At 47.9% G+C, this 71083-nt stretch overlaps 1 protein-coding gene and 2 long non-coding RNA genes across 13 annotated transcripts; all 3 read right to left on the bottom strand.

Annotated features, from left to right (window-relative positions):
* Positions 1 to 16049: 16049 nt before the first annotated feature.
* Positions 16050 to 28728, bottom strand: INSIG1 (insulin induced gene 1). Of its 11 annotated transcripts, none has more exons than XR_010158722.1 (8): positions 28334 to 28533; positions 27597 to 28035; positions 24607 to 24731; positions 23872 to 24038; positions 23443 to 23542; positions 22399 to 22459; positions 18905 to 18983; positions 16050 to 18038 (listed from the first exon to the last, which is right to left on the bottom strand). XR_010158722.1 is itself a non-coding variant. In XM_063815101.1 (8 exons), exons 2-7 carry the CDS (start codon positions 28006 to 28008, stop codon positions 18955 to 18957), a joined length of 894 nt encoding a protein of 297 aa, XP_063671171.1. In that variant the 5' UTR covers positions 28009 to 28035; positions 28334 to 28533; the 3' UTR covers positions 16050 to 18038; positions 18933 to 18954. The 11 variants fall into 11 exon arrangements, 9 of the variants coding, with proteins under 9 accessions (XP_063671171.1, XP_063671173.1, XP_063671176.1 ...); XR_010158723.1 differs by having other exon boundaries at positions 28266 to 28427; XM_063815101.1 differs by having other exon boundaries at positions 18933 to 18983.
* An 8234-nt stretch (positions 28729 to 36962) lies between these two features.
* Positions 36963 to 39212, bottom strand: LOC107976001 (uncharacterized). Its single transcript, XR_001719601.4, has 4 exons — positions 39057 to 39212; positions 38656 to 38765; positions 37620 to 37854; positions 36963 to 37293 (listed from the first exon to the last, which is right to left on the bottom strand). It is a non-coding gene; the product is annotated as an uncharacterized LOC107976001 (long non-coding RNA).
* Positions 39213 to 57291: 18079 nt separating this feature from the next.
* On the bottom strand, positions 57292 to 63192 carry LOC134810598 (uncharacterized). Its single transcript, XR_010159078.1, has 3 exons — positions 60368 to 63192; positions 57556 to 59563; positions 57292 to 57424 (listed from the first exon to the last, which is right to left on the bottom strand). It is a non-coding gene; the product is annotated as an uncharacterized LOC134810598 (long non-coding RNA).
* Between the last annotated feature and the right edge of the window lie 7891 nt (positions 63193 to 71083).

The following is a 71083-nucleotide window of genomic DNA, read 5'->3' as shown; positions in this document are numbered from 1 at the left end:
TTTTGTATTTTGGGGAGAGACGGGGTTTCACCATATCGGCCAGGCTGGTCTCGAACTCCTGAGCTCAAGTAATCTGCCTGCCTCTACCTCCCAAACACTGGGATTACAGGTGTGAGCCACCATGCCCAGCTGATGATGCACCTTTGACCAAAAAGCACTTCTGGGTAGAAGTCTGAGTGAGTCAGAGTTATGGAGTTAATTTTAATTCATCCACAGTAGTCAGGTAGCTGGAAAATTACCTGGGCTCTGTGGCCAGAGGGCTGAACTCCAGCCTAGGTGATAGATAGATGTCTGTTCCAGCTTTTCACATGTCTTTTTTCCATTAATAGAAGCAGTGGGAAGTCAACCAGACATTCAGCCTAGTTCTGGGGCTCAGGGATTCCTTTACTTGGGATGGTCTAGATTCTGGAAGGCCATTTTTAAATTTAAGATTACAGAAAATACAGCCCCTGGTGGCCTTTCCACCAAATTGGAATATGAGTCCATCCTCTGTAGCTTTTAATCCAGGCACTCCTTTGATCTCTGCTCAGTTTGTTCCATAGGGTTGCTCAAAGGTTATCTATGTTAAAAATGTGTAGAGGCAAGTAACTATTCTTTAATCTGACCAGTGTTCAAGACTCAGACTGGCTGAATTTTGACCCCAGCTCTGCCACTTGCTGACTGTGTGACCTTGGGCAAGTTACTCAACCTCTCTGTGCCCTGTTTTCTCATCTTAAAATGGGAGTAATCCTACTTCATAGGTTATGATAAGGATTGAATAAGATAATACAGACAAAGGGTTAGAACAGTGCCTGACACGCATCGAGCCCCCAGTGAATGAAGCCGTGCTTGGGATTACTGTTGCCATGTTCAGTGTTACGCAGGACGCCTTGGCAGTTCTGGCCTCCACAGTAGCCGCCTTAGAAGTCACTGGAATGACCCATGGCTTAGATAAGACTTTCATCACCAGCACCTGCAGCACGCTTAGCCTTTAGCTTCCAGAACAAACACCGGTATTGCTTAGGGTACCCAGCAGCGGCGCAGATGCCCTGGCCGTCCACTTAGAGCCCTTTCCATCTGCTGATGGGACTCTTCTCAGCTTCTTCTGACATTCTTGGTTACACAACAGAGTACGTAGCTGAGGTTACCAGGTGCGCCTTAACATACGGGTCTTCAGAATCACTGGACGAGGGGTAGAAGCACCAGGAGGGGAGATTAGGTGGTACTTTGTTCTGCTTAATTCCAAGTTCTTGGTTCAGATCCAACTTTTCTTTATGTTTCCACCATTTACCTTCAACTAAGAATGTAATCCAACAGAAACATCCTTATTTTTGGTTCCTCATTCATTTGCTCATCCATTCAGCAAACATGTGCGTGTTGATTATCTCTACTAAGTAATGCAATAATGCATTGTGTTTATACAGCTGAAAGATCTATCCTGGTGATTTTGTTTTTAAACTAAGAACTGTCTGCTCTAAAGGGGAATTGAAGTGTTTATCTGCAGAGACAGACAGCTTCGTGCAACTCTGGGGCAGTTGATTCTGTGTTATCTTCATCATACTTGGCCTTTGTAAATAAAAGAAACCCAGGTGCCGTGGAGGAAGAGAGAGGCAGACACAGCGAGGCTGCAGTGTTAGGTATTGTTTATCACTCCAACCCAGATGCTTGAGAGTGAAGGGGGAGCAGCTAATCATTACACCAAGACAGAAGGCACAAGCTGGGACCGTCCCAAGCACACAGGGCATATGGTCGCCCTGTACATAAAAGACAAAGGGTTTATGTTCCTAACATACAAATAGGCCCTGGAAGTTAGAAATAGCAACAATTAAGAATAAACAACCATGTAGAAAAATAGATCAGCAACCAGCACCCTCATCAATCAGCAGCCATCAACATAGAGACAAGATCCTTCATGAGCGAAGGAATTACTACTCGCTGACAGCTCAGGTGATTGCTAGCCTTTTTTAGCAATAAAGTATTTTTAAATTAAAAAAATGAAAAATAGATCAGAAAATTAATCAGAAAAAGACAAATGGCTAATAAACAAATGACTAGTGATCAGAGAAATGCAAGATAAAAATCAGAAAACATTTTCACCTGTAGACTGGCAAAAAGTTAAAAGCTGCTCAGTATTGGCAAGGTTTATTAGTTCATTTTCACATTGCTATAAAGAAGTTTCCAAGACTGAGTAATTCATAAAGGAATGAGATTTAATTGACTCACAGTTCCACATGGCTGGGGAAGCCTCAGGAACTTACAAGCACGGTGAAAGTGGAAGCAGGCACTTCTTACATGGCGGCAGGCAAGACAGACAGAGAAAGAGAGAGAGAGACAGCAGGAAAAACTACCATTTGTAAAACCATCAAATCTCTTGAGAATTCACTCACTACCACAAAAACAGCATGAAGGAAAGTGCCCCCATAGTCCAACCCCACTTCCCTCCCTTGATTACAATTCAAGATGAGATTTGGGTGGGGACACAGAGCCCAGCCATATCACAAGGGTTCAAGGCTCTGTAATGGGGAAGTAAATAGGAACAAAATATTTGAAGGGAAATTTCACAGCATCTGTTAAAACTGAGTTATGCAAATGCTGTAAGTTCAGAAATTTCCCTTCTAGAGCTCTAGCAGTAGAGATACTGAGGCAAGTTCCACAAGGATCTATGGACAAGTACCTTTGCCTTGGCAATGCTGATTAGAGTGAACAACTGGAATCAACTTAAATGCTCTCAGAAGGAGATGTTTAAATAGTTTAAAATCCATTCCATAAAATTGCATACTGCTAATAAGAGGAAAGAGATTGTCACACAAAGAATGACATAGGTAGTTTGCATCCGACAAACCATGCCTCTTCTGAGTCTCTCAGCCTTTCTGTCCCTAGAAACATTGGCCGTTTGCTCACCGTGGAGACCTTCCTGACTGCATGCCCGGAGCCTCAGGTTCCTCTCGCCCTTTCTGGACACTCCCCAGTTGGAGGACATGGGAGCTGCTTCCTGTAGGAGTTGCCAAAGTGTCCAAGCAACACAGCTCAGAGACCAGGCAACATGACTCATGACTCCTGCAGCTCCAGCTGCATCTGATGGGAGGTAGGAGTGAGCAGCCAAAAAGATCTCTCTCGCCCTGCTTCCAATGGGCCGTTCTCAGGCATGGTTTTTCCATATGAACTGTGTGGAGATGCCCCTCTGGCTGAGTGCCTGGTCTGTATCTCTGTGGCTCGTAATGAAGCAGTGCTCAGCCTGCAGCGGTCTCAGCCTGCATGGTCTTCCCTGGCTTCCCTGCCTTGATGCCCTGTCCTCACCATGCTGCTCTGGGATGGCACCTTCCAAGGAAGTGTTAGCACTTAAGCCTTGCCTTGGGCTCTCTTTTCCTCTTTTTTTTTGAGATGGAGTCTCGCTCTGTTGCCCAGGCTGGAGTGTAGTAGCACGATCTTGGCTCACTGCAACCTCTGCCTCCCAGGTTCAAGCAATTCTCCTGCCTCAGCCTCCTGAGTAGCTGGGATTACAGGTGCCCACCACCATGCCCAGCTAATTTTTTGTATTTTTAGTAGAGACAGGGTTTCACCATGTTGGCCAGGCTGGTCTCAAACTCCTGACCTCAGGTGAGCCACCTACCTTTGCCTCCCAAAGTGCTGGGATTACAGGCGTGAGCCACCACGCCTGGCCTTGGGCTCTCTTTTCTAAGTAACATGGACTTAGCCACTTTCTCAAGGAGATTTCTAGTTCAACCATCCTACTTAAAATCACAGCCCACCTTCCCATCTGCCCTCCTAATTCTTCTCACTCTGCTGTACTTTTTCTTTTATGTCCACAGTACCTATCAGGTCCTAATTTACTATACCATTTACTTACTTATTAGCCTGGTGTTTAGTGTCTGTTTCCCCCTGCTAGAAAAGAAGCTTCAATAAGGCAGGGACAGGCTAGGTGCAGTGGCTCACACCTGTAATCCCAGCACTTTGGGAGGCCAAGGCAGGTGGATCGCTTAGCCCAGGAGTTAAAGACCAGCCTTGGCAACATGACAAAACCTTGTCTCCACAAAAAATATCCAAAAATTAGCCAAGCATGGTGGTGTGTGCCTGTGGTCCCAGCTACTTGGGAGGCTGATGTGGGAGTATCACCAGAGTCCAGGGAAGTCAAGGCTGCAGTGAACCATGATTACACCACTGCACTCCAGCCTGAACCATAGAGTGAGACCCCATCTCAACTCACCAATATATCCCAAGTGCCTAGAACAGTTCCTGGAATGTAGTAGGCACTTATTGAACTCTCACTGAATACATGGATGGATGAATCTGTATGTTTGACACATGATGATATATTGTTGAGTAAAAATCATCATTTTCAACATCCTATGATCATGGATCAGAGGACTTAATTAAGTCCTTAAGTTAGGATGTCAATACTACCCAAAGCAATCTACAGATTCAACATAATCGCTGTCAAAATCTCAATGACATTTTTTGCAGAAATTGAAAAAGTCATCCTAAGATTTATAGGGAAGTTCAAGGGACCCCACATAGCCAAACAAAATTGAAAAAGAACAAAGTTAGAGGACTTACACTTCCTGATTTCAAAATATATTTTAAAACTATAGTATTGTAATCCCAGCACTTTGGGAGGCCAAGGTGGGCAGATCACCTGAAGTCAGGAGTTCGAGACCAGCCTGGCCAACACGGTGAAACCCCGTCTCTACTGAAAATACAAAATTAGTTGGGCATGCTGGTGCATGCCTGTAATCCCAGCTTCTTGGGAGACTGAGGCAGGAGAATTGCTTGAATCAGGGAGGCAGAGGTTCCAATGAGCCAAGATCGTGCCACTGCACTCTGCCTGGGTGAGAGAGTGAGACTTCATCTCGAAAAAAACAAAGCTATAGTAAGAAAAACAGTATAGTACCAACATAAAGAGAGACATATAGACAAATGGGATAGAAGAGAAAGCCCAGAAAACCCTCGTGTATATGGTCAAAATGATGATCTTTGATCTTTCACAAGGATGTCAAGACCATTTAATAAGAAAAGGACAGTTTGTCCAACAAATGGTGCTAGAAAAACGGGATATTCACAAGCAAAAGGATAAATTTGGATCCTAACTTTGTACCACATACAAAAATGAAGTCAAAATGGGTTAAAGACCTAATCATAAGACCCAAAACTAAAAAAGCCTTGGAAGAAAACATAGGAGAAAAACTTTGTGACACTGGACTTGGCAGTGATTTCTTGGATATTACACCAAAAGCACAGGCAAAAAAGCAAAAATAGACAAATAAGACCACATCAAACTTAAGAAACTTTTATGTATCAAAGGATACAATCAACAAAGTGAAAAAACAACCTATGAATGGGAGAAAATATTTGTGAATCATATATCTGATAAAGGGTTAAGATCCAAATATATAAAGAACTCCTTCAATTCAACAATAAAAAATTAAGTAACCTGATTTAAAAAATGGGTAAAGGACTTGAATAGACATTTCTACAAAGATGATATAAAATGATCAACAAAACTATGAAAAAAGGCTCAGCATCACTAATGATCAGAGGACTGCAAATCAAAACCATAATGAGATACCACTTCACGCCCATTAGGATGGTTACTGTCAAAAAAAAACCCCAAAAGACAACAAGTGTTGGTGAGGGTGTGCAGAAGTTAGAACCCTTGTATGCTCTTGGTGGGAATGAAAAGTGGTGCAGCTGGTATAAAACAGTATGACAGCTTCTCAAAAAATTAAAAATAGAACTACCATATGATTCCGCAATCCCACTTGTGGGTATATATCCAAAAGAACTGGAAGCAGGGTCTCAAAAAGATACTTGCATACCCATGTTCATAGCAGCATTATTCACAAAAGCCCAGAAGTAGAAGCAAATCAAATGTCTGTTGGTGGGTGACTGGTTAAATACAATGTGGTGTATACATACAATGGAATACTATGCAGCCTTACAAAGGAAGAAATTCTGACATGCTACAACCGGGATGAACCTTGAGGATGTTATGTTATGTGAAATAAGCCAGTCACAGAAGGACAAATACAGTATGATTATATAGGATATCTAGATGAGTCAAATTCATAGATAGAGAAAACAGAATGGTGGTTACCAGGGATTAGTGGAAGGTGGCAAAGAGGAGTTGTTATTTAATGAGTATACACTTTCAGATTTGTAAGACAAAAAAGTTCTGAAGATATGTTTCCCAATACTCTAAATATACTTAAAAATACTGGACTATACACTTGAAAATTGTTAAGATAGTAAAGTTTATGACAGGTATATTTTACTACAATAAAAACAGCACAGGCTTGCTTTCTTTCTTTTTGAGACAGTCTCGCTCTGTCACCAGGCTGGAGTGCAGTGGCGCGATCTTGGCTCACTGCAACATCTGCCTCCTGGGTTCAAAAGATTCTCCTGCCTCAGCCTCCTGAGTAGCTGGGACTACAGGTGCATGCCACCATGCCCAGCTAATTTTTGTATTTTTAGCAGAAGATGGGGTTTCACCATGTTGGCCAGGATGGTCTCGATCTCTTGCCCTCAAGATCTGCCCACCTCAGCCTCCCAAAGTGCTGGGATTGCAGGCATGAGCCACTGCACCCAGCCAAATTATTTTTACCATTATAGTGCATCCATTATTCTGATTTTTTGTGTGTGTGTATTGATGAAGACCTGGAAGAATACACACCACATTGTAAATAGTATTTACCCCGGCAAGTGGGAGGAGAGAATTCCAGTTTTCACTTTATCCATTTTGATATTATTTGATGTTTCCAGAAGAAAAGTATATTACTATTGCAGTTTTTAAAACTATAAACATAAGTTTAACTATTTGAACAGTTTAAATAGGTAAAGAGTTAGATGATACCTGGCTACTTAACTAAAGACAAATGCATGCCTGGGAGTGCTGAAGCTCAGTACATTTTTCCATCTTAAGAAGAATTGTTATTTTTCACTTCTAGCACCCTGAGCCCTTAGGCTTCAGGGTTATAATTCTGGAAATCGGAATTAGGGTTCTGTAAATGTGAGCTGTAAAATTCTCCTGATGCGCCTTTCTGTGGATTGACATAGACACAAAGCAAAGCAGGGCAGAGCAAATAATAAGAATAAAGAGATGACGATGATGATGGTGGAAATCCTGATAGTGATGATTATGATGGTGGTGATTATGATGATATGATGATGTGATTATGATTGATGATGGTGATAGTGATGGTGATGGTGATGAGGGTGATGGTGATGATGACGATGATGGTGATAATAATGATAATGGTAGTGATAGTGATGACAATGATTATGATGGTAATAGTGATGGTGATGATGATAGTGGTGGTGATGATGATGATAGTGATGTTGATGATGACAGTGATGGCATTGATGATGATGGTGATGATGAAAGTGATGGTGATGATGATGGCGGTGCTGATAGTTATGATGGTGGTGATGATCATGATGGTGATGACGGTGATGATGATGATGATGATGGTGATGGCGATAGTGATGATGAGATGGTGATGATAGTGATGGTGATGGTGGTGATGATGATTATAATGGTGATGATGGTGATGATAGTGATGGTGGTGGTGATGATGATGATTATAATGGTGATGATGGTGATGATAGTGATGGTGGTGGTGATGATGATGATTATAATGGTGATGATCGTGATGATAGTGATGGTGATGGTGATGATGATGATTATAATGGTGATGATCGTGATGATAGTGATGTTGGTGGTGATGATGATTATAATGGTGATGATCGTGATGATAGTGATGGTGACGGTGATGACGATGATTATAATGGTGATGATGGTGATGATAGTGATGGTGGTGGTGATGATTATAATGGTGATGATGGTGATGATAGTGATGGTGGTGGTGACAATGATGATGGTGGTGATGATCATGATGGTGATGATTTGATGATGATGGTGGTGGTGGTAATAGTGATGATGAGGATGGTGATGACAGTGATGGTGATGATGATGGTGATGATGATGGTGATGATGGTAATGATAATGATAGCGATGGTGAATGGTGATGATAGTGAAGGTGATGATGGTGATGATGATGATAGCAATGGTGATGATCATGATGATTATGATGATGATGACGATAGTGAAGGTGGTGGTGATGATGATGATGATAATGGTGACGATGATGGTGATGATGATGGTGATGATGATGGTGATGATGGTGATAGTGATGGTGATGATGATGATGATAGTGATGGTGATGATAGTGAAGGTGATGGTGATGATGGTGACAATGATGGTGATAATGATGGTGATGATAGTGATGGTGATGATGATAGTGATGACAATGGTCATAGCTAACATTTGTTGAGCTTACACTCTTGTCAGGTAATCACAGCCCCATGAGGAAGGTACTATTATTATTCCCATCTTACAGAAAACAAAAATGGGATACTGAGAGGTCATGAGCCCAAGCTCATGTAGCTATGAAGGGATGGAGCCCTGGACTTGAGCCTGGTCTCAGGAAGGGTGTCCCAGCTCTCTCTTTCCTTGTCTCCACTGTAGGACTTGACCTGAGGCTTGCAGAGGCACTGAGGAGGCCTCCTCAGCTGAGAGAGGGAAGGAGTTAGCCAGGTAAATAAAGCAGAGCACTCTGGGACTAGGATACCTTCAGGCAGAGGGAGCAGGCCTCATGGGCCTGTGCCAAGGGTCTAGTCATAGCACCCCAAAGCTCTGGGGAGACACCCTCAGAACCCTGGAGGGCAGTTCGATGTACCTGCCTTCCAGTAGCCACAGGACTTCAGTTATCAGGAAGGTCTAGGGAGACAGGTAAGGCTCCACTGCAGAAGGGCACCCACCTGCAGGGACAGGCACCAGGACCAGTGCACTGCAGGGTCTAATTATGTGAACTGGACACACGGGGCTCACAGTGAGAGCACAACAGGGTTAGGTCTCCCTCATTAAAAGATCACAACTGGGTGCCCTAGTGCAGGGGATGGAAGACAATGGGGAGTGCAAGGCACAGTGGCTGGAGGCAGGCAGGGCAAGGGCACTGGAGCTTCTGGGCTGTGAAGTGGAGGTGGGGAAGGAGTGGATGTGGACAAGTCCGAAGACACTCTGGTCTCTGATGTGACTGTGTTCCAAATAACAGGGGGCATTCCAGCCACGGAGTCCACAGTGGGAGTGCCCTTTGGGCTCCCTGGGAAGGAAAGCTGCTGGGCCATGGCCCACAGGGGAGGGCCGGCTGCCAACCTTGCTTGAGTCTGAGTGTGGTGCCCCCAAGGCCCACGTGCCTCTGCTTTCGGTTCTTTCTATTTTGTTTGTTTCCTTGAGTCGGTTGCGTAGGGGCTGGCTGCTGAAAGGAGGTGGACTGATCTGCTCAGCAGGGGAATTTGACACTGGGTGTTGAAATTCTGCTGTTTAGTGCTGATTTTCATCTGAGCCAAGTATGTTTACACAGGACTAGCAAACTTTCCCCTGCTTGCTAAGGAGAGCCCTTCAGCAACTGTCTTCCATGGCCCTGGTTCTCCGTGTCCTGGTGTCCTCACCCTGGATGGAAATAAGTGCTTCCACATGAGGACATTTTCCAAATAACAGAATCTTTTGCTTCAAGTAGTAGACTCTTAGATTTTAACACTTTTTAATGGAACTATTTCTGAAATCCTTTGCGTCTTTCTCCTGCCTTACATAGAACACCCTGATGACGAGCGTACCCTGAGGCCATCAGGAGCCTCTGCCTCCCATGCTCTGCCCCCTGCCCTTGCTCAGGCCTCAGCAGGCTTCACCTACACCCACTGCAGCTGCGCATTCATGCCATGGATGGGGCGTCTCTCCCCACCTCCCTCGTTGCCCGCACAGTTGTTGAGGGAAGTTCTGGGTGCAGAGCCGCCTCTTTTGAGGCTCCTCCAGACAGTTATCTCAGAACCTATAATTGTGTCCACACTCCTTGGGAAGCAGGGGCGTTGCAGCTGCCCTTTCTTCCTTCCTGTTTGAAGCTGGACACCCAAGCGGGCTTGATGTCTCCTCAGGATGCATGGTCTTCAAGCTGGGACTGAGGTCGTGGTGCATTCTTAGTCCCCTGGGGCTGCCCCAAGAAAGTACCGCAGACCACCTGGCTTAAACACCAGACATTTGTTGTCACACAGCTCTGGGAACCAGAGGTCTGAGCTGGAGGTATGGGCTGTGCTTGCTTCCTTCAAAGGCGCAGGGAAGAGTGTGTCCCAGCCTCTCCCCACCTGTGGCAACGGCAGGCATTCCCAGACTTGCAGCTGCACCCCTCGATCCTCTGTCTTCATGTGGTATTCCTTCTGTGTCTCTTCATGTCGTCTGCCTCTGTGCGTGCCTGTCCAAGTTTTCCCCTTTTATAAGGACCCTAATTTCTTCATCTTAAATTGCTTAATTTTGCAAAGATCCTATCTCCAAATAGCATCACATTCTTTGACATTGGAGGTTAGGACTTGGACATATCTTCTTGTGGGGGAGGACACAATTTAACCCATAACACAGAGTGAAGAACGTGAGATCCCAGAGCAATACAACCCAGGATGGACAAACTCCCAGCCTGTGGATTCAACACAGGAGGCACGCTGACACTGACAGGGGACGCTTCTCCCAGCTCCACTTTCTTCCTACTGCCCAGAGAGCCAAGGGGACACTAAATTCAGGTGCTAGGTAGGCTAGCACCTGAATTTGGTGGGTGGTTATAGGCTATTTTAAGTTAAAAATTGGTTTAATAATGCTCAGCACCTGAACGTTTAACAGCCAACCTCCCTCTCTCTCCCCCTCTCTTCCTTTTGTTTTTATTCTTTCATTTCTTCATTCATAAATTTCTTTTGAATATCTAGTATGGAGAAAACCTGGGGTTACTAAGATGAAACAGTGTCCCAAAAGCATTTTATTTTTCATTATTATTACTTTTTATTATACTTTAAGTTCTGTGTTACATGTGCAGAACGTGCAGGTTTGTTACGTAGGTATACACATGCCATGGTGGTTTGCTGCATCCATCAACCCGTCACCTACATTGGGTATTTCTCCTAATGTTATCACTCCCCCAGCTCCCTGGCCCCCAACAGGCCCCAGTGTGTGATGTTCCCCTCCCTGTGTCCATGTGTTCTCATTGTTCAACTCCCACTTATGAGTGAGAACATGCGGTGTTTGGTTTTCTGATCTTGTGATAATCTGCTGAGAATGATGGTTTCCAGCTTCATCCATGTCCCTGCAAAGGACATGAACTCATCCTTTTTTATGGCTGTATAGTATTCCATGGTGTATATGTGCCACATTTTCTTAATCCAGTCTATCATTGATGGACATTTGGATTGGTTCCAAGTCTTTGCTATTGTGAACAGTGCCACAATAAACATACATGTGCATGTGTCTTTATAGTAGAATGATTTATAATCCTTTGGGTATACGCCCAGTAATGGGATTGCCAGATCAAATGGTATTTCTGGTTCTAGGCCCTTGAGGAATCACCACACTGTCTTCCACAATGGTTAAACTAATTTACACTCCCACCAACAGTGTGAAAGCGTTCCTATTTCTCCACATCCTCTCCAGCATCTGTTGTTTCCTGACTTTTTAATGATCACCATTCTAACTGGCATGAGATGATATCTCATTGTGGTTTTGACTTGCATTTCTCTGATGACCAGTGATGATGAGCATTTTTTCATGTCTGTTGGCTGCATAAATGTCTTCGTTTGAGAAGTGTCTGTTCATATCCTTTGCCCATTTTTTGATGGGGTAGTTTGTTTTTTTCTTGTAAATTTGTTTAAGTTTTGTAGATTCTGGATGTTAGCCCTTTGTCAGATGGGTAGATTGCAGAAATTTTCTCCCATTCTATAGGTTGCCTGTTCACCCTGATGATAGTTTCTTTTGCTGTGCAGAAGCTCTTTAGTTTAATTAGATTCATTTGTCAATTTTGGCTTTTGTTTCCATTGCTTTTGGTGTTTTAGGCATGGAGTCTTTGTCCATGCCTATGTCCTGAATGGTATTGCCCAGGTTTTCTTCTAGGATTTTAATGGTCCTAGGTCTTAGGTTTAAGTCTTTGATCCATCTTGAGTTGATTCCCCAAAGAATTTTAAGTCTCCAGAAGTGTAACCAGGATCTCCAGTGAACAGGTAGATTTCTGACAGCTCCTATTTGGGCAGGAACCTGCTTTGCACACTGCTGGGCTCCCAGAGCACAGCATGATTCCTGGCACACAGTAAGTGTTCAAGAACATTTCCCGCACAGTTTCAAAATGAACAATCAAATAATTGCAAATGCCTGTATGCGGAGCTTAGGAAATGCAACAATTTCATTCAGGAGAAACCTTAGGAAAGGGCTTTTCCATGTGCCCAGCCTAATAAAAGGACTCACGATTCATTTCCAGTCCTGGCAAGATTAATACGGTGCAAACTCTCCCTCCTGGTGGATGCGTTAAACTCTGAAACGGTCTTCCACGTAATTTGTTGGCATGCTGACCTTTCTTCAGGCGGCTCCTACAGCTGGCTGGATGTTTGAGGAAGACATGAAGAGCAGTGTGTGATGAGGCAAAGGCAGGAAGCCCCACAGCCGGCCCAGCAAGCCGGGCTTGTGGAGGGGGGTTGATTACACGCAGGCTCGCACACCACTCCTGGGCTGGCAAGGACAGGGAACAGGCGGTAGGAAGTGGCTTTTTAGGAGCAAGGTTGGTGCAGGTCCGTGGACACTGCTACCCTCCTGACCCTGGGATCTCTCTCTCGCAGTCGTCTGCTCACATGCACCCTGCCCTAGCTGGGTGTTTGCAACTAACGTGATTGATGCGAAATGAGGAGAAAAGGGGAGGCCAAATGTCCACATTAGCCTGGGTCAGCAGGCCCCTGGGCACTAAAGAAAATAGGGATGGGTTTGAAAGCAGTTGATGGCAAATGAGACCTAATTTGAAGGGCAGGGACAGATATCACATACTGAAGCAAGCAGCCTTCCTCCTTGAAAAGATGGAATTTCTGAGGAATCAGTGTGTACCCGGGAAGGGCAGGCTAGCAGGTGGGAATGGGCGAAGGCTCTGAGGGATTCAAGGACTCTGTACTGGTGCTGCCCGTGGGGTGCTTCCTCCTGGGCCTGTGGGTGTCACACTGGCCACCCACAAGCAGATGCTGGGCACCAGTGCAGTGGGGCGGGAGGGTGTGGACGGTTCAGCACACTTCCAACCCCATTACTGGGAAAAAGAATCCCTAATCCTGTAACAGCTCGTATTGGTGTTAAAACAAATCCTGCCACTGAAACTCATCCACTCTACTTGGAGGAGCCCTCCCTGGATCTTGACCCAGATTTTCATTGTATGATTGATTCTAACAGCTTTATTTATCTCATTCCCCACAGATTGGAGATCACAAATCAGAAGGGAACTCAAGGGCTGTTGGCAACAGGATGGGACTGTGGACAGCCCATGTGCCTGCCTCTGTCATGATAGGCACCCAGAAATATTTCCTGGATGGCCAGTGACCAAGTGGGGGATATCATCTCTTCACACGCTTCCAGCACACACATGTGATGAAGCAGGATCCAGGCTGTGGCGAGGCACCAGGATAGGACAAGCAAGGAGGCGGCTCCTCTCTGTCGGGGGTCTGGCCTGCGGGAGGAAAGCAGCCTGACGGTGCCCACTCTGGTGGCCACTGTGACAAGGGCTCTGCAGCCCGGAGGAACTGGAGGTTTGATGTGAAGAGGAGAGCCAGGGATGACCCTTTGGTGAGGTCTGAGGGATGAACTGGAAGACACTTATGATTTTAAATGAAAAACTTGCCTGAGAGAAGACACAGAAAAAAATACGAAGAGCTAGGTTCCGATGAGGAAATTACTTCTGTGGACCCAGCGCTTTTGACTTCATCTTCCCTCTGTTCCTGAACTTGGGAACGTGGAGAACAATGAGGAAAAAAGGTGTCAAAGCACTCAGAAAAATTAAGTGTCGAATACGTGGAAATAGTAATAAAAAAAACCACTTTTCATGTTATGTGACCATTTGTCTTGAAGACTACAAACGTAGACTGGCACTACCATACCTAACGCACGATCTCAGCCGTTTATTCTTCCCTGAGAAAACTGGGGCAAGAAGAGAAAGTAACATTTATTGAGAGCTTATCTTGTGCCAGGCACTATTAGGTGTTTTTATAAATGCTCAGGGAAGCCATTCTTCAGGTATGAATCTTACCAAGATGTATAAAGTCTACAGGGCACTATGTTTGGGTATTAGGACTTGGATCTATTTCATGCACCTTTTTCTTTGCATATTTTGACTACATTTAGGGATCAATATGAAATCCCTCCTGTGACTAATTTATTGCTTACAAGCTCACCTCAGTCCAAGAGTAAACAAAATGGTAGATTAGTGAGGACTAGGTCAGCTTATTGCATAATATACATTAAGGCTAAATTTTAGTATCTTTATTAATATTTTACAGCATTAATACTTTTCAAAGAGAATATCCCTACAAGGGTATGCTAAAGTTACATTATTACAAAGAGATAATCTGAAACTCTGAGAAAGTGAACATTCTTAGTAAAAGGTCTGTTTTAACAGGTAAAGTAGAAAAGGCAAGTTTAGATTTATAATTGCTCCCTTCTCTCGTTGCTTTTTACCACCAGGATAAAGGAAATGTCTATAATTCAAGGATAGGGAGAGTGCCAGGTCACCAAATGATTATATCTAATTCATTTAAACCCATCTGCCGGAAATCTTGCTTAGGTTAAGATCACAGGTGGCTTTTAAAACTAGCCAAACAAACATCTTTGAATCTATCTTGAGTTCCTATTTACTCAGCCTTGCTCAGTTGAAAAGACGTGAACAAGGAAATCTTTTGTAAATTACACACCTTACCCTTAATGAAATGGTTTCATTCCATCACTTGCTCAATAGATCAGAAAAATTCCAGGAAACGTTTAACCTCCAAAACTTATTCTAAAGCATGAATAGGCCAGGCGCCGTGGCTCACGTCTGCAATCCCAGCAGTTTGGGAGGTCGAGGCGGGCAGATCACTTGAGGTCAGGAGTTCGAGACCAGCCTGGCCAGCATGGTGAAACTCCATCTCTACTAAAAATACAAAAAAATTACCCAGGTGTGGTGGTGAATGCCTGTATTCCCAGCTACCTGGGAGGCTGAGGCAGGAGAATGGCTTGAACCCAGGAGGCGGAGGTTGCAGTGAGCCAAGATCGCACCACTGCACTCCAGCCTGGGCAACAGAGCAAGACTCTGTCTCAAAAAACGAACAAACATGAACTTAGACTAGTTCAGCAGACATTCCTATACTTGATCCACATAAATTGGGTTAATCTCAGGCAAACCTCAAGTCTCTGTAATGAGGGAAATGTTTTTATCATGAGATCTACCAGTTTTTCCATACATGGATGTTTCATGTTTTAAATGTAGTAGAAACCTATTGGTTTGGATCTGTATTATAAAATGGATTGGTACATATAAGGTAAGGCCTTTCTCTGCTAGTACTGACATGCGATTTCACAACTACAAGTAATGTGAAGCCTGCCTAGCATTAATGTTCCTGGTGCTCAACGCATCTCTTCAGTTCTCATCCCATCGTGATAACCTGTGAGTGCAAGTAACTCCAGCCACGCCGGCTGGCAGCAGGGGAGCTGCCCCTGTGACAGGCCAGGCACGCCCGCTCCTCCTGCCTGAAAACCGGGTGCCTGTGGTGAGGAGGGGTAAGGTGGCAGGTTCAATTCAGCTCGTGCTGCACTTAAAACTTTCTACCATAAGAAAAACACATACTGTTGACCCTTAAACAACACAGGGTTTGAACCTGTGGGTCCACTTACATACATGGAGCTTTTCCAACCAAACATGCTTTATTTGCTGAATGTGAAACCCACGTATACAGAGGGCTGACTTTTAGTGTACGCAGGTTCCGTAGGGCCAAGTGCCAGACTTGAGTATGCAGATTTTCACATACGTGGGGTATCCTGGAACCAATGTCCTGTGTATACTGAAGGATGATTCAAATACTTCCCAAGAGGTTGTGTCAAAATTCAGTAAAATTTGAAGAACTGCAAAATATTTCTCCATTACAAATTCTAACATCCTACACAGAGAACACCACCCCAACTGTTTTTTAAAAAGCAAACATAAATACAACACTTGGTTTTGAACCTTTAATAAAAGTAAAAAATGAATGCAAAAAGAACACAATGTTGAAAACTTAGTATGAATGTGAACCTCACTAGATGTTCAAATCTGGTAGAGTGCAAATTTTGTTCATACTATTTTACATTTTTACAAACTCAAATCACTTTGGTTCATATATTTTCTATAAACTATTGGCAAAAAAATCTTCAAATTTACATTCTTTTGGCTACATTATTTCTAACAGATATAGATTTACTTCCGGTTTCGGAGAGAAAGACTTACTGTGTGTGCGTGATCAAGTCTGTTTTCAAGATTCACTCGCTGCTTTCATCTAATAACTTCTGGTTTTTCATAAAATGCTGACATCTTCATTGGAAATTTTTTTCATGTAACTGTTTTCATTTTCAGAAAATATATAAGGGGGTCATTCCAAAGTTCAGAATGATCCTATTTTTTTAAAAAACAAAATTCCTCTAAAACAAATTACCTCCAGGAACTTAAAATTTACTCCAAGACATTTCCCTCAAAACAAAGCAAAAAACCCCAGCAAAGATCGTTACATACACAAAACCAAACACAAAGCCCAGCGCTCACAGGCAAGTTCCTCTCAGCTTCCATTCTGCTGACTGGTGGCTTCCATTTAAAAGGAGTCTTTTAATCAAGCCACTTTCACAGAATTTAAAACAAACCAAACACATGTAAATTGCAAAATACAAAAAGGTAAATTTATAAGTAAAAATGACTAAACCCACAAAACTGGAGTATTTCGAAGGTTGAGGGTTCAGTGGAGGGTGTAACACGAAAGGAACTTCACAACTGAAAGAAATCATTGCCGAGTTTCCTCCAGGCAGCACTGAAATGAATGGAGAACCTTCTCTCGAACATCTCACACGTTAAAAAAAATAAATATTTAAGAGATACAAGGCTCAGATTGGTTTTCATATACATTGCACTTGAAGTTTAAGACCCAATACTTGCAAATTAGGTCTGGTATGGTCTATGCCATTAGATGAATACATTGTGCTCACCAATATCATTGACTAGAAACACCACACGTTTAATGCAGTGCCATATGCACTCTCCTTTTTACAAGGCAATCACAGATTGCAAATCCCATAGGGCTGTGGCAAAAAACAGTCATCTCTATTCTGTAGTAACAAACAAACAATTTTGGCTCACTAAGACTGAAATACATGGCAGACAGGTATTCATTCTTAGATGATTATGGATTTCGAAATAAACTTCATAAACTGAGGTGAAAATTCCAATATATCGCAGTGTGGGAACCAAGACTTTTCATTGCCTTTTGCTCAGTAAGATTGTCTACACAAACTGCCACGGGAGGAATGACAAGCAGTTGACCCACTGGTGATAAACACATGTGACCGTGTAAACACGCCACTGCAGGACGGACGAGCGTGACCGTGAAGCGTGGCCACGCCGTGACCCCACTTAGAGTGTGACCTCTCTATAATCACTGCTGCTTTTCTTGTTTTTTTTTTTAAACACAGCCCTATTTTTAAAAATCTTTTGGATAAATATTATTCCTATTACACCATACTTCATGTTTGTTAAGCACCATCAACCTACCTCCTTTGGGCACTGACACAAAACTGAGAGTTGGTAATTGAGTCTTAGTTCAAGGCTTTGAAATACGGCAACTTGTTTTAATCACATGAATGAAATCGAATACTTGGGAAACTGCCACCTGCCTGAACCCACGTAGCCTGGGCAGAATGCTCCAGGGCACAGACAGGCGCCAGTGCGGGCAGCCAAGGGAAGACTTCAGGGTAAGTCATCATTCTCCACCTCCCTATTCTAGACTCGGTGAAGAGTTTTTTCCAGGAGTCATTTGTACAGTCAGCCCGATCTAAATAGATTATTTAAGAAAAAAGATAATCTTTGTCATAATCCACAGTCAGATTTTCTTCCAAAATCTTCCTTGCTCTCAGAATCGGTGGTTTTGAAGACTCAATCACTATGGGGCTTTTCAGGAACACCCTATGTGTAGAAAGGAAAAAAAAAAGGAAAGAGAAAATTAGCACTAAATGTATAAATATTTTAATTACCAATTAAGTAGGTCCTAACATGGGAAAGACTGACACTTTCTTTGACTGAAGCAACAAGATTGAGAGGTGGGACATGTGCAGAGAACTGGAGCCCGAGGCCAGCTCTCCCATCTCCCCTGCGCCGTCTTCATGGCTCTGGCCCCGTGAGCCACAGCTCTCACCTGCAAATTTAGGATAATTCTCTGCCTCAGGTGAAATTACGCTGCTGAGGCCCTTATATAAAGCCTGTTATATAAGTGTAAGATATTGGTGAAAGTTTAACTAAATTAATATCTATATAAAGGAAACACCCAATTTTATCAAAGCATGGTGATGCTTAGGGTATGATAGGTTCCTGAAAGTTCTAACTGCAATTTAAGGGATTGAACCTTTATCTGAAGGGAGGTTTCTGCCACAAACCTTTATTAGTATCTGATGCCTGTGTTATAACCCACCTTACCAGCAGTTTGTTGAAACAGACATTGGAAATAGGTCATGCTTTGTAATACTGAAGCTCTGTGTGCCCTCAATTCACACAGAGCTTCACAGTTGGGAAATCCTTTCTACATGTTCTTCCTCATCTGACCCTCCCAGAGCTTCTGAGAGGTAGACACTACAGTTACTACTATGACCAGGCACCTCAGGGTAAATTCTCAATGGAGAACAGTATTTCACTGATGAAGAAGCAAAGCCAGAGAGATTAAATGACCTTCCTGAGGCCACGGAGCTTCTGCTAAAGGGCAAAAGAGAAACCTCCATACAGATTTTTCTTCCCTCAGAATCGTGACTTCCCACGTTACTTAATTGCCCTCCACTCACTTTAAGAGGAAGGAGCTGAGCTCCTCACCTTCAGCAATGACGGAGATGACTCATCCAGAAAACAGCAAGAGCCTCTCATCTGAACAGACAGGTAAGAAAGTCATGAGTCTGGGTTGAGTCACCCAGGTATGCCAGTTACTGCCCTGGGGACACACACAATAAGATCTTCTAGGAAACACACATGCTTTTAGGAACTGATGATGTGAAAGCACCGCCAATTGTTAGATACGAACACTGGGAGGGTTCTATACAAACTGCGGTGAGAAAACAAAAGAGCAAACTCTTGGCAGCAACCTGGAAAGAAAACTGGTCATCACATTTGACTCCCTGTTCACTAATGTGCTGATAAATAAATGGGAAGTGGACTTTTAGAATCCCTGGTCGACAGAGGCCACAGGGAGGCCTGGCAAAGACGCCAGAGACGAACGACAGCCAGCCCGGGCGGACCTGACACGTGGCACAGGGACTTCCAGCAATGTTGCCTAATGGTGGCACATTGTAAATGGCAACCCAGACACCAACACAGGCTGCTGTAAACCTACTTCCAGGGTGAAGGCAGGTGCGAGCTATGTGTTGAAAGGGCAGTGTGGTATGCTAATGAGAAGCATGGTGCCACGTCGACCTCTGCCACCCACTTGGCCAAGTTGTTTAATCTTCCTAAGCTGCAATTTCCCCTTTTAAAAATGGGCTAATAATAGTTTCTACTTCAAAGACTTGTGTTATGAGGACTAAAGTGGCTAACAATGGAAACGCTCAGCACAATGCCTCCTGTGCAGCAGTAAGAGCCCAACAAATGTAAACCCTCAATAACAATAATAGTATTATTATCATTAGCAGCTGAATTGGGTCAATCAAAAACAGGAACAGCAAATCAAATCCCAAGCTGACACTGAGGTAGGCGGGACTCTGCCTCCAGGTGGCCCAGTGGGGCCGGGCAGTGGCAGCAGGACAGGCTTGATTGCTGTTGGCAGTTTGCAGCTTACTCTTGAGAAAGGACTTGAAGCTACAAACAGCAACAACTACAAGTTCTACAAATGATGGTTACAGACTCATTTTCTTTTAAACATACAGGCTGGGCCGGGCGCGGTGGCTCATGCCTGTAATCCCAGTACTTTGGGAGGCAGAGGCAGGTGGATCACCTGAGGTCAGGAGTTCGAGACCAGCCTGGCCAATGTGGCGAAACCCCGTCTCTACTAAAAATACGAAAATTAGCCAGGTGCGGTGGTGGTCGCCTGTGATCCCAGCTACTTGGGAGGCTGAGGCAGGAGAATCACTTGAACCTGGGAGACGGTTCAAATGCAGTGAGCCAAGATTATGCCACCGCACTTTAGTCTGGGTGACAAAGCAAGACTCCGTCTCAAAAAAAGTAAAAATAAAAACAAACAAAAAGCAAACACAAAAACCGTTAACAGGCTGATAACAAATGTTTCTGCTGTATTTTCGGACACAAAGGACAACGGCATGTGGGGGGGAAATACCACATAGAAAAAGCTAGGAGACCATATAACTTGAAGCAAAGCCAACTTGTAACTTTTGAGCATGGTTATTCTTGCAAGTAACTATGTTTCTTCTTAAGGGAGGGAAGCATAAGTTAGAACAAAGGCATCTGAAGACAACTGAGACAGCTAAGAAGGAGAGGGTGTCGAGTGCACTGGGCAAAACCATCAGCACCAAACACAGACCTCAAATTACCCTGGATCTGGGCAGGTCTGGTCCCGGTGCTGAACTGAGCCTCGGAATCTCTTCACCTTCAGACTGTCATCAACTTCACTCTCGTCATCTCCCTTCACAAAGCCTTACTTGGTGTAGGTTTCAACCTTAAACCAATAGCTCTTAGACACTATCCCTGGAACATTCAGCCACTTCCATTTTGTGAGTCAACAGTATGACAAGAGTGGAATGTGGGGAAGGCTGCCCTGGGAGAAAACACGCACCACGAATGCGACCAGGGGCACAGCGTGAGGAGCGGATGCAGCAGGAGGGAGGGGACTGCACTGTGAAGCCCCTGGGCCATTTCCGGGGCTTGATGGATGGAAATGAGTTTGCAAATTTTGAAGAGAAAAAAGAGTAACAGTTGGGATCCAGAGGTAAGGATTTAAGTATTTATGAATAAAAACGGTGGTAGGCGGGTTAGGCTTAGAACCTCAGAGGTCAGTTTCATGTGATAGCCCAGTAGGGAAGGGGATTAAGGCGGTGATCTCTCTCCTCCAGTATTTTTTTTTTTTTTTTTTTTTTTTTTTGAGACAGAGTCTTGCTCTGTCAGCCAGGTTGGAATGCAGTGGCACAATCTCGGCTCATTGCAAGCTCCGCCTCCCAGGTTCACGCCATTCTCCTGCCTCAGCCTCCCAAGCAGCTGGGACTACAGGTGCCCACCACCACGCCTGGCTAATTTTTTTTTTTTTTTTTTTTTTTTTTTTAGTACAGACGGGGTTTCACTGTGTTAGCCAGGATGGTCTCGATCTCCTGACCTCGTGATCCGCCCGCCTCAGCCTCCCAAAGTGCTGGGATTAAAGGCGTGAGCCACGGCGCCCGGCCTCTCTCCTCCAGTTTTAAGATACGAGAACATCCAAACATTTTCCCCCAAGCTTAAAGAATAAAAAGGATGAAGAGAAAGCTGAAGTAAGGAGAATTATAATTACACCAACTATCCTATTTTGAGTTATCTTTAACATTTTTTTCTGTAAGCAAAGGAGCACAGCAGGGATTACTTAATGAAACTATCTTCAAAACGAAAATGTTTCCTCCAACCATTTCTAGATGTTTAGAACTTATGAATGTTGTGAAATTTCTACCTCCACCAAAATAATGCTTATTTCTTAAAACCGATTTAAAAAGCCTTGACATATAACAGCACCAACCTATCATACAGAAATAACCAACTCTTTAAATGTTATTCAAGTTGTAGTTATAATGTGTAATTAGTCAATCTGGTTAAGGACAATTTTATTCTAAAAACCTTCTTAGGAATTCTCTCCCAAAGAGTACCGAAACAAAAATCTCAAAGCAAGAAAGCAGTGATGGAGTTGCCAGCTCTCCTCTGAAGACTATTAATGGGGATGATGGCGAAGGCATGAAAACAACATACTATTTCCATGTGGGACCATCCGACCAGATTTTTAATATGAAAAAAAGCAAGGCCAGGCTCACGCCTATAATCCCAGTGCTTTGGGAGGCCAAGGTGGGAGGATGGCTTGAGCCCACGAGTTCGAGCGCGGCCTGGACAAGGCAGGGAGATAACATCTCCACAAAAAGCAAAAAAATTAGCCGGGTATGGTGGCATGTGCCTGTAATCCCAGCTACTCGGGATGCTGAAGCGGGAGGATTGCTTGAGTCCGGGAGCTCAAGGTTACAGTGAGCTGTGATGGCACCACTGCACTCCAGAGCTCTGTCAAAAAAAAAAAAAAGCGAGCAAAGTCCTTTCTTCTCCATCATGAGAAATTTGGCAGCAGAGACTCAGTCACCAGTGGAAGACTGCAAATTCTACTTGTAATTACTTCTGGTTTTGTGAAACAGCCAAGTGGTCTTCAAATTCAACTCCTCACAGAAGGGTATCAGCTGGCAAAAATAAATGTACTGTTTTAAAAATAGCATGAGGTACTAAGATAAGTTTTCCCAGAGCTTATCTCCGAGAGCAACAGCTCTAGGTTTTGTTTTGTTTTTTTTTTTAATTTACTTTCTTTCAGCCTGCCAAAGTCAACTCAAAATAACATTTAAAAGTCCACCTCTATGTTTTTAAATTGAAGTGCTAAGATGTCAATTTTTAACTAATGAGAACTGCTAAAGCCATCCTGGAGTTCACTACCTTTCCGTCTCCCTCAGGGGGGCTGTGAGAGAAGCTCTGCGGGGTAGCGCTGCTTTCTCCTGCAGTTGAGAACAGATGCAATGTTCAGGCAGGACAGTCCGTCTACATGGTGACCCGGCCACGTGCAGCGGTGCTCTCATCACCACTTCTCCATGCCCAGGGCCACCTGCCCCACAGAAAGGTGCTGCCTGCCTGAACCAGGCTGTCCCCTTGCCCGCCCACACTAGTCCCTGCCCTGGCCCGAGACAGACTCTGCAGCCTCAGGCTCCGATTTGCTTGACTGTGGACTAAGAGGCCAGCATCATCTGCATCCACTCTGATTTTGTGAAAAGAAACATTGGTGGACTGATGCTCAGGGAGCAAAGTATCACTGCATGAGGTCATCCAGATCTGCTTCCGATGGTGAAGGAGGAGGGGACACTCACACACCAGTCACTTTCTCTACTGCTTACTACAGAAATTTCAAGAATTCAGAACACTGACCACATCTGCAATTCAAAGGGGCAGTGCGAGGGCTCTAGTTCCTTTTCTAGATCAAATATTATGAATTTTCATAATTTAGCAAAGAATTACCTGGGTATCATTACCTATTTTTTTAAATATAAGCTTTTCTCAGTAGTTGTCACTCAAGTCTGAACCAGAATATATAAACGCAAATTTGAATGTATCATGTAAAGGCATTCTATCAAGGTAAAGAGACGCAAGTTTTAGAAGATAATATGATCATTTCACTTACCATAGCTAACTGTCGTCCTATGTTCCCCACTGTGACGCCTCCTGAGAAAAATATACAAGGGAGCCAAGAACGAATATAGAGGAAATCTGGGGATGTATACCTGGAGCGAGAAAAGAAACTGTGCCTTAGCAGTCAATTTCACCTGGCTCAATTCTACATCACAGATTCTCTGTAGTGGGGATATGCAGAACGCATATCAACCACCCAATGTTACGAATGTTCATATTTGTTTGGTTGTAACTGCTACTACTTGGTTTTCCTTTGCGTTACACTAAGTTATGGATAGCAGCATTTTTGAGAATTTCATGCCTAAATCTGTATCATTCTATATAAAAAACAAATAAAATATGAAAATATCTAAGCTTAGTGGATGTTTTAATGAAAGTTAAGTAAGCTTTCCAAAGCCAATATTTGAAAACACACACTTACTGATAGACACCATTATACACGAGAAACTGCGTGATCAGCGTAGCTAGAAAAGCTATGGTGATCCCCAGCCCAAGGCCACTTCTGGAACGATCAAATGTCCACCAAAGGCCCAAAGATAGGGCTGCTAAAGTCAAGGACAGCTGGACATTATTGGCAAAATCCAATTTCTGGTGATATAAAAGTTAAGGAAAAGTTTGCTGACTCTTATTAAGATAAAAAAACATAAAACCACAAGGGTTAAAAACATGGGTATTTTATTATTGTACCACAGATAATTCACTGTCCATAAAAACTGTGTAATGAGCTAAAGAAAGGATTTGTTGGATACAGGTTACAGTAATCATTAAGATCACCTGAAATCTCCCTGCCATCATTGAGTCAAAAACTTAACCATAAGAATAAACTTGCTGAAAGCTATAAAGTGCTAATATATATTTATTATATATAAATATATATAATACATATTTATTATATATTATATATATTTAAATATATATATAATATATATAAAAATATAAATAAATATATATTTATTTTGACCATAAAACAATATATTTTACTAGGAAGTCATCGATAGCCCCATTCTTCTTTCTCTTTTTAGTAATTTGAAATGGGTAGGTACCACCATCATGTCTGTATTATGACATGGAGTCATTTGAGTATATAACAAAACAAAACGCTTCAATATATAACCTAAGAAGATACTCTGGACGTAGCACAGAAAATTAAGGATACAGCACTGGCGTGGTTAATGCCAACAAAAACTGCTATGCAGCGCATGACACTGGCCCATTCTCTCTTAAATTTGTGGGGTTCTCCGAGGTGACTGTCGATACAGGGGTACAGTAGGCCAACAACAGCTGTTTTAAAAAAGTTGACAATGTTAGAATACAGCAGATTCAAGTTCCAGAATTTCAACGTGGTCATTAGTAACACAGTACATTACTCAAACCAGTCCTTTTCCTAGAAAAAATTATCAGCTATAACTTCAGTGATTTTATATTCTTGTTCTCTTTGAGTACCACTCCCACAAAATTGTACTCTTTAGAAAAGTTTTTTAAAAATCACTATTATTTAGTGTAGTTGAACATGTCTCAGTAAACACAGGAAGGAATCAAGCAGGGATTATTCATATTAATATGAGCAATATGTAACCTTATATTTAATATCCACATTTGCCTAAAGCACACAGAACGTAAATGACTATGTAGTTCACCTTGTCTTTTCATCCAGTGTGATTTCTATCTTACAATAAAAAGGTTAGCATCTGTCCACACCCTGTCACATCACAGATCTGACACTCCTGCCACCACCCAGTACTGGGGTTGGGCACCTGATGAGATACATATTTGCTGATGTGACTTTGACAGTCTGGGTCACATGCTCCTAGAGTGGCCCTGGAGTTGATTTTCGGGGGTTCTAGCATGTTCTGTAAAAGGCACTGAGCACCTACTGTGCACACATGCCCATGGGCAAGTATGGGGCGAGACAGCCCCACACAGGCTTCGCTTATTCTCCATCTGGTTCCCGCATGGTCAAGCCTCAAGCTGCGGAAAGAACACCAGACCAAGAAGAGAAAACTCAGCCTCAAATCCCAGCTTGCCCTCTGATGGGACGTGGCTCTGCATGTTTGTTTTCTCATGTGTAAAATTATAAGGATTATGTAACTGGGACACAGAGAAAGAGATCACTGTGGTCTGGAATAGTTATTCTTTATAGACACGAACTTGGAATTTGGACAGGTGGGAAGGAATGGCATTCCAAAAGAAGTAAAATGGCAAAGATGAAGGCAGGAATGAATGTCTGTAGGGGGGAGTGGGGTGCCGGCCCGTGGGGTTGGATGCTGGGACACAAGGGTCACTGTGTCCCAGGGCTCTTGAGAACCCTGCAATTGTTTCACCTCAGTCTAGTATGAAAGAAATATACATTTTAGGTTCAACTGAGAAACAAGAAACACAGTTTGCATCAAACATTCAGATAAAAAATGTTCAGTTTTCAATTGATTATACTTCATCAGGTTCTAATTTTGGAGTTCTGAAAAATGGACCCCCCAAATTAACTTTACTTCACTATAGCTTAATAAATAAATAGGTAAAAAACATACTATGAAAAATTTTACTTATGCTCTTGGCTGATGGTTTAAAAAAAAGTAGAATATGAGAGTATGAGAAATTGTCCAGATATTCCTAGAAACCCTTGAGGCTCCAATTACATATACTGAAGGCTAAACTATTTCATTTCTAAGATCAAGTTTTGGTTAAAGGAAAGAAACTATTCTGCCAAATGTATATGAAACATGGAATTTTAAATCTAGATATAGTTCTCAAAAAATTTTCAATTAGTACAGCCACATAAAGTGTTTCGAAAAACGAAAGAGGATCCCGTCCCTCCGAGAACAAATATGAAAACATTCTACCCACTACTTAATAATTACAGACACCTGTCCTAGTTCTTGAACACACAGCCCTCTGTTAATCTGCTACAAACCTCTTTGCTGCTTGCTGTTTTCAGTGAGTCAACTGAGGCAATGTGTTTCCACAGTGCAGGAGACACACCTACCAAGGCAGCAGGAGCAGTTAGCAACGATGGCTTGGCCCCTTTCTACCTGCGCACCCTTGGATGTGACTTCACCTGTGATTCAGTTTCCACATCTATAAATGAAGCTACACATGGGATTGCTGTAAGGAATGAACATAGCAAAGCATCTGAAGCCTATGGTCAGCAGTCAGCTGACAAACGTCAGCCACAAAGCAAACAGGATGCTCCCTGCACTGCACTGGAGTCACTGACATACTGGTTTGTTTTCCCCACCAGACTCTAAGCTGCTTAAGGATAGGGGCTTGTGGTGCTCACTTTTGGATTAACATTTCAACAGCTTATAGAGTTGAGGTTGCAGAAAGCACCCGACAAGCTCGTTAAATAAACAAATGCTGTGTGACTACAGGAGCAGTAAGTGATCTGCTGAGCCTAGATCGACTCAACATTTCTATAAAAGCGGTTCGATGATAGCCAGGAAAGTCTAGTACACACACCCAGCAGTCCCCGTGTCCACAGTTCAGACTGACCCAGTGTTACGTTGTACAGCATCTATGCTACTGCTTGGGTGTACGAAAATCTAAACGCCGTAAGGGGGTTACTCTTTTCCTTAAGAACGTAATCTACAGAGCTCTAACAGTTCAGGGGGTAGACGGTTTGGCTTCAGACCACAGTTTACTCAGCGACCCGGCAAAAGGAAGTGCTGAGAAGTTGCTCCCCTGGCAACCGCCTCCTGAACCCATGTGACGGGTTTGTTTTCAGTTATCCAGCAGGGTAGCATGTTTGCTGCCGCGACCAATGGCCTTTCAGTCCCGCTGCTCACCAGTTCCCCAGGCGGCCAATCCGGGGCGGCTGGCGCGGGATGACAGCTGGGGCTGTACCCGGACGCCAGGAGGGAAGGGCCCTCAGTCAGCTTGGCACAGCACCTGCTTGAACAGCCAATTATCTCCCTGCCTCATCTCCATCACTGTGCTTCCTCAAACTTCAGAGAGCTGTGGCCCGAACCCGCCCTCGGGGGTGCCAGGTCCTCTCTACCCCTCCTTCATTTCTCTAAATCCCAAGACTGGAGATGCACACTTTCAATCTGTGGATAGTTCCAGTTTCAAATGCATGTTTCTTATAGGCTGAAAAGTACTTTCAACCGAAAAGACACCCTTTTTACTTCCAGAAGAACCAGGAGGGGTACTCACCAGCTGCTGTCCCGCAGCAGGGAGGGACCCACCAGGCGGAGGAAAAGATGGTGGCGATCACCTCCTCGGGGAAGAGAGTGACATTCCTCTGGATCTGCAGCAGGTTGAGCACCAGGGCTAGGACCACCCCAACCGAGAAGAGCACGAGGCTCCTCTGCACCAGGCGATGATGCCAGGTGTTGGGGTAGGGGCTGCCGGGCTCGGGGCCGCTCATCGCAGCACTGCGGCCCCTGGGCGCGGGGTCAGCGTCCGGGGCACCGTGGGCCGCCAGCAGGGAGGGCCCGGACACGGAAACGTTGATCATCTCCCCAACCTTGGCCGCCAGCCCCGCGGCGCTGGCTCGCGGGGGGCCTCGGCGCCTCGCGCTGTGCGCACGGGAGCAGCTCCAGAAGTGGTCGTGCAATCTGGGCATCGGTCACCCGCGTCCAAGAGGCGCTTCCTGGAAGAAGGGGGTCATCAAGTTCACTCAGAAGAGACAAAGAGCGAGGAAGGCCCCGCGGGACGCGAACCCCGGCACCCGGGCCAGGCGGCAGCGCCGCCCCCCAGGTTAGAGCCCCGGGCGCCCGCCCGGGGCCAGCGGCGGACGGGACCCGCGCTCACAGCGAGCAGCACCCCCGGCCCCAGCGGGACCCGCGTCCCAAAGACCCAACGGGGCCCGCGCCCGCCTACCTCCGGGGAGGACCGGCTGCTGCGCGACCAAAGCCCGCCCGCGACCCCTATCCCAGCCGGCCGCGTACCTGGCCGAGAGGCGCCCGCCCGCCGGCTCTCCGAACGGAGGCGGGGCGGGGGAAAGGAGGAGTCACGGCCCGGGACGGCCCCAAGTGCGGCCGCAGCGCCTGGCGGGCGCGCGGGTTTATATGGCGGGCCGCGGAGCCCGCATCACGTGAGCCTGCCCGGCCTACCCGCCGCCTGCGCGCACCGCCCAGGGGCGTGGCCTGAGTTTGCCCCGCCCCGCCCGCGAGCCCGTCCGCACGCGGTCTGGTGAGGCGGCCGCAACCAATGGGAGGCCGGCGGCCCATATGACGTGCACACACGCCACCGCCGGCCCGCGCGCGCGCTCGGGCGGGAGCCTCGGCAGGGACTGCGGGGCGCGTGGCGGCTGCGGGGCACGCGGGCCCGAGCGGGACTGGCCGGCTGCGAGTGGGCGGCCGCGGAGCTGGGGCCTGGGAGGGGACGGTCCTGCCGGGAGGAGGCGGAGGCAGGACAGGGTGGGGTTGCGGGCCCGGCGCCGCCCCTCCCGGCTCCTGGCTCCCCTCGCCTGGTGTCCCGCGCCTGGCCGGGAGGCGGCGGGTCTCGATCGCGCGGGCCTCCCTGGAGGGGCGCGGGCTCTGGCGGCGGGGCCGGACCCTGCTCAGCGCAATGGCGGGCTTGCATCCTTGGGTGATTTTTTCGGGCCCCTTGTGGCCTTTGCTCACGCCTGGAGAGCAAACCACCCGCACCACCCAGGAGCAGATAAAATCGAGACCACAGTTCTCCAAGGGAGCGCGCCTCCATCCTGTTTGCCCCTCGGGTCGCCGTCTGAGGGCGGGCCCGTGCCCGCTCAGAGCCTACATCCGAGTCGTATAAAGCGCTGACAGCAGAGAAAGCTGCGGCTTTGCTCCGTGCAGATGAGCAGGGGCTGAGGGAGGACGCTGTGCTCTCAGTAGCCGCGACCTATCCAGCTGCTCTGCACTGGGCCCCTGACATCCCAGAAATCAGTACATCTGTCTTCTGGGGTCCAAGAGGTATTTCAGTTTCTCTGGCTTTGTTTCCCGTCATTTGTACCTGGCCCTGCAGACTACCCCAGTATTTCCATCATAATACCCCTGTGGGCAGGTGCATACCTCATGACAATATTTAATATTAATAGATTTCTGTGTTGTCTCCAGAATGGAAAGGGGCTATCTATTCCTTGAGCTAGTTGGCTTGCTGAAGACTATTGACTTCATTCTTCTTTTCCTATCTACCTAATAAACCAGTGTTAATACAACCCAGCCTCTCTGACTCTGTCCCTCCTCTCATCTGTACTGGGACATTATGAACCATGGAAGATCCTGGAGTCATAGAGGCACCCTGTGGCTCTGTGGCTGTTGCACTTACACTGACCAAGATGTCCCGTGGGAATGTGGGAGGGTTGCCCGTGGGGTTCCTGCTGAGGGCCTCCGGCGTGGCCTCTGAGTCGTAGGTAGAGATTGTCACTGCGTTCCCAGTGTGTGTTTGCCCAGGTGCCTGTGGAGTCTGGCCCCATGAAGAAATGCAGCCCGGGATAAAGACAGTGGGAGAGTTTGAGTTTACCCCCTTGAATACCCCCTTTGAAGACCGAGCCTCCATATCAGTAACCACATTCCAAGATTTTCAGGGGTTGAAATTTGCTTATCCTCAAGCAAAGCTGTTGTTGATTTTGTTTCCCTGCTAATCGTGGGCCGTGTGTTGAAGATAATGGGGTTCATTCTCTTCAGCCCCTGTCAGCCACTCTGAGTTAAGCATTTAGGGAAATCTGCTCATGATGGCACCGTTTAGTTCTTAATTGCCCCACAATACAGTAATCATCACAGATGTGGCCTTACTCTAGGGTTGTTGACTATTGTTGAGTTAAACACCTCGCCATGCCTTCCCAGATCACTAAGTAACCCTCAGAGTGGTGGCCTCTGTACTGAACAGGCTGGCGGAAGGGAGCACAGGACGGCTGTAGCTCTTTCGGATACGGAAGAATCATGCACTCATAAAGGCCTAAAGACTGGGAGGTGTCACGTAGTGAGCAATCTCGCCTTTAGTCTGTTCTTGCTGTTCTTTTTATTATAACATTAATAACCATTTGTAAGAAATATTCTTAAGATAAAGTAGATTACCAAATATATATTTTTTCATATAAAAGCATCACATGCTCATTGTAAAACATCGTGGAAAAATATATTTTAAAGAAATCGTCTATAATCCTACCAACTAGAGATAACCATTGTTAACATTTTGGGGTATGTATTTCCAAATATTTTTTCTATCCATAAATGTGTTTAAAAAAACACAAATAAGATCAACTTCACATGAGTGGAACCAGTTATTAAGTGATCATGAACGTCTTTTAAAGGCAATCAATACAGACTACGCCGTTTTTTAACAGCTTTAGTGAGGGCGAATTCATGCGGTGTACAATTCACCCATTTAAACGGTGAATTCAGTGGTTTTTTGCGTATTCACAGAGTTGTACAACTATCATCACAGTCCATTTTAGAACATTTTCATCACCCCAGAAAAGACCTTCATATGCTTTAGTTATTGCCTCCTTATCCCCTGACTTCCACCCCCAGCCCACGGCAACCACTGATCTACTTCCTGTCTCTATGGATTTCCTGTTCTGGACGTTCGTATGAATGGAATCGTATAATATGTGATGTTTTGTGACTGGCTTTGTTGACATAATGTTTTCAAGGTTCATCCATGTCATAGCATATGTCAGCACTTCATCCCTTTTTATGGCTGAATAATGTTCCATTGTATGGAGAGGCCACATTTTGATTATCCATTCACCAGCTGACGGACGTTTGGGTTGTTCTCACTTTTCGGCTATTACGAATGATGTTGCTGTAAATGTGCACAAGCTCATCCATGTGGGTGTAGCTCTTCATTTCTCTTGGGTGGAGTTACTAGGAGTGCACTTGCTGGGTCACATGGTAACTCTATGTTTAATCGTTTGAGGAACTGCTGGACTTTTTCCAAAGCAGCTGCATGATTTTAAACCTCCATCAGCAGGGTATGAGGGTTCTGATTTCTCCACATCTTTGCCAACACTTGTTATTCCTTGAGTTTTTGATTCTAGCCATCTCAGTGAATGCGAAGTGGTATGTCATCGTTTTCAAAAGCAGAATAGTGTTTGTCTATGAAGGGAAGTGCCTTAGCTTACTTGCCATGAAAGTACAATCCCCCAAGAGTGAGGGAAAGAGGTGAGTGAAGCAGTGAAGGAGAAGCTATGGTGAGGGTCACCTCCCTGAGCCGACCATGGCTGTTGCGTGACATGTGGTTGCTAGTCACACAGGGTACCTTCCATACAGGCTGTGGAGACCCACCAGGCCTTGCAAGAACAGTCCTTTGGGGGAAAAGAAAGAAAAGAAATGCATCTGGTAGCTCTCTATCTTCCGTCTCTTACTGGCCCCAGTTTACCCCTCCTTCATTAACTCTTTCAGTTTTCCTGATTCTAGTACAGTCATACACTGCACGATGACATTTCCATCAGTGATAGGCTGCATATATGATGGTGGGCCCATGTAATGCCACATGTTCACTGTGCGTCTTCTACGTTTACATATGTGTAGATGCACACATCCTCGCCATTGGGTTCCACTTGCCCACAGTATGCAGTACATCACATGCTGCACAGGTGTATGAGGAATGCCCTCCAGCCTAGGTGTGTAGTGGGCTCTACTGTCTCAATTTATGTAAATGCACTCAATGGTGTCTGCATGACAAAATCTCCTAACAATGCATTTCTCAGAATACATGCTCGTTGTTACGCGACACATGACTATACTCAGCTCCTCGCTGCGGCTGATGGGACAACCAGATTCCACAGCCAACAGTGGGCTCATCGTCAGAGCCCCAAGTGGTAAGAAGACCCCAGAGCTGCTTCTGCAAGTCAAGTTGGTCAGACTGTCCATGCCTATATTGATCACTGGAAAGGGGAGTAGAAGAGTTATGATTGGCAGAGAGATGACCCTCCAATGTGAAGAGCTGTTGGTGAATCCATCGCAGAGACCACTGCAGATGGTTACTCTGCATTGGAGTGGAGGATGGGCCAAGGCAGACTGTGTAGGATGAGAAGTCAGTGTGCCTCGCACAGCCCTGAGGCTGGAGCAGAGGAAAGGGGCTGCCAGGGGCAGTGGCAGAAGGTCCAGTAAGATACGAAGAAAGTGTGTGACCAAGAAATCCAGGGGGGGATGTTCTGGAAAGGAGAAAGTGGCAGCCATGGCATGCAAGACAGAGACCAGTCATGTCTGGGGGTCCTGTGATGTGGTCAGCAGGAAGCTCGGTGAGAGTGGCCTGAGTCACGGGGGAAGCTGGGCTTCTGTGAGATAAGGAGACAAGGAAAATGAGGCTGCCAGTGAAGATCCCTCTGGAAGGGGTCTGGCTGTGAGAAGGAGGGGAGAGATGATGGAAGCTGGAGGAGAGAGTGATGGGGAAGGAGTTTAGTTTGTCTGTTTGTTTGTTTATTTATTTTGAGACAGAGTCTTGCTCTGTCAGCCAGGCTGGAGTGCAGTGGCTCGATCTCAGCTCACGCAACCTCCACCTCCCTGGTTCAAGGGATTCTCCCTCCTTTAGCCTCCCACTCAGGATTACAGGCATCTGCCACCACACCCGGTTAAGTTTTGTATTTTTGTAGAGACAGGGTTTCACCATGTTGGCCAGGCTGGTCTTGAACTCCTGACCTCAGGTGATCTGCCCACCCAAAGTGTTGGGATTACAGGCATGAGCCACGGGACCCAGCCTGTTTTGTTTTAAAAAATGAGAGACGTGAACAAATATAAATGCTGATGGACCCAGTAGAAAGATTGAAGAAGAAGGGCAGGGCGTGGTGTCTCACGCCTGTAATCCCAGCACTTTGGGAAGCTGAGGCAGGTGGATCACGAGGTCAGGAGTTCGAGACCAGCCTGACCAACATGGTGAAACCCCGTCTGTACTAAAAATACAAAAATTAGCCAGGCGTGGTGGCACATGCCTGTAATCCCAGCTACTCGGGAGGCTGAGGCAGGAGAATCGCTTGAACCCAGGAGGTGGAGGTTGCAGTGAGCCAAGATCGCTCCATTGCCCTCCAGCGTGGGTGACAAGAGTGAGACTCTGTCTCAAAAATAATAATAATAAAATAAAGAAAGACTGAAGAAGAGGGAGTGAGAGCAGGCAGTGGAGAGTGAGGTCCCTGAAGAGTAGATTAGAGGAGGAGATTGGTGTCTAGGACCAATCCTAGTGGGGATTCCTGGGCAGGCACACCCTCTACTGAGGAAGTAGGTGGGAGAGATGGGGGGTGTAGTGGGGTCGCCTTCCCCTCAGGAAGTTTCTGTCATTTCTGAAGAAGGAGGAGAGCTCCTGAGTTAAGAGGGAGACAGGAGCGATTGGAAACTGGGAGTGTAAACCCTTTGGTGTGGAGTGCCTGGTGGAGGTTTGTGATGGCGACTTCACAGGGCCCAATCTGCAGGGTGGCGTGGGAGTTCTTCTCTATGGCACTCCAGGCTGGGTAGCAATGGCAGAGCATTCGAGGGGCCTCTAGAATTGGTTTTTTCCTGGTGGTGCCAAGGAGGGGCAATGGAGCCGTGGAGGGCAGGTTAGCGGCAGGCGGCTGGTGGCGTCGTGGAACCTGGGTCAGGTGAAATGGAGGTGAAAGGAGTATGCCGGGAGGAAGAGGGCCCCACAGAGGGAAGGGCCAGTGTGTAGAGGCTTGCCCTATGTGAACACTGGGTGTTGGCCCCACGAGGGTAGCAATATTCATTGATTAGTGCAACCCAAGCTCCCTCAGATTCATTACTGGATGGGTGATCTGAAGGCGAGAGCCTGGGCAGGAGGAGGCTGTGTGGGCACATGGCGTCAGGGGAGAGCCACTGCAGAGGCTGGCAGTCCCCACGATGAGCCTGGGATTGGGTGGCTGGAGTGGTGTGGAGTGAGTCACCAGGGCCAAGGAGGTCAGGGAACCCAGAGGCAAGGCCTTGGATGAGTCATGCTTGAGTGGGACGAAGTCCTCAGCCCAATGACAGGTTTGGGATATGGAGACAGACTGTGTGTCAGGTGTCTGAGTCCCTGGGGAGTGAAGGCAGCAGATAGCAGCGGCAGAGGGGGTGCACTGGGTGGAATGATGTGCCCCCAAATTCATGTCCTTCTGGGAACCTCAGAATGTGACCTTATTTGGAAATCGAGTCTTTGGAGATGTAATGAGTTAAGATGAAGTCCCACTGGAGTAGGGTGGGCCCAAATCCAACACGACTATTTCCTCCTAAGAAGAGGAGGTGAGACCCAGAGACAGACATGCAGGAGAAGCCGTGTGAGGACTGAGGCGGACATGCGCCATGGTTTGCTGGAAGCCACCAGAGGCCAGAAGGAGTAAGGAAGGATTGTCCCCTAGGGCTCTCACAGAGAGCAGGGCCCGGAAACACCTTGCTTTCAGCCTTCTGTCCTCCGGGACTGGGAGGGATGTGGAGCATGGAGCAGGAAGGAGCGAGGGGCAGAGGGGCCAGGGGCTTGCCACCTGTGTGGCCATGTCAGGCCTTGGCCCCACGGTCGGTGGCTACCACCCAAAATATAGACACACCATATAATCTGTGTTACTCAATTTCACGGCACCTGAAAGATGAGTGTTCTCTCTATCTGGTGAAGAACGTGAAGAAATGGGGTCCTGAAGCAAGCAATGTGCTCAAAGCTGTGACAATGCTGAGGGGCAGAGCAGGGGTTCAGATCCAGCCTCCCTGAGTCCATAGCTGGGCTCCCCGCACCCCCATTGCTCTCACCCCTGGAGTTCCTGCTGTGCCCCAGGCACTGTGCTAGAGATACACAAGGGCTCTTGCTGCATGGTCCTGGAGCTGCTCACAAACTAATGGGGGAGAAGGACCTAGGAGGAGGCTCCCGGCACTGCTGTGACAAACGACCACAAACACGGTGGCCCTGCACAGCGCGCATGTGTCATCTCAGAGCTCTGGGGGTTGGGTGCCTGAACTGGGTTTCGCTGCAGTAAGATCAAGGCGCTGGCAGGCTGGGTTCCTTCTGGAGGCTCCAGGGGGTCTGTTCCCTCGCCCTTCCCAGCACCGAGAGGCTGCCTGCCTTCCCTGCTCATTGGTCCTGTCGTGGTATCACTCTGGCCTCCTGCTCACTTCGAAGGGCCTGGAGTTAGGTGGGACTTGCCTGAATAACCCAGGTAATATGAGCTGAGTGTCTATGTCCTCCCAAATTCATACGTTGAAAGCCGCACCCCAAGGCAATGGTGCCAGGAGGTGGGGCCTTTGGGAGGTGCTGAGGTCATGAGGGTAGAGCCATTGTGAATGGGGTCGGGGCCCTGAAGAGAGAGCCCCAGAGAGCTCCCTGGCCCCTTCACCATGTAAGGATGCAGGAGAAGGCGCCATCTCTGAACTAGGAAGTGGCCCTCGCCAGACACTGTCTCCCAGTGCCCTGAGCTTGGACTTCCAGCCTCTGGCACTGTGAGAAATGAATATCTGCTGTTTATAAGCCCAGTCTCTGGTACTTTGTTAGAGCTCCCCGCATGGGCTTAGACACCAGCAGAATCTCCTCATCCCAGGATCTTTAATCGAGTTTGCAAAGTCCCCTCGCCATGTAACATCACACATTCACGAATTCCAGGGATTAGACTGTGGACTTTTGGGAGTGGACTGATATTCTGCCTACCACAGACATGAAAACATCATTTCGATGCATTTTGGTGATTTTTATCATAGAAATTCATAGACAGGCGGTGCTATGGAAACACAGAAGAGGGACAATTAGAAAATGCTTCTCAGGAGATGTGACATTTGAGCTCAGTCTCGAAAGATGAATTTGTCACGCAGAGAAGGAGCAAAGCCATTCCAACAGAGGAACAACTTGTGCAGAGGCGTGAGGCCCTTGGGGGATTCTGAGCACGTGGGAGACGAGTGGAGAAGTTAGCTGGGCTGAAGCCTGGGGACAGGCTAAGCAGCTTAGCCTTTGTCCCGGGAGCTGGTGTGGCTAAATCTTTTTTGATCATCTGTTTCAGTTGGCTGATGTTTACCTTGTTCCCCCCAATACATGTATCAATGTATTTACTACATATATATATAGCTGTCCTCATATCTTATATGCACTACACGATATATTATAAATAGATATTTAATTACAGAGCCTCTTGAATTTTAGCCAAACCAGCTAAAGACTGGGCACCAGCTAGACTGAACTTCTCAGCGGTCGGCGTGGCCATGAGCCTAAATTTGGGCCAGTGGGCAGTGGGCAGGTGGGTTGTTTGCAACTCCCAGTCACTCTCTGAAGATGAAGGCGCTTCCCTGGACTCCCTCTTGATCTCTGTGTTTTCCTCCAGCAGGGAGTGTGGGTGTGGCAGCAACCCAGCATCTACCATGCCGACCATGTGCCATGCCATGCACCGCGTGTCGTAACAGGACAACAGAGCAAGAGACCCAGCAGACAGGGGTCCCCAGCAACCTCATGAAGCGCCATCCACTCACCTGCAGACAGTCTGGGGAGAGACTGAAACTTCTATCTAAGCCACTTCATCTTTGATCTCCTTGTTTTTGTGGTTCAGGTTGTATCTTAATAAATAAAACGTGTTTGAGTTCATGTTTACATCCAACCATTAAAAAAGTATATTTTGCCATGAGATAAACAATGAGACCCTGCACGAGATGAAATATTTCCATGGTCACTCGTCATCTCCTTACAGAGAATTACTAAGATTTTATTAAAACAGTGTAGATTATGAGAGTATGGTGACTCCAAAGTGATGTTTACATTCAGATGACCCCCAGGCCCGCATATGGAGCTCCGGTTCTGTAGCTGAAGATGGGACAGAGGCGCAGGGAGAGCTGCAGTCGCGTTCTCGGAGGCATGGCCCCGTGTTGATCAGACACGTCATGTTCAGTCAGTGCCATGCAGGTGTGCAGCGGACGGTCTGGCTGAGGCCGGGGGTGCCACGGTCCCCCTGTCTGCTGAGTAGTAGCAAAGCTGAATATTTTCCTGGAAACATTTTGTGCGCCCCTGGGGTGTGCTGCTGGGGACAATGGGAAGTCTTTGGAACTCAGGAGCGGCGCACGCTTGGTGTTTGTGCTGGAAGATGACCAGCCACAGACTGGAGATCAGGATGGCCCGAGACCAGGGCCACTGCTGACCCTGGGCAGGGAGGACACGGTGTGGCAGAGGCCTGCATGGGTGGGATGGGAAGAGGCCTTGCTGGAGAGCTCAGAGGTGGAATATGGTGGTTGCATGTGGCTTCTCTTACCACAGACCCCAAGACAAAGGTGCCCACTGGTGGGAGGCTATGACCATTGTGCTGAGTCGCACGACCTGGAGCATCTCTGAGAGAGCAGAACTCACCGTCCCCACTGCATAGCTCTTCAGGCCCAGGGCTTGCGAGGAAGAAACAGGTGGTCATCTTCCACCCGGCAGCTCCCAGGAGACGGGTGGGGTCAGTGGACCCTGTTCTCAGAACTAAAGGCGGGAAGACCGTGGCTTCCACTCACCTCCTGAGAAGTGAGCCAAGGGCCCTGGGCTGACGACAAGGACTCTAAGAAGCTTGCAGGACTGTGTGGTGTTCGTGACTTCCCCTTGCCTGTTGTTTTTAAAATCCTTTGTTAGTTTCTCTGTAGTTATTGGCAGAAAAATCTTATTCGTGCCCCTGTTCAAGATTAGCAAGAAAGAGGAAATGTGGAAAAGCCACATCCTGTTTTGCAGCCAGGCTTGTGTGTGGTGGAGGGACAGGGGACAGGACCCTACGGGATGGGATGAAGAGGGATAAAGACAGCCTGGGATGGAGACGGTGGGAAGGTGCCTGTGATTCCTTAGAGCAGCACAGGCGGTGCAGAGGCTCCAGCTGGGGTCTGGAGGACGAGGCTGCCATCAAGCTCCACCATGGGCCCTGGGGAGGGGTAGGCAGGGCAGGGGGACAGCCAGAGGATGGGGAAGAGGAATGGTTGTACCATAGACCTACAGTGACATGGAACGGGCATTAGTAGGAAGGCAGCCGGGTGTTTGGGGGTCTGGGCCACAGCAGATTTCAACAATAACATGGATAAAACATGGAAAGAGCAAAGAAGACAGAGCAGGTGGCCCATAAGCACATGGAAAGGCACTTAGCTTCACCAGTCAGCAGGGAAATGCGAATCAAAACCACAGTGAGTCGTCACTTCACACCCTTTAGGATGGGTATTGTAAAAACAAAAACCAGAAAAGAACACGCACTGATGAGGGCGTAGAGAGATTGGAACCCTTGTGTGCTGTTGGTGAGAATGTGAAATGATGCAGCTGCTCCAGAAAACAGCACGGCAGTGTATTAGTCAGGGTTCTCCAGAGGGACAGAACTAATGGAATAGATACATATATATGAACGGGAGTTTATTAAGTATTAACTCACACAATCACAGGGTCCCACAATAGGCCGTCTGCAGGCTGAGGAGCAAGGAAAGCCAGTCCCAGTTCCAAAACAGAAGAACTTGGAGTCCGATGTTCAAGAGCAGGAAGCATCTAGCACGGGAGAAAGGTGTAGTCTGGGCGGCTAAGCCAGTCTCTGCTTTCACATTTTTCTGCCTGCTTTATATTCTAGCCGCCGTGGCAGCTGATTAGATGGAGCCCATCCGGATTGAGGGTGGATCTGCCTTTCCCAGCACACTGACTCAAATGTTCATCTCCTTTGGCAACACCCTCAGAGACACACCCAGGATCAATACTTTGTATCCCTCAATCCAATCCAGTTGACACTCAGTATCAGCCATCACAGGGGGTTTCTGAAAAGAAATAAAAAAAGAAAAGAACTACCATGTGAGCCAGCAAGTCTACTTCTGGGTGTTTGCACACAGAAACTGAGTGCAGGGCCTTGAGGAGATACGGGTACCCCCGTGCCCCTCACAGCAACATTCACAAGAGCCAAGGGTGGAGATAACCCAAAGTCCACTGATGGGTGAATGGGCGAGTGAGCAAGATGGGGCCTTTCCGTACCACAGAATATCACTCAGTCGTAAACAGGAAGGAGATGGAGGAAACTGGAGGACGTTATGGTGAATGAAATCAGCCAGTCGCAAAAGGACAAAGACTCCTTCTCCACTCATATGAGGTCCCCAGAGTCGTCAGATCACAGAGGCGGACAGGAGAGTGCAGGGTGCCGGAGTCTGGGGGAGGGATGGGGCATGAGTGTTTGGTGGGGACAGAGTTTCCTTTCAGAAGATGAAAAGGGTCTGGAGATGGATGGTGGCGATGGCACAACGATGCGAGTGTGCGTAATGCCACAGAACTGTGCACTTGAATATGGTTAAAGGGTAAGTTTTACGTTATATATGACTTACCACAGTAAAAAAAGTACGGAAGGAGGCAGAAATGACATCGGCCTGGTTCTTCCTTGACATTAGGTCCTGCCGGGACCTATGTTCCATAAGTCCCTGGGGTTGGAGTGCGAAAGTGATGAAGAGGAGACACAATAGCAGAGGGGTGAGGGCAGGGGCATCGTCTTTGGGTGCAATGCTCTGTGCTCTCGGCTGCTGGAAGCTCCAGCGGCATCCACAAGGCAGCAGGTCCTTCATTAGGCTTCTTTGTCCTTCTTGAGCTTCTTCTCTGCATATTCTCTGGCCTCTCTTCCCTGCCCTCTCAGGCCTCCATCTGTGTGCTGTCATGCTGTCTGCACTCCGGAGGTTAGTGTTTGCTAGAGCTGAGCTTCATTGCAAGAATTCTCTCCGCTCTCATCTCCTTCATCTCTTCTGGGTCACCTGGTGATCCAACGATGTGTCCCTTGATTGAGTTCTCCCAGGGTGAGTCGCCCAGAGGTCTCGTCCCCTGTGCTGGTCTCTCTCCCTTTGCTCTCAGTCTCCTGATCCATTCTCTGCCCTTCTGGGCCCTGCCTGGCTCCCCAGGCTGCCTGCTGGCCCACTGCCTCTGCAGGTGGTGACAGCAGGTTGAGAGGGTGAGAGAGGGAGGTTGGATGCCCGTCCTGCTCCCTCCTTGCCCAGCCCTCTGTCTGCAGCAGCGGCTGTGCCCCCATCCCTGGACAATAGCTGCTCCCAAGGTGGACCCTCCCAGCTTCCCACTTGGTCTGCAGCCCTGGGGAGGGGAATGGCTTCCTCTGTCTCTCATGTTTGGTTGCCTCACCAGCCCTTGTTTGTTCCTTCACCCTGGCCACACCTCTCCAAGTAGTCTTTTCATTAATGCATCTTTCTTTAGAGGGTCCAGGGGACTTCTGGTTCCGCTGGGACCTGGAGGACTTATCACTACTTCTTGTCCCACTCTCAGCAAGCTGCTTTCAGGAAGAACTGACCCCTCTGCAAGCCTGGCTGTCCTCAGTCCAGGTTCCCAGGGATGACACGGAAGCCTCTGAAAGCCATCTCTGGGGCTAAGGACGTGGAGGCTGCTGCGGACATGGAGGCTTCCTCACACTTAACCCAAGATCGCTGGGGGGCCGTTGCCTTACACCAGGGCAGGGCTCCCTGGGAGCTTGGACACGGAGACACTGGGCCATTTAATAATATTAGAAAAGCCCATCCAGGCGAGGTGGCTCATGCCTGTAATCCCAGCACTTTGGGAGGCCGAGGCAGGTGGATCACTTGAGGTCAGACGTTTGAGACCAGCCTGGCCAACATGGTGAAACCCCATCTCTACTAAAAATACAAACATTAGCTGGGCATGATGGTGCACATCTGTAATCCCAGCTACTTGGGAGGCTGAGGCAGGAGAATCGCTTGAACCCAGGAGACGGAGGTTGTAGTGAGCCAAGATCATGCCACTGCACTCCAGCCTGGGCGACAGAGTGACACTCTCTCTCAAAAAAAAAAAAAAAAAAAAAAAGGAAAAAAGAAAAGAAAAGCCCAAGACAATAAAAACGTGATTTGGTTTTGATGGGATGGGGTTTTTTGTTTTGTTTTTCCTGCACTTGCACCAATAGGTACAGTAGGATTACTGAGAGTTGGATTAGGAGACACCAGGGTGACAGCCAGGCACCACTAACCCCAGCAACTGTTTGAAAACCACAGTCTCTAATTTACAAGGCAAGACATACGGTTTGCCCACAGCAAGGAGTTTCAGCCACACTCTAGAGACTGCATATGATTGGGGTTGAGTGCACCTAATTTAGAGAATGTGTTTATTAAGAGTGTGAAAAATACTATGGGAATTTCATTGCATAAGTGTGAATAAAGAATTGAGATATGTTAGAAGTGGGAAATGCCCTGGAAGGTTGTCTTAAAAAGCTTGTTTGTTTTTAGTTACATAAGTAATTCATGCAGAAAAGCCAGAAAACACAGAGAAGTAAAAACAAGAAAATAGAACTCACCTATACTCCCCAAACTCAGGGCTGGTCATAGTTAGCATTTTGGCATATATACTACCAGGTTCTTTTGTGACATAATTATACATGTAAATTTATGTACCAGTTTTGATATGTAGAACCATATACTATACGGATTATTTTGTATCCTGTTCCTTAGCCTATCCCTTCCCCAAGAATTCAGGGAAAATATTATTCTGTGACAAGAAATATCTTCTCAACTGGGCACTGTGGCTCACACCTGTAATCCCAGCACTTTGGGAGGCCAAGGCGGGTGGATCACTTGAGGTCAGGAGTTCAAGACCTGCCTGGTCAACATGGTGAAACCCCGTCTCTACTAAAAATAAAAAAATTAGCCAGGCGTGGTGGTGGGTGCCTGTAATCCCAGCTACTCGGGATGCTGAGGCATGAGAATCACCTGAACCTGGGAGGTGGAGCTTGCAGTGAGCTGAGATTGTGCCACTGCACTCCAGCCCGGGTGACAGAGCAAGACTCTGTCTCAAAAAAAAAAAAAAAAAAAACCTTCTCAACAACATTTTTACTGGCTACATAAGGGTGTGTGTGTGTGTGTGTGTGTGTGTGTGACAGATTTGTTACCTATCTAATATTGTTGGGCATTAATAGACCATTTCATACTTTTCAGTATCGTAAACAAAGCTGCAACAAATATGTGTGCTAAGTGTGTACACATCTTTTATTCATTTTCCTTAGGATCAATTCCAGCACTGTCTTCTGATAAAATAACCTGGTTGCACAGTCAACCAAGTGTGGTGAAATTCTTTCTCATGTGTGATCCTCCAGCCTGGCTTCTGCCACTGGCATCAGATGCCCTGGGGGTGCTGCCTCTGGACAGGCTCTTCTACTTCCTCCGGTGGGCACGGGGTGCCATCAGTCATCAGCTCGGCGTCACCAGTCCCCTCGTCCATTGCTTGTGGGACAAATGGCTCTTGTTCTGCTTTCCATTCATAATGATTTCCTGTTTCCCTTTTTAATCAGAGCTCGCCTAAAACATCTTAAGCTGTGCTTTAACAAGAAACCCTTAAACTGTACTTTTAAGTATTCAATAGCAGTTTTTTTCCTTAGTGTGTTACTCTTACTAGAACATTCTATATGTATATAACAAAGGAACTGTGTGTACGACAGAGCTGAGAGAATTCGGCAAATCAGAACAAAATGACAACCCCTCCTCACCCCAGGCCATTGCGATCCAGAAGCAAATAATGGCAGGTAGGTTAACAGCAGTAAGTTTGGTTAAGGTTTATTATGTGAAGTTTTATCATTGCTCTGCTGCTGAATGGGTCGCATTGGAGGCTGACACCTGGCTCCAGGTAAAACAGGTTACACTGGAGGCTGTCTCCTCTTGCTTAGAAGTAGAGGTCATCTGTTCCTGCAGAGAAGTCACATGGCACCCACACACCCCAACTCCTAATGGTTCTCTCCCTTTGGGTGTGACCCCCTGGCCAGAGAACAGCAATGCCCCAGTGCGTGGGGAAGGGTGAGCCTGGTCTCTTTTCTTAACCCCTAATGTGTAGACATGTTTACACCCAACACTCTCGTATCTGAGGAGGAAATTACTCCAATACTTAATTATAACTACTAAGTTAACAATTTCAAAGATTTTACTTAGTGCAAAAAAGAAAGAAGAACTTCATTAGCCAGATTCAACTGTTATTTAGCAAAATTTAATACACAGTGAAAGCAAGCTAAATCTAGCCTCAATGAAGTGACCTATTCTGTTTATTAATAGCACTGTCTTACTTTAAAACTGCGAGTAACAAAAGCAAGCTGAACTAATTTTGTGTTGACACACTTTATTATCACTAGTATTGTGTGTTGAGATCACAGCGATGGCTATGACAAATAAGGTGATGAAATGTCATCCCATTCCACACCGAGTCTACAATTAAGGATCCAAGCATAAGAAACACTTGGAAAATTCTGTGTTCTCCAAAGTGGACGGGGGCATGGTTTAGTGTGCCAGACGCCAGAAGCCTACCTGTGGGCTGCTCCAAATGTGGTCCTGGTATGGAGGTCCAGGGTGTGGACCTTTTATCATTGCACTGCTGCTGAGTGAGTCGCATTAGAGGCTGACACCTGGCTCCAGGTAAAACAGGTTACACTGGAGGCTGTCTCCTCTCGCTTAGAAGTAGAGGTCATCTGTTCCTGCAGAGAAGTCACATGGCACCCACACACCCCAACTCCTAATGGTTCTCTCCCTGTGGGTGTGACCCTCTGGCCAGAGAAGGTCCACACCCTGTGGGGTCACTGAGAAGGCAGAACCTGGGGCCCACATCACCGAATGTCAGTAGTCTGGTGATTCGTGCATACATTAACCTTTGAGAGCTTTGCTTTCGATGGAACTTGATAAATATTCCTTGAAGATGCTGAATTTACCGCTCTTTGTCTTTTTTATGTAATGAGGAGCCAACTGCTGTCAAAAGAGGCTTGTTATCCTCAACAATGCTGAACAATTACTACATGTTTTTGGTAAATATGATGTTGTAGTAGGCACTTTCGAAAAAAAAGAGGAACACATTTTTTTTCCTTCCCAAATAGGCTGAGTTAAAATATTTAACTGGCCTCTTACACAGGGGAGGGAGATTTCAAAAAGCCTCTTCAAGAAAGAAGCCTTCATCTAATTCCTTTAAGTTAACGAAAGTCAGAAATTTAGAAACCAGCAGAAAGAGGTTTTGAAGGTGCAAGAAAGAGAGGATTACTGAGAGAATGCGGTGTCTTAGGATGGGTGGTATGGAGTCACAGGCTTCTCCAGACCGGAAAATAAAATAAAATAATAAAATAAAAGCCTGCAACATGGGGTGGGGTGGAGAAAAGTAGAGCAGCAGAGTAAGAAGTGGAGGAAATTCTTTGTCAGACAGCCCCATCAGACTGAGTCAGTGGTGAGAACCTTTGTCAAGGAAAAGGGAAGTGGCTGCTGTGATTAATTCAGCAGGCGTCACCAGAGATGGGGCTGGGGGTGGGGAGGGCTGCCACCCGCTGTGGGGGAGACCCTGAGGTGAACGCAGGCTTCTCCCCAGACCTGCACACGTCCCTGGAGATAAGAGTGGAGAAAGCTCATGTCTCTGGGAAAGATACAAATTCTTGTTTCAGGTCATGCAGACTCACAGCCAGCCCTGCTGGGCACCCAGTGTCCCCTGCTGGGAGCTCCACGCTCACTCCACAGTGCACGCATCTACACAGCAAGACCTCACTTGGCGTTGTCCATAGGTTCTTGGAAACTGTGACTTTAGGTGAAATGACGCATATCAAACATCAATTTCTCCGGAGGCTAATTGATATAAACAAGAGTTATATTCCTATGGTATAGTTCTGGCCACAAAAACATCACCAAAGAAGCACACTTCTAATATGAAACACTGAAATACATGTGAGCTCTACGTGCATTTAAGAAGGTAAGATCACCCTGTCTGGGAAGTGAGGAGCACCTCTGCCCGGCCCCTGCATTGTCTGGGATGCGAGGAGCGCCTCTGCCCAGCCGCTGTGCAACCCTCCAAGTGTGAAGTGACAGCCTTGTGTGTGATCTTTCTGCCCTCCCCAAGTTTGCATTTTCGACATTAAAGTTTACTTTTAAATTAAGTTTTAAATTGGAGAATATACATTTAAAGTAAAAAAAAAAAAAAGTAAGATCATTACCCAATTTCTGGTGAATCCATGAGTGACCAGGTCGTGGAGGGGCTGCGTTAAATCAAAAATAATGTTGGCCAAGCCAAAGCTCTGAAGTGCCTCCCCCTACCATGCGGTTTCAAAACAAACAAGAGCCAATTCTCAGCCCGCTGGGCCTTTCCTACTGCATCTGGTATTGTCCTGCATCTCTGTGTGAATACCGTATGCTTTACGAATTTTTATTTGACAAATTTGTATCCTTTCATTTTCCAACCTGCTTATTCCAGTTCAGGGTGGCAGGGGGCTGAGCCCATCCAGGCAGCTCAGGACCAAGGCAGGCAACCGTCCTGGAGAGGACGGCATCCCATGGCAGGGCACACTCACACTCACACTCACTCAGACGGGGACGCCCCAGTGAGCCTCACGTGCACAGCTTTGGGATGTAGGAGGAACCCGGGGTACCTGGAGGAAACCCACAGCACATGGGGAGGACATGCAGGCTCCACACAGACAGTGGCCCCTCTGGGGATCAATTTTTTTTTCTCATCCATGTTATAACTACATTATCACTAAATGATGTTGAATGAAGGACTTTAGTGAGAAGTGTGCCCTCGCCCATCTGTGACACTGCGGCTGGCTTTCCTAAGGGCTTGCTTATGAATCTGCTGTCTCTGGTCATTTCATCTTTCTGTGTGCAGGCAAGTTGCTGATTTTTATTTTCTGAAATAACTTCTAGAATCAGAGTGAGGTCCGTAGTACCTTGCTAGTGCACCCTGGCTTCAGATTAAAATGTATTGACTGCAAGAATGTAAGACCATTCCCTGGCTTTATAAATAATACTCTGTTTCAAATGTTTCTCTTACTGGACATGAACTTCAGAACCAGCTTGGGATCAACCACATCACGTTCAGAGACAAGCTTCCCAAATGCTGCGTGATGGGGAAGCTGACCGCCCTTTGCAACCATTCTTGACTGAGAGCCATGGGTGGGGCTCGCCGTGGGTGCTGTGAGAGCCGCAGCCTGGGCGGAGGCTTCCGGGGCTTCAGCTGCAAAGTGCTAGGAAGACTCAAAGGGTAGGGCCTGAAAGCCCCCCTGAGAGGCAGCAACACAAACCCAGGGGAGGGCTCTGTGCGGACTTATATACCCGTGCCTCTGCTTAATTCATCCAGAACCCCTATGGCTGTTTACATAGCAACAATAACACTTCATGCGGCTTATACGTATGTGGAGGTAACACATAGGCCACTAGGAAGGGGGACAGTGGTAGATGGACCTTTTTTAGGTGCAAAGTTCTTGGCTTTATGTGAAGTGAAGCAGTGTTAACTAAATAGGCTGGGGCAAGCTAAGGATGTATATTGCCATCACTAAAGCAACCACTGAAACAAAAGTGCAAAAGAAGATATAGATTATGATGGGGTGGTACAAAAGTGTTGGAAATAAACGGTGGTGATGGTTGCACAACATTGTGAATGCATGCAGTGCTACTGAATTATACAGTTTATCCACGGTTTTCACCATTTGGGAAGTTTTATGTCATATATGTTTTGACATGATAAAAGAAAAATTACAAAACATAGCTTAAAAAGCCGATAAATAGAAAGCCAATAGGTAAATAAAAATGGGATTGTAAAAGAATCAGTCAACTCAAAAGAAGGCAAAAAAGGAAGAAAACAGCAACAACAACAATGAAACTGAGGGACAAACAGAAAGCAAATCTCCGAATGGAAGAACCTGAGCCGTAAGGAAGATCACATTATATGCACTGGATTCCACTTTCCAAAGAGAAGGCAGAGATACTCAGAGTGGATAAAAATGCAAGACGCAGTGCTACGCAGAGAAGCTGAAAGAAAAGATGGAAAAGGCAAACCACGCAAACAGCAGTGGGAAGAAGGCTGGAGGGGCTTTGTGAATATCAGATAAGATCCCTGAAGACGGAGCGTTACCGGAGACAATGAGGGATGTTCATAATCATGAAACGGTGTGTTTACCAGGAAGACATAACAGACATAACAACCAACAATGTATGTAAGCCCAGTAACAGAGTTTCAGAGTCATGAAGCAAGGCTCAACAGCGATGAGGGAGAAGCAGGCAGACCCTGGGCCAACTTCCTCGGAGGGCTGCTGGGTGCACAGGGCTCGGGTGTTAGTACAGGGGTCCTAGTCGACACCCAGCTATGCACGCTCTGCAGAACTGTCTACAAACCAGGAGAAAACCCCTTTTCCCCTGCTGTGATCAGAAATCCTGACTTTAATTCCAGTTGCAGTGTGTGTGGCAGAATGTGGCCCGTGAGTCAGAGGTTCTGAGTTCCGGTTGTGACTTGGCCACTCAACTCGTGACCTGTAATAAGTCATACACTTCTTTGAACTACAGTTTCCTTAAAAGTCAGTAGACAGTTTAAAAAGTCATCAGATAATGTTTAGGACCATTTCCACCTCCAGGAATTGGATACTCATTCTGGGCTTTGGATATTTTAACCATTTTTACAAAAAGGTATGAGGTATACAGTTTTATTGCATAAAGTCTTTGAAGAATTATCTAAGTAAAACCATTTCCCTTGAAAGCATATTGAGGAAATTTGAATAAGGCTGGAAATATTTTCATAATCTTGTGCTTGCGTAGGAAACATACTAAGTCCTTTTGTGCGGAACTTAACATCTGTGGCAGCTAGATTCCCTCACTAGCTTACCTGGTCCCCACCCTCTTCGTGGAATTGTTGTAACCATAGAAAGCAGATCCAGGTACAAAGCACTGGCCCCCCCTTCACGAGCACCTTTGGGAAGTGGTTTCATCTCCAGTGCCTCAGTGCTCCCGTGATTGAGTAAAGGGAGAAAGGAGTCATCCCCAGCTCACAGAACGGTCCTGCCGCCCGGGGAGGCAGTGCCTGCAGACGGCCTGGAGACCCCGGAACCTGCTCGGCCCTCCCCTCCTGCTAGCTTTCTGCAGTTCCCCATCCTCCATTCTGCCTTCTCTCAAGGTAAAATTGTGGTTACAGCAATTAAAGGTCTTCAAACACAGCAGAGCAGATTTACTCGATCAGCTGTGATGGCTTTGCAGGCACCAGGTCCTTCAAGGCGAGGCTGGAGGGTGCGGACTGTCCTCCCTGCTGGGTTTCGAAGGCTTTCCTGTTCCTGTCCTCTCTGGTCATGACCTGTGGTGACTGCGTCAGGAGCATTTGTTTGGCTCAGCATTATTGATTTATCCTGCAGTATTCCTTTCCCGAACTGAGAGAGGTCCAACAGCAGCAAGTTAAAGAAAGTCAACCTTTTGGGATGGGGCCAAGGAGGCCCTCTTCCTAGAGATTTGGGCTTCACCGGCCGCTGCAAGTAGCCTGCAGTGTTGCCATTTTGGATGGCTGTGGGGCAGTACACTTGGAGGCAGGTGACTGTCTGCAATCCCCTCCGCTTCTTTTAACATGTGTTAAGATACGGTGGCATCTGCAAGTGGAAGCTGATGCTCAAACCGAATCGTGCCTTCACAGCCCCTGGGGCCTCGGTACCCAGATTCTGCAGGTGAGCAGGTCAGGAGTGGGGCCCAGGCTTCTGCATTTCCAGCAAGCTCCAAGGTGAGGCTGAAGCTGTGGGCCTGTGGACCCCACTTTGAGAAGTGGGCTTTAAGGAAACCCATGTCACAAATGACGCAACCTGCCTTGTGTGTTTTCTTTGTCTCCCATGAGAACGTGAGCACGATTTTAGTCAGCATAGACTTCTACGGAAAAACATTCATCCAGAAACATACATCATGCTGTCTCCTCTCCGCCTCCTCTCCCTTTTCCCTGGATCTCTTTCCTTCAGACGTTGGTAAGCCAGTTTGGGAGACAATTTTAAAAATCCTTATCTGTAATGTATTTCCTTGTGAACTGGGAAATCAGGAGAGCCCTTGAACCATGGAGCATCTGCATCATGTGACGTGCTTATGACAGAAGATAATCAAACACTCCGTCGGCACATTATTGGGCTAGACGCTGCATCCGATGCTCAGTTTCTGCTCTCAGGGAGCTCACTTAAAGGAATCGCTTCAGGAAACGCTTAGTGATCATAAGGCATTAAATATTAGGATAGATGTGTGCCCAGTTTCCTATGTACTGTGATATGTTACTAAGCAAAAATTTGATTTAATTAGCATTTATTAATTTAAAATTGTGTTTCTAGAAATGAGGCTCGAGAGAACTGCGACATTATCCATGGTGCAGCTCAACTGCCCTACCCTGGTCTCCTTGGAAGGAGACAGTTTTTCCCACTCATGGTTGCTACCACACTTTTTTTTTTTTTTTTTTTTTCAAGACAGGGTCTTAACTCTGTTGCCCGGGGTCGTAGTGCAGTGGCGCAATTTCGACTCACTGCAACCTCAACCTCCCAGGCTCAGGTCATCCTCCCACCTCAGCCTCCCCAGTAGCTGGGACTACAGGCGTGCATCACCACACCTGGCTAATTTTTGTATCCTTTGTAGTGACGGGGTTTTGCCATGGTGCCCAGGCTGGTTTCAAACTTCTGGGCTCAAGCAGTCTGCCCACCTCGGCCTCCCAAAATGCTTTGATTACAGGCGTGCGCCACTGAGCCTGGCCTGCTAGTACACTTCTTTTGATTCTTACGAGCTCATTAACTGGTATTAGTAATATTTGTGAACCTCCCTGCTGAACTATAAATCCTTTGAAGGCTGAATTTATGACCTAGTCATCTTTGGGTTGCCCACCATACCTGGCACAAAAAGGTGCTCAAAATTCCTCCTTCAATGATGCTCACTACTCCCTGGAGCTTGGAGTTGCTTTGCTCCAAACCAGCGTGAGGTGGGGCCAACTGGACCACAGGAATGGGAGACAGACAGGATTCCTCTTTCCCTTTCCATAGTCCTTCAGGCCCAGGATTTGAGGGCTGATGATGTGTTCATAGATCGACGCCCCAAATTTGAATGCTTTCTCAGTGGAGAGGTCTTTGACATGGTGGTGGTTGCAGGCAGGGAAGCATTGGTTGGCACAGATGGAGGCACATAGGACTCCAGGCGTGGGGTTTGATGCCAACAACACAGTGGTGTTTGGTGTCAGTGACTGCCTTGCAACACAGATGTTATTGACATTTTAACAAAGTGTTCTGTCTTCCTAACCTCAACTGAGAAAAGCAAAATACTGATTTATTTTCCAAAGCTTTGAGTGTTCCAGAACATATTTGCTGGCATAGGATCAACTTCTGTTGTCTTGATTCTATGTCGAGTGTCATCAATTTAAAAGCTCGTTTTCATTTAGAAGAAAGAAGGGAAAGACCAAGTGGAAAAACTCACTGTTCCACCTGAAGTGTTGTTTGGGAGGGAAAGCAAAAAAAAAGTTTCTCAATCTTTCTGGCACTTTTAGTTCTCAAAAATATTTTTTTCCTCCTTCTAGCCAGCTTGGGATTCTCTCCAGGGCTGAATCCATTCATGTGCTTTAAGAAATAATCTTAGCAGGAGTTTACATGTTTAAAAAGTAAACCTAGGAAACCTTTTTTTCTAATGAAATGCTAACTGACACCTGTTTCGTAAATGATCCACATACCCACATTTCCCAGCCCTCCTGCCACCATTTTATTTGTTTATTTTTTGTAGAGGCGGGTTTCTCACTATATTGCCCAGGCTGGTCTCAAACTCCTGGGCTCAAGTGATCCTTCCACCTCAGCCTCCTAAAGTGCTGGGATTACAGGTGTGAGCCACCGTGCCTGGCTGATCATTTTCTCAACTTGCCTTATGACCTCATCCAGACCCTCTTTCATGAATAAGGGAGGTGCAGCCTTTGGCCAGGGTTCCTTCTGCAAATATTTCTGCCCATTCTCAGGGAAGATGCACCTGTTCCAGGACCCCTCCCTGCTGCCGGCTGGGCTTGTCACCCTCAAAAGGCCTCTCACCCCACACCTCACCAAGCCCACCCCTGTCTTAACTCCTGAAAACACAGCACACCCAGGTTTTCACAGATAAGACATTTTTACTGAGAGTTTATGGGAAATTGAAAGGAATTACATTGTGAAAAAGAAAATATAAGCTGAGGAGTTTATGGGAAATTGAAAGGAATTACATTGTGAAAAAGAAAACATAAGCTGAGGAGTTTATGGGAAATTGAAAGGAATTACATTGTGAAAAAGAAAATATAAGCTGAGGAGTTTATGGGAAATTGAAAGGAATTACATTGCGAAAAAGAAAACATAAGCTGAGGAGCAAAAAAAAAAAAAAAAAGGCAAGACTTTGGGCATTCTCCCCCGGCCCTGGACCCTTGAAGCTCACCTGGCCTCTTTCCCCCAATCAATATGACACTGGACTGTGGTTTGAATGTGTCTCCCAAAGCTCATATGTTGGAAACCTAAGCCCCAGGGCAACGTTGTTGAGAGGTGGAACATTTAAGAGGTGATTAGGTCATAAGACGTTACCCTTGAGAATGGATTAATGTCCTCATCAAGAGAGTGGATTCAGCCCTGGGGGAGTGTGTATGCTACGTGGGAGTGAGTTCGTTATAAAAGCCAGTTCAGCTCCCTCTCTCCATCTGTCTCTTATGCCCTCTTGCCTTCTGCCTTCTGCCTTCTGCTCATGGGATGATGCAGCAAGAAGGCCCCCAAAAGTCATGAGACCCTCAGCCTTGGACTTCCCAGCCCTCAGAGCTGTAAGAAACAAATCTCTGTTTTTTATAAATTACCCAGTCCTAGATATTCTGTTAGAACAGCATAAAACAAACTATGACACACAGTCAGGGTGGGGGCAGCCTTCCACATCCTCAGGCAGAGCGGATCGGCCCCCGGAGCCTCCGTCTCTCCATTGCAGAGGGCAAGCTGAGCTTCAGCGTTGAGTAACCAAGGAACCATGCACGGTCCTCCTTGCTCCACCCCTGTCCATTCCCCACAAATGTCAGACTTTTTACAGTAGGAATTCTGCTTTAACAGTGATACCAGCTGAACCAGAAGCCAATGGCAGCTTGAAACAGCAGCTTGCTCCTGTATCTGAGGATTCTGTGGTCCCGAATCAGCACGTGTCACAGGTAGAGCCGAGCTAGGAAAGAGCTGCTCTGGTCAGAGGGGCGGGGTGACCAGAACGTGCACCATCCAGGCCTCCTCCAAGATACTCCAAGGACCTCAGCCCACTCCCTCGCAGCAGGGAGCAACCCCCTCCTCTGTTGTTGACCAGGTGCAAGTTTATATCATTTTTAACAAGCATTATTAATTGGCTCATGTTATTTTTCACAGCTAATCTTTAATCACATTTGTCAACATACTGTGCCTCACCCCTCACTTTGGGTTGTTGCTTATTTTGGTCAAATGCATCCTTTGTTATTTCAGAGAGCAGCCATAGGTGATAAACCCTCAGGGTTTTCAGACGTCTGAAAATCTTTCTAGACTTGCCATCACGTGCATGCGAATTCAGCTGCGTGCAACATTAGGGGCTTGTAGCTATTTCCCCTCACATCTCTGAATACATTATTTTGTCATCTTTTTGTTCCTATGGACAGGAATTCAGTCTAATTTTGTTCCTTTGTAGTAATCTATTTTTCTTCCTCTCATAGTGTTTAAGAAATCTTTTCATTTTGAGATAACTTTAGATTTACAGAAAAGTTGAAAAGATATGTCTTCAGTTTCCCCTGATGTTATCTTTTTTTTTTTTTTTTAGATAGGATCTAGCTCTATCACCGAGGCTGGAGTGCAGTAGCACAATCATGGCTCACTGCAGCCTCGACCTCCAAGACTCAGGTGATCCTCCTACCTCAGCCTCCTGAGTAGCTGAGACTACAGGTGCATGCCACCATGCTCAGCTAATTTTTAAAAGATTTTTTATAGAGATGAGGTCTCACTATATTGCCCAGGCTAGTCTTGAGCTCCTAGGCTCACGTGATCTTCCTAAAGTGCCGTGATGAGAGGCATGACCCACTGCGACATAGCACATTTGTTAAAACTATGAAGCCAATATTGGTGCATGCGGTCATCTGCACTCTAGGCTGTGTTTGGGTTGCCCGGATTTTTCTGTTCCAGGATTCCGTCCAGGAGAAGTCCTGTGTCTCCCTGGTCACTTCTGCTCTGGGGCAGGTGCTTGGGCTTCCCTTGTTTTTCAGGACCTTGGCAGTTTTCAGGAGGACAGGGCAGGTGTGTCATAGAATGTCCTGCAACTGGGAGTGTCTGACATTTCTCTCACCGTTAGACTGGGGTTGTGGGAGTTTTGAAAACTACAGAGGTGAGGTTCCCTCTCATCCCCCAGTATCCAGGGGTCCTGGTACCCACAAGATCAATCCCGGCTGAACCTGGCCTTTACCACTTGGGAAGGCAGCATTTGGCAGAGTCCCCACTGTGAACTGTAAAGTCACTACTGGCTTTTCCCGGACTCCATGATGTGGAAGGGACGCTCAGTCCTGCCCACACCCAAAATGGGGGCTCGCCTTGGCCTCCCAAAAGTGCTGGGGTTACACGTGGGAGCCGCGACACCTGGCCAACTTTTCCATTTGAATGAAGTATAACTTTATCATTTCCTTTGAGAGTGGGATCGATTGTTAATTCATTTTTTCTTTAAGACAGGAATGTATTCAATCTTGAAAAAGGTTTTACACCTCTTTACACTGAGATGTTTACCTTTTTGACCTTGTTACGTAAAGTAAGAAAAATAAGTTCATTCAAGAAAGGTTTAAATAAATCCATATCTTATAGAAAACTGAATATCTGGAGTGCAGCCTTAGCCTCCTTAATGACATCATATTCTTCTAAGAAATATCCCCTGGGACTCCCATCAAAGACAGAATGATGGTTTTGACCCAGTGTGACATTTGTTTTATTTTGTCCTTTTGATTTCTTACACTGTAAGTACATTCATAATCCATTGAGGGATAAGGACACTTACATACTTTGCTGAAAAAATAAATATCATGAAATTACCTTAAAATTATTTCTCTAATTGCTCTCTTCTATGATGATCATTGAAGGCCAATTCTGTTGCTATAAAAACTCTACTGATACATTATTCTCCATGTGTGTATTGGGGTTGATAATCAATGAGATCAAAAGTCAGGTTTATCAGTGGAAGAAACTGATAAGAAATTGTGGCTTCCTCTATTCCTTGTCACCCTGTGTTTTTCTGGCATTATTTACATTTACACCAAATCGTGCAGGTGGAACTCTTTTTTTGTGGTTGAGAAATACATTAAGTTGCTACAATTCAAGAAGTTTCTTCTGGGTTTGTCAGAACGGATGTTTTGCAATGACAAGAGAAAAGTTTTTCTTACCTGAATGATGAGTGGAAAATAGTGGCTGTTTATGTGGGACTGTACCTGGTGACACTCGACATTATGTTTAATTTCTTTATTTTTTATTTTTATTGTTGAGGCGGAGTTGTGCTCTTGTCATCCAGGCTGGAGTGCAATGTCACAATCTTGGCTCACTGCAACCTCCGCCTCCTGGATTCAAACGATTCTCCTGCCTCAGCCTCCTGAGTAGCTGAAAAGACAGGCACCCATCACTACGCCCAGCTAATTTTTGTATTTTTCGTAGAAATGGGGTTTCACCATGTTGGCCAGGCTGGTCTCGAGCTCCTGACCTCAGAAGATCCACCCACCTCGGCCTCTCGAAGTGCTGGGATTATAGGTATGAGTCACTGTGCTCGGCTTATGTTTAATTTCTATAGATGTGACACATTTGGGTGCCAGTGGTCCCACCTGCAGATCACGGGTCATTTGCATTTGCTGCCACCCCTACTGCAAAATGACCTCTGCTTTTGTTTCCCTGCCCTGCCCTTCACTCCTGGTGCCGTCACATGGAGACGTTTGGAGGAGACTGAGAGTGTGCTGTCGGCACGCATCGTCCGTGAAGCAATGGGGCAGAGTTCATCCCTTACTTCAACCTATGCATCGCTGTTTTGTGCATCGTCATAAAAACAACACATTCCAAATGCACTGTCATGGGCTTGGAAGGAAAATAATAAAGAAAACAAACCCCAAATGAAATTGCACAATGTCTAGAGTGTCTTCAGTGCGTTTTCTTCTGCCTTAAGAAACCAACCAAACAAAAGCGACCTACTTGAGACCATACAATGAGGCAGACACTGGATGTTTAGCTCCCAGCCCCTGACCCCCCTGCCGGCCTGGCAAGGTGAATCTTGGGGATATACAGACCTCCCAGCTGCCCTGGTTGCTGGGTGCAGGTGCAGGACCCAGACTCAGCCAACAGCACACACAGCCAGCTCTAAAGTGGAAGCTGGTGGCACAAGGCAAAAGGCCAGCATCCTTGGCTTCAGAGGTGGCTTCATCCCAGTGGGTCAGTGGCACTGGGCCCGTGTCCAGTCCTGACCTGTGCTGGCCCGGGAGCTGCAGTATTGCTGCCCCCCAGGCCCCTGGCTGGGCTCCTGGTCCTGCCGCTGCTCGGCCTCTCCCTCGTTTCTGACTCACGTCTGAGCTGGGTTCTCCAGCAGTTCTGTGAATTACTCCCAATATGAGATTTTCAATTAGTCTCATATTGGCTTAAATCTGCTGGAGTCAGTTTCTGTTGCTTGCAGCTAAGAACCTGCCTGATGTACATAACAGAGACAGTTTCAGGACCTGAACTTCTCGTTTAACTGCATGTCTTCATTAGCTTGGATTTTTCTCTCGTCAGAGCTTCCTCGTGTGAACACTTTGGTTCATTCTTCCTTACTATTTATCATTGCAAGCACATATATGGGCCTTGCTCTGTGCCAGGCACAACCCTAAATTCTCAGTGTATGTTAGCTCCACTCTGCACAATGCAACCGAGTGGGTTCTGTTATCATTGGCACTGTACAGACCACAAAACCGATACGCATTGTAAAAAGGGGCCCACTCGGAAAGGGGTGAGAAGAAAAACAACAGTTCCCTCCCCATTCTCTAACCCCACCTTTGTATCAAACCTAAAGTAGACATAATTTTACATCAGCCTCTTCCGGCAGAAAACAGAATGGATCCAATTCAGGCTTCCACTGCTAAGTGCAAACCCAGCACTTTGGGTTGAAACTCTTCTGGATGTAAAGTTTGGATTTCTTTCATAGGAAAGTTATGAATGAGGTCACAATGGAGCCAGCTCCAGTGTCTACTGCGGCTCCTGCCCCAGTTCCTGTTGGTGGAAGCTGTGATCTCAGCCTGGGTAGAAAGATGAGAGGCCAGGGCAGGGGGTGGTGGAGATGTCATGGGATGAGGCATCAGGAGACCAGGCTGGGTCTTGATCTGCTATCCTTGCTGTGTGACTATGGAGAGGCCCTTTTCCCCTCTGGCCGAGGTGCCTGTATTAGTCTGTTCTCACAATGTTAATAAAGACATACCCAAGACTGGGTAATTTATAAAGGAAAGAGGTTTAATTGACATGTCTGGAGAGGCCTCGCAATCATGGCAGAAGGCAAAGGAGGAGCAAAGTCACATCTTACATGGTGGCAGCAAGAGAGCGTGTGCAGGGGAACTCCCCTCTATAAAACCATTAGATCCCATAAGACTGATTCCCTACCATGAGAACGGTGTGAGGGGAACCAACCCCTTGATTCAATTATCTCCACCTGGCCCCACCCTTGACATGTGGGGGTTATTATAATTCAAGGTGAGATTTGGGTGGGGACCCAGCTAAACCATATCTGTGCCTTATTTCTCAAATGAAGAATTTGGACAGTTATCACTCGCTTGTTCCTGAGCAGACATGGTTTGAGCAGTTGCTATATGCCAGGAGCTCTTTGGGTCCTGGTCACACCTGCAGGGCCACGTGCTCCCAGTGCTCTCCCCTGCAGATGCCGCCCCCCGCCCCCTACAGTCCTTAGGATTAGCACCACCCAGTCCCGTGAGCAACCAAAAGCCGTTGGCAGCAGTGTCCAACACAGCCGGAACAACACGGAACCTTGCAGGGCCCAGGAGGCTCCCGGCAGAAAACGATGACCTCACGATGGGGGTGGGCGTGTCTAATTAAAAAGCCTGTTGTCACATGGTGAAACCCCATCTCTAATAAAAATACAAAAATTAGCCGGGTGTGGTGGCACGTGCCTGTAATCCCAGCTACTTGGAAGGCTGAGGCAGGAGAATCGCTTGAACTCGGAAAGTGGAGGTTGCAGTGAGCTGAAATCACGCCATTGCACTCCAGCCTGGAGAGGGAGCGAGACTGTCTCAAAAACAAACAAACAAACAAACAAAAAACCAAAACACCTGTCGTCATGTATCGTGTTTATCAATTCTAAGATGCATGCTGCTTCTCCTCCCGACATCTCTGCTAGGTTCCGTCTTCCTCTTAGGTTCCATTTTACTCTTGAAGGGACCTCATGGTTTAGTTGCCAGCATTTTTTTCTTCCCTGTTAGTGCATAAAACAATGGTACAGCTTATAGTTTACAGCATCTGAGAGGAGGTTGGATGTCAAACAAAATCAGGAAGCGAGGGAGAAGACCATCATTGTGGGCTGTGCTGATAGAAACGCCGTCAGACCTGCCCGAGATGCGGTGGTTCAGCCCATGCCAGGGAGAAGATGCCGCGTGGCCACGGAGGCAGAGATGGCGGAGAGGCAGCTGCAGCTGGGAAAGGGTTGCGGGAGCAAGTCTCGTCTCAAGACCGTCTGCTCCCCGAGGCTCCGTGGAGGAAGCGTGGCCCTGCTGGCGCCTTGGATTTGGAGTTCGGGCCTCCAGGACTGTGAGGACGCGCGTTTCAGTTGTGTTGAGCCTCCCATTCGTGGTTGGTTGTTACAGTGGCCCTGGGAAGCAAGTTCGCCTGCTAAGTGCAAAATCTGATGCAGACCCCGTGGGAGCACGGAGAGGCTCAACCCGCCTGCCTGCCAGCTTTGACCCTGCATGTACTCACGTGTGCCCAGCACACGTGTTCCTGGGACCTGCGTCTCCCAGTCCCTCCTACAGGGCCTACCCGTAAGGCCCTCTGTTGAGACCCATAGGATCCAGCATCGCCTTCCTAAGGGTTCTCTATCTCCACGGTGCCCCCAGAGCCCCTGCTGCTTAGTGGTTCAGTAGAACCATTGAGTAACACGGCTTTCCTTCCTATGCATAGCGCTCCGCCCAGGAGACTGGCCCTTCCAGGACAGAAGGCCCATCTTCCCAATGTTTTGGGGAGTTAGGGGAGGAGCTCAGGGTGGGGATAGGAAACCATCCAGGGCTTTCATCATAGAAGGTGGGCGGGATCTGCCCAGGTGCTGATCACACTGCGGGGCGCCCACCCTTTCTTTCCCAGCAGCTCTCTGGGTCCCGGCAAGGAAAGGAGGGCTTGCTTCAGTGGGTGGTTGAGGAGGATTGAACAAAGCAGGTTTATTATATAAAAAAAAAAAGGTGGGAGGGACTAAGGGATGCCAGCACAGGAAGAAGAAGCATCCAGGAGCTGTTCCCATCCCAGGCCAGATGTGGAGGGAGCTGTAGCCGTCACTCTGTGCTCAGCTCGAGCTGCCGTGGTCAGAGCAGGACCACCGGAAAGGAGTGCTGGCTTCCCGGAAAGGAGCACGTCCACGGCTGGCTCGGCCAGGGAGGGAGCTGGACACTAGCCTCATGTTTCTCCAACCTCCAGCTGCCCCTCCCAGCTTCTGCTGTGACTGAACCCACCTGGAGGCCAGAGGATAGGGAAGCCCATGGATGCCGGCCATAGAGGCCAGGGCCTTGGGGCACAGAGCCAGCGGAGGTGAGTGGACAGTGGAGCAGAGGGCAGTGGAGTGCATGCAGCCTCTGCCGTCACTAGGCAGTTTGCTTTCCTTCTGACACCTGCCAGTCACCTCACAGTTTCAACAGGGCTGCTGAACGCCAGGCATCAAGCACATGTTCCAGCCAGTGACAGGAGGGGAAGGCAGGGAGACAAAGGCCGCCAGCAGACCTCCACTTCCAACTCACGAGCCGGAAATGGGTCCATAGTTTTTCCTCTTAGGGCAATAGCATGGGAGGCCATTGATTCCCAGGGACGTTCCCAGTGTTAGGCCACCCACCAAGGGTCTAAGAAGCGAAAAGTCGATCAGTCCTGCTCAGAAGAAGTGGATGGTAAATAAACAATAAGGAAGTCTACGCACAGGAACCTAGGCTTGTGTTGTTGTATTAGACACCACAAACATAAGTGAAACAGAGAGCATTTGTGATCTTCAACTGCAGTCTGAGCTGGATTTTACAATGAGGAAGTTGTGATAAGTTGTCCTTGTTATTCCGCAGGATCTCGTAAGGAGGCCACTTGCATTCAGAATCTGTCAAAGGACCATTTTCAAAGCAGAGCTTAAAGCGGCATCACTAGCACGTCTCACACAACACAGAAGTCCTGGGGTCGAGGCCTGGGTGCAGTCTCTGCTCTCCGTGAATTCAGTCAACGAGGCTTTGCCTGTTCTTGCCGGTGCCCTGGGGAGATGCAGCGGAACGGGCTGCCTCTCCTCATTCTGTGGGAGCTCACAACCGTGTTTGGCACACGCAGGTCAGCCAGGGTGAAGGGTGAAGTGTGAGCAGGAGGAGGAACAAGCCGAGGGCTGCAAGAGGAAGAAGAGGGCGGTCACTGAAAGGGCCACGGAGCTGTGCCCCAAGGTCCTGTTGGTTCTCAGTTCAGGCACTGCTGGCAGCCAGGAGGGCTCACAGCCCTGGGGCACAGGGGCGAGGTAGCGGCAACTGCCTGGCAGGTGCCTTGGGTGGAGACGAGTGCCCCCATCTCAGTCATCATGACTTCTTTATTCATGAGCTCCAAATATTATTTTCCTGGCCAACCACAACTCCTGGTCAGGCTGGGGGTGGTCAACTTTCTTTTGCCTCATTTAAACGCACAGTGCTGCTCCCCAAGTCAACAACCTCTCTTCAGACTCTGCAGTGAGTTTAAGGGGCATGTATGCATGCGTGTGCGTAAGTGTATGCATGTTTATGCCTGTGCTCACACGTGTGTGCCTGTTTATAGGTGTGTGCATGCACATGTGGGTGTGTGCATGTGTGTCTATATGTGTATATACATGTGGGGGTGTGTGCATGTAATGCTTGTATATACCTATGTGTGCACACATGGCGTGTGTGTGTGCATGTGTGAATGGATGTGTCCTGGACCGAGACAATGATCATGCTTAAGTAGTTGTACCTGAGCACAGAGTGACTAGAATTGGGAGATTTCTACGATCCCAATTGTATTCTGACTTATGATCCTAACACTAACTCCCATCCAGGGAAGCTGAGAAGGAAACTCTGAAGTCAGTTGCATATCTAACCTCCCCCTACCCTGTGCCCCCACACCACTGCTGCATTCAAAGCTGCCTCACCATCTTCCCAGCCCACATGGCCTTCCTGGTTCTTACCTGTGAACCTGCTGTTTCTCTCTGCTCGAAAAGCCTCCAGAGTCACACAGAATGCATCTTTCTTCATGCAGCGTGAGGTTCTTGAATAGCCAAAATGCCCAAGCATGATGCAAAGCCCTTTTAAGAGTTATTTATCATTAAACCTCACATTGATCTTAAGAAACAGGAAGATACGGTTGAGGGTACAGGCTCAGAAAGGTTAAGTGATTTGCCCAAGGCCACATGAAGGACCTGAATCAAGGTTTTCTGGCTCCAAATTCAGAGCGTTCTGTTTTACTCTCCTAGTTTTATTGATCACGGTACTGCGCAAGACTTTGCAGGAGAGTTTGGTCATCTCCCATGATGCCAACTCCAGAAGATTAGGAGTGGGCCCCTGTGCGAACAGGAGGTTGTTCCGGGGTCCATGAGAGGCGGCGGTCACACTTCCTAACACACTCAGCTGACGCTGGTGCAAATAGGACAAAGGAGGGGCTCTCACCCCAAACATTCCAGTCAGGGGGACGGAACTTGGTGTAAGTGAGGGGATATGGGGGAAGCAGGGAGCCCAACCTTGCCAGGAGAGCTCAGAAGAGTTCTCATGGTGTGTGTGTGTGTGTGTGTGTGTGTGTGAGAGAGAGAGGGAGAAGAAAGTTGAAGAGTGAAAGCCCATAGTTGCTTAAGGCAGGAGAACTGATGGGTGCACTTTGCTATTATTTGCTACACTCTGGGAAAGTATTTTATTCTTAGCCCATGTCTCTTCCCAGCGTGCACACACTCACACTCACACGCTCACACACTAACAGACACACACACTCAGACATACTCCCACACTAACACTCAGACACATACTAACACTCACACACCCACTCACACTCACACACACTCCCACACACTAACACTGAGACACACACACTAACCCTCAGACACACACACACTAACTCTCAGACACATACACAGTCACACATACTCAGACACATACACTCAGACACATGCTAACACGCAGACACACTCACACTAACACTCAGACACACATACACAGTCACATATACTCATACTTAGACACACATACTTACACTCAGACACACAAACTCCCACGCACTCACACACACACTAACACTCAGACACACATACACAGTCACACATACACTCAGACACACACACACTAACAGTCATACTCCCACACACTCACACACTTGCTCACTTGTACCCACTTCCCTCCCTGCTCTCGCCTGCCTGGTTGAGGGGTCCACAGCCACGCAAGACCACCCCACGCCACTGCGGGGCGCCAGGCATCAGGTCAGCTTTCCGAGCCCTGAGTGGGGTCCGGTCCTCTCCCCTCGGGCTTTTTGGTTTTGGTCTTAGAAATGTTCAGGGGGTCATGGGGGTCATCCTGTACCCTCCTCCTGGTCTGTTCACCAAGCTCAAGAGGGAAGACAAGTGATCAGAAATCCGCAAACAGTGAGCAACAGCGGGAAAGGACTCGCCAGGAAGGAGGCGGCCAAGAAAGAGCAGTGAGTGGAGAGGCAACACGTGCCAGGGCGCACCCCGAGGGGAGGGTGCACCCTCCAGCGAAGGCTGCACCCAGAGGGAAGGGCTCACCCAGAGGGAAGGGCTCACCCCGAGGGAAGGGCTCACCCCGAGGGGAGGGCTCACCCTTGAGTGAAGGCTGCACCCCGAGGGAAGGGTTCACCCCGAGGGAAGGGCTCACCCTTGAGTGAAGGCCGCACCCCGAGGGAAGGGTTCACCCCAAGGGAAGGGCTCACCCTGAGCGAAGGCTGCACCCAGAGGGAAGTGCTCACCCTGAGGGAAGGGCGCACCCCAAGGGAAAGGTTCACCCTGAGGGAAGGGCTCACCCCTAGGGAAGGGCGCACCCTGTGGGAAGGGCGCACCCTGAGGGAAAGGCTCAACCCGAGGGAAGGGCTCACCCCGAGCAAAGGCTGCACCCAGAGGGAAGTGCTCACCCCGAGGTAAGGGTGCACCCCAAGGGAAAGGTTCACCCCGAGGGAAGGGCTCACCCCTAGGGAAGGGCTCACCCCGAGGGAAGGGCGTGGCTGTGTGGCCCAGTCACAACCTTGATTAGAGGCTCCTCATCTGGACCTCTGCAAAGAAGTGGGGGCCGACAGCAAGCATTTTATTTCATTTTTGGTTTTTGTTTGCTTGTTTTGAGACAGGGTCCTTCTCTGCTGCCCAGGCTGGAGTGCAGTGGTGCAATCTTGGTTCACTGCAGTTTCAACTTCCCAGCTTCAAGCAATCCACCCACCTCAGCCTCCCAAGTAGCTGGGACCAGAGGCATGTGCCACCATGTTCAGCTAATTTTTTAAATTTTTTGTGGAGACAGGGTTTCATCATGTTGCTCAGACTGGTTTTGAACTCCTGACCTCAAGCTGTCCGCCTGCCTCAGCCTCCCAAAGTGCTGGGATTAGAGGTGTGAGCCACCGCACCCAGCTAAATTGTAAACATTTTCAGTGTGAAGGGATTAGTTTACGTTAAAGATGTTTCCTATGGTTGGCGATTTTGGAGGGTGATTTGGGCTAAGGCTGATGGGAAGGGGAGGGCCGTGAAAGTGGCACCCCCATTGACAGACGGTGTTGGCAGGCTGGTCTGCAGGTCTTCCGGTCTCTGTCAAACATCCACAGACAAGACAGAGCAACATGGAGAGGTCCAGGCCCACATGGAGATGCATTTATCTAGCATTTTCTCCTTAAGCAGAAAAGATGAGCTTGAAAAAAAAAAAAAAAACCAGCACGACATTGACCTTGAAATTCCATCATTATTGTAATTGATCACAAGTCAGCTGATCACTAGGCAACTCCGCTTTCATCACCGACTGTGCAAGGCCAGGAAATCCACACGTGCCCTCCTTGTGTGGTAGATGGCCGCCAAGATCGCATTCTTTAGATCACGCCGAAAAATCTCTGCTGACATTTTCATGTCAACCAGGAGTATGTGCTGATGGAGGAAAGAACCACTTAAGGTTCTCAGTGGGAGGTGGCTGAACACAGCTCTGGGTAATTGAAGCAGAAAAGGAATTGTTAAAAGAATATTTAAATATTCCTTTAAATTATTAAAGGGATTATTAAAATAATTATATATTGTCTAGCTCAAGGAATGGAGGTGGCGTGGGGAGGAGAACGAGTTTCCCAGCCTACCACAGGGAGAAAGGTGCTGGGAAAAAGGACACTGGGATCCACTCAGGGAAGTCTCTACCACCAGCACTACTGGCTGCACACACAGAAGGGACCTCAGGCTAGAGGCTGGAGGCTGCCGCTAGACCAGCTGACACCTCTGCCCATGGGAACGGCGTGGCCATCCAGGGTGGTGTCTGAGCCGTCTGAGTTCTGGGAGTCACTAGCTTCCCGGCAGGGTGGGCTTGCAGCTAGGCTCATGGGTGCGAGTGCCCCTGTGGGCAAAGCGAGTGCCGGCCTCTGCACTTTCTGAATGTAGTGTAGCTACGTTCAGATCCTGTGTCACGAGTTGGAGGATTCACCAAACACTGGGAAGGATTTCAGATGCCTGGTGGCCAAAAAAAGGATGGCAACGTCCGCTGTGGCAGAAAAGCTCTCTGGAAGTCCAGGAACCACTGCTGGAAAGCTGCTGTTTAGGAGCTGGGTCAGTGCAAGAATGAGAGGGTGCCCTGTGTGGCTGCAGGTGACACATTCAGGGCACAGCCAGGGAACACAGTCCAGCCAGATCAAATGGCCTGGCCCAGAGCACCATTATTAAGTTTTACTATGGAATTGTGCTTGTGAAGTAAAGGGCGTTCTAGACCGTGTTGGGAATATGCACTGAACACAGAAGAATACGCTAAACTGAAATACTGTAGGCTGCTGTGACAAACCTTTTCTGGGAATGTGCAGAATGTACAGAACTTGAGACCTTAAAGTGAGGGCAACTGATGCTCTCGTCATCCTGGAAGCCAGAAGTTTGAAGTCAAAGTGTCGGCAGGGCAGGCTCCCTCCGAGGGTGGGAGGGAGAGTCTGTTCCAGGCCTCTCTCCTGGCATACTATGGTGGCTTGGTGTCTTTGGTGTTCCTTGGCTGTGGACATGTCACTCCCAGCCCTGCCTCTGTCCTCTGGGGTCCTCTCCCTGAGAGTCTGTGTCTTCACAGGGTGTGGCATCTTCTGTCTGGAAAACAGGTTATCTGCTTCCCAAATGCCATGGTGGGACAGGCAGAAGAAAGCCAGTCCCCTTCCAAAGGGGAGAAATTGGAGGGAGACGCTGTCTCGGGTCCTAAGCAACACCCCAGCCCCACAGGGCAGGTTCCACTGGGTTCAGGGCCTGCGGTGACTGTGTGGCGTGTGCTCTGTGCCCTGCACCCCTGCACCAGGCTGGAGTCGAGGCTGAGATTCACAGCAGGGCACAGCCTGAAAGAGCCACTGAGCTTTCTGCGAAGACACAATGGTCAACAGTGGAACGGTCTGGGCCCCCCTCTGAGGAATAAAGACCGCAGCCTCCAGCCAGGAAGCAGGAGACTTGTTAACTCTGACTCCAGACATCACGTCCAGGGAAAACAAGGCTGGCGGAAAGGTTTCATCCTGATATTCTACAATCAAACTTCCTGACCACTGATGCACAGAGACGATGATGACACTTGTAGTTTAGGCTATAACCGAGAGGACACCGGTCCTCACGATTTAGGGGAGTGGAGAGCAGGGATAGCAGATGCGTGTCCTGAGTGCCAAGCATCGGTCAGGATAAAGCTAAGCTGCTGAAACCTGAAAACGTGGGTGCTGCTTGCTGACAAGACAGCTCCTGGGGGCCGGCCCGGGTCAGGGGTGCAGGCCCAGGCTGCCGTCCAGGGACCCAGGTTCTCCTGGGCTGGGATCTGCCACTTTCAGGGCAGAGTCCTCCTTGTGGCCCATTGTGGCTCCTGCTGGCTGGAGGGGGAGAGTGGAAGGAGGTGCTAACTGCATGGAGGCTGCCGCAACCTCATCCCCATGGACGAGGGCAGGAGTCTGGGTGGAGAGCTCGCAGCCACTGTCATGCAGACCCTGCTGGCTGCCGCACTGGTCACGTAGTAGTAGGTACTTGGTGAACACGTGATTGCTCATAAATCAAAGCACAGCAGAGGCCAGCCCTCATCACAACGGAGCAGGTGGCCTCCTCCAGCCCACGCTGCACTTACTGCCTCTGGGAGGCTCTGTCCTGTGATTCTGTGCAGTGGCAGTCGGCAGCTCAGTACTTCCTGCACTGGGCTTGCTGGCCACACGTCCCAAAAGCAGGGGCCTGAGGGCACGAGCAGGGAGGACATTGAGGAAAATGCAAAGGAGCTGAGAACAGGCTGGGGACACGGGTCACTAGGTGATTGCATTACCCGGAACCTAGTCCAGCGATGCCTCCTTTAGGTCACAGAAGGGTCCCCAGGGACAGGGAGTGTTTACAAGAAAACTCCCTTGGCAATGAGCCTATACTATGACTTGGGGATATGATTTTGGTACCGTGAACCCAAACCAAGCTATGGGTAGGTGGGGATGTGGCAGGGCCCCATGTTCACCTGACAGTCCAGATGAGCTCCTTGGCCATCATCCTGTAATAAGACTGATGGCATGGAGACAGGTGGGGTTTCATCACTGAGAAAAGATTCGGATGGTTCTCATGAGGACCCAGGTCCATACGTATCACCAATTGAGAGACTTGCTGACGGCCCTCAGACAACAGCAGGGTGCCCATCCCCATCTGTCCTCACCCATCCCTCAGCCTCCACACGGCCCAGCTGTGACACCCTGAGTTTGCAACGAAACAAGGAAAGGAAAATCAAACAGTGACCTGGACACTCAGCTCCTAGGATATTGTCCTTATAGTGGTTATATCTACACATGCGTGTGCTGCATGCATCTCCAGAGCTCTGTTGTGTGAGTACACACACATCCACACACACACAGAGAAGAGAGAGAGACACAGAGAGACAGAGAGAGAGAGGAGGAGGAAGAAGAAGGAGGAGGAGGAGGGGAGGAGGAGGAGGGGAGGAGGAGGAGGGGAGGAGGAGGAGGGGAGGAGGAGGAGGGGAGGAGGAGGAGGAGGGGAGGAGGAGGAGGAGGAGGGGAGGAGGAGGAGAGGAGGAGGAGGAGGAGGGTAGGAGGAGGAGGGGAGGAGGAGGGGAGGAGGAGGAGGGGAGGAGGAGGAGAGGAGGAGGAGGAGGAGGGGAGGAGGAGGAGGGGAGGAGGAGGAGGGGAGGAGGAGGAGGAGGAGGGTAGGAGGAGGAGGGGAGGAGGAGGAGGAGTGGAGGAGGAGGAGGGTAGGAGGAGGAGAGGAGGAGGAGGAGGGGAGGAGGAGGAGGGGAGGAGGAGGAGGAGGGGAGGAGGAGGAGGAGGGGAGGAGGAGGAGGAGGGGAGGAGGAGGAGGGGAGGAGGAGGAGGGGAGGAGGAGGAGGAGGGGAGGAGGAGGAGGAGGAGGGTAGGAGGAGGAGGGGAGGAGGAGGAGGAGGGAAGGAGGAGGAGGGTAGGAGGAGGAGAGGAGGAGGAGGAGGAGGGGAGGAGGAGGAGGGGAGGAGGAGGAGGGGAGGAGGAGGAGGGGAGGAGGAGGAGGAGGGTAGGAGGAGGAGGAGGGTAGGAGGAGGAGGAGGAGGGTAGGAGGAGGAGGGGAGGAGGAGGAGGAGTGGAGGAGGAGGAGGGTAGGAGGAGGAGAGGAGGAGGAGGAGAGGAGGAGGAGGAGGGGAGGAGGAGGAGGAGGGGAGGAGGAGGAGGAGGGGAGGAGGAGGAGGAGGGGAGGAGGAGGAGGGGAGGAGGAGGAGGAGGAGGGGAGGAGGAGGAGGAGGAGGAGGGGAGGAGGAGGGGAGGAGGAGGAGGGGAGGAGGAGGGGAGGAGGAGGAGAGGAGGAGGAGGAGGGGAGGAGGAGGAGGAGGAGGAGGAGAAGAAAGAAGTCCAGAAACATATTCATGTACATTTAGGCTGTGTTTCTTCCTGGAGGTATATTGAAAGAACAAGTCTACAAAAATTATATCCATATAGGCCGGGTGTGGTGGCTCACGCCTGTAATCCCAGCACTTTGGGAGGCCAAGGCAGGTGGATCGCAAGGTCAGGAGATTGAGACCATCCTGGCTAACACGGTGAAACCCCATCTCTACTAAAAATACAAAACATTAGCCGGGCATGGTGGCGGGCGCCTGTAGTCCCAGCTACTCGGGAGGCTGAGGCAGGAGAATGGCGTGAACCCAGGAGGTGGAGCTTGCAGTGAGCCAAGATTGCGCCACTGCACTCCAGCCTGGGTGACAGAGCGAGCCTCCGTCTCAAAAAAAAAAATTATATACATATAAAACAAGTGCTTTAATCCCTTACAATGCCATTGCATTACTTTTGTAATCAGAAAAAAATATAATTGTGGTACAAATCAAACTTTAGGTTGAAATATTCATGTCATTGGGATCATTTTCCAGCTTGAATTCATCCACATGATGTCTTCCACTGGATCTTCACTCTGGGCAGGCCCAGTGTTACTCATGCGTGTGGTTGGAAGGAGCCCAAAGAATGTGCCTACTCTGAAATGGTTGCTACCACCAGGCCTGGTAAGGGCCTGACATTCACAGCCTTGGGGACTGTCTTTGAGATTAGGGCATAGTGTCTCTCTCCAAGATCACGACTACAAAGCAAAACCATGCCACATGTCCCCTGCAGGGATGGCTCCCTGGGGAGGCCTTGGGAGCACAGCAGCACAGCCAGATGGAGACAGACCTGGAAGTAACCTGGGGAGGGCAGGGGCTCGAGCCAGCGGGAGACCGTGGGGGTGGGTAGGAGGCAAGATGGGTACAGCCTGAGGTGAGATGGCCGCGAGTGCTCAGGCCGAATGAGGACACATCAGGAGCGAGGATCCTAGGAGGGTCTCATAGGACGAGCCTCCTGTGTGTGGCTGGGTGTGGACGGCCCAGTCCCTTGGCCACCAGCCACGTGTGGGATCAGCCCAGCCGGCCTCTGGGTCGTGTCTGAGCATCTCAGTGGATCATCGGTGGGAGCTTTCCGGGGAGGCAGAGGGGCTCTTCCTGGACAGTGCCGCCAGATTCCCCCACCACCGAGCGGCAGGCCATGGCTCGGCTTGCTCCTCGCAGCCTCGCCCCAGCTCTGTGGCTGGATCCGCGCTTGTGGCTAAGCCTCTTGGCAGCTCCGCCTGGATTGCTTTCAAGTCCGCACTGCCGCTCCTCCCTCTGAGTCTGTGAACGTCTCAGGGGACCTTCCACACGGTTTATAATATTGTCCCTCCTCTAGGCTTACCCTGGTCAACTTTCCCCAAGTCGGCGTGTGCCTACTTCCCCCAGAAGTTTACAGAAGCCGGAAGTCCCGTCAGGGTATTAGGAGGAAGCCTGCATGTGGCGGATTTAGCCTCCTGGCCTCCTTGTCAATGGTCAGGATCAAGTTCTCCATCTCCCGTGCCAAGGAAAATACGGGCTTTGGATATGAGAGATTTTAGATGTGCTCAGCTTAGTCCCAGGCTTCTTTTTACTCAAGGACATTTCCTGGTACTTTGACCTTGCCAGGCGCTTCCAATTACTTTGTTTAATTATTTTCTTTTATTTTTCTGGGTCTAGGAGCATGGGAGTTCTTTGATGTGGCTTAACCTGGTGTGTAGAAGCCACTGGTGCAATGGCTAATGATGCTTATTTGAGGCAAGTGTTTTCTAAATTCTCAAGGTTTCCTTTTTTACACGTAAAATTCTGACCTTGAGGAAGTTGGGGACTTTTCTGTCATTTAGGCCAACACTGAGCAATTAACTTTTTAACAATCCCAGGGCTTTGCATCTTTGTTTTTTCACTTTGATTCTTTTATGTCTAACAGTGGGAAAAGGTAGCATCTGAAACAAATTAATATGCGGCCCGGGGCAATCCGAAACAATTTGGGCAAAAGTCAAATCATATTAGCTGCAGCATCAGAAGCTGGAGTGACCCTTGACTATGGACACAATTCCTATCTGTGCCGGGAGAGGCCTTTCAAAAAAACCCCCGAACCTTTTAGGTTTTCAAGAGTAGATAATAGTAGCAGTAGGTTCTTTCTACCCTACTCCGAAGTCATTCCATTTCCATCTGGATTCCTTAGCACTTGTCTCCATCTCTGGGCTACACAGGTGCTTTTCTGTGCTCTCCTGTCATTTTCCATGTGCACAGAAAGTGGGTAAAGTAGTAACGAAGGCATAAACCGGAGTTATCGTCTTGTCCCTCATGACATGATAAGCCTCGTGAACTCAGAGACTGTGGACATTTAATCTCTGCACACAACACCAAGCATAACAGCTCACTCACAAACCCTGTGATGCTGGATATGGGGTCTGCTCGGTCCTCCCCCTTGCCCCAGGCCTGCTAGGGACAGTTTGTTTTTTTTGCTGGATCATCTGCAGGCTCTCGCCATGCAAAGCCAGTGTCTTAGCTCAGGCTGCCATGGCAAAATACCACAGACTGGGAGTTTCCACAACAGACAGTCATGTCCCCCAGGTCTGGAGGCTGGGAGTCTGAGATCGGGGTGCCAGCAGGTCAGGGTCTTCCTGGGCTGCAGACGGCCACCCTCTCACTGTGTCCTCACGTGGCAGGAGAGCAAGTCCTCTGGCCTATTCTCATGAGGGCACTCGTCCCAGCACGAGGGTCGTATCACCAGGATTGCACCGAACCCTGATTATCTCCTGACGTCCCCACGTCCAAGCCCATCACACTGGGGGTTAGGACTTCAACATGCAAATTTTGGGGGGTGGGGGCGGCACTAACACTGAACTCATAACAACCAGTAGAACGGACTGGAGCTGTGTGGCCTCCGTGGTAGTCCTCAGCCGCTTGCGGCTTTTGAGAACGTGGCCAGTCCAAACGGAGACGTGCTGACCAGTGGAAGAGGCACAATGCGTTTCGAAGGCTGCTTAGAAAAAAAAAGTAATGTATCTTATAAGTAATTCATCGATATTTTGGATGTACTCGGTTAAAGCATAATATTAAGTTTCATCCTTCTTTTACTTTTTACAAATGTGTCTATGAGATAATTTCAACTCACACATGTGGCTGGTGACGCATTTCCTTTTTAAGAAATGCATATGTTTAAGGGTGGACGTGATTTTTAACATTTATGACCTGCTGTGTTGATATCCATAGACATGGTGATTAAGACAGTCAGGCAAGTTCTCAAATCCATCACCTCCCGGTCCTCCTCCTCCTCCGCCTCTTCTTCCTCTTCTTCCTCTTCTCCCCTTCTTCTTCCCCTCCCCCTCCCCCCTCCTCTTCTTCCTCTTCTTCCTCTTCTTCCTCTTCTTCTTCCCCTCCCCCTCCCCCTCCCCCTTCCCCTTCTTCTTCTTCTTCTTCTTCCTCTTCCTCTTCCTCTTCTTCTTTTTCTTCATCATTTTGGTGGTAAGAGAGTCTAAAATCTACTCTCCTGGTGAATTCCCGGGGTGTGCTGCAGTGCTGTGAACTGGGATCTTCCTGCGAGCCAGCCTCTGGACTGATTCCTCCTACCTCACTGCGACTCTCTCCCCTTGACCTGCATCTCCCCATTTCTCTGGAGCCTTCCTGGTAACCCCCATCCCATCTGCTTCTGTATAACTGGGAATGTTTTCCTCTGGGCGGGGAAATAGAAGAGCCCAGAGGGACGGGGCTAGGGAGGAGCTGGGGGCCTTGCTTATGACTGGCTCAAGCAGGGCCACTGTGGGCACAGGGCGCTGGAAAGGCCAAGGCAGGGGTCCTAGAGAAATGCAGCTCCTGGTTAGGAGCACCAGAGGTTAGGATTCCTTTTCAGTGATGTTTAGTTTCTGGATTTGAGTCTCTGAATGTGACCTTATGCA

This window comes from Pan troglodytes, chromosome 6 (assembly GCF_028858775.2).
Source record: "Pan troglodytes isolate AG18354 chromosome 6, NHGRI_mPanTro3-v2.0_pri, whole genome shotgun sequence".
NCBI classification, from domain to species: domain Eukaryota; kingdom Metazoa; phylum Chordata; class Mammalia; order Primates; family Hominidae; genus Pan; species Pan troglodytes.
This window is presented reverse-complemented; position numbering and strand designations above follow the sequence as displayed.

Excerpts from the sequence above, each read along its gene's own strand:
- INSIG1 (XM_063815101.1), bottom strand. The coding sequence starts at position 28,008 with ATGCCCAGATTGCACGACCACTTCTGGAGCTGCTCCCGTGCGCACAGC. Across the intron at positions 24,732-27,596 it reads CTGCTGCGGGACAGCAGCTG|CTGTTGTTGGCCTACTGTAC; the intron begins GTGAGTACCCCT and ends TTTTTAAAACAG. Across the intron at positions 22,460-23,442 it reads TAGGACGACAGTTAGCTATG|CTGATACCCTTCTGTGAGGA; the intron begins GTAAGTGAAATG and ends TATTTTTGCCAG.